The sequence below is a fragment of the Vigna unguiculata genome, chromosome 7 (genome assembly GCF_037176805.1).
Source record: "Vigna unguiculata cultivar grain cowpea cultivar isolate G323 ecotype 2 chromosome 7, ASM3717680v1, whole genome shotgun sequence".
NCBI classification, from domain to species: Eukaryota; Viridiplantae; Streptophyta; class Magnoliopsida; order Fabales; family Fabaceae; genus Vigna; species Vigna unguiculata.
In genome coordinates this window covers 26723678-26795766 of record NC_140798.1, presented here as the reverse complement: position 1 = coordinate 26795766, position 72089 = coordinate 26723678, and the positions used below count along the sequence as shown (strand labels likewise).

The 72089-nt window shown below is 33.9% G+C and overlaps 4 protein-coding genes across 7 annotated transcripts; 3 read left to right on the top strand and 1 right to left on the bottom strand.

The window, feature by feature from the left end:
- Positions 1 to 28237: 28237 nt before the first annotated feature.
- Positions 28238 to 30912, bottom strand: APG1 (S-adenosyl-L-methionine-dependent methyltransferases superfamily protein). The gene is made up of 4 exons (XM_028081515.2): positions 30685 to 30912; positions 29951 to 30534; positions 29286 to 29592; positions 28238 to 28563 (listed from the first exon to the last, which is right to left on the bottom strand). Exons 1-4 carry the CDS (start codon positions 30730 to 30732, stop codon positions 28408 to 28410), a joined length of 1095 nt encoding a protein of 364 aa, XP_027937316.1. The 5' UTR covers positions 30733 to 30912; the 3' UTR covers positions 28238 to 28407.
- A 1217-nt stretch (positions 30913 to 32129) lies between these two features.
- Positions 32130 to 33833, top strand: LOC114191268 (ammonium transporter 2 member 5-like). The gene is made up of 3 exons (XM_028080440.2): positions 32130 to 32720; positions 32825 to 33110; positions 33196 to 33833. Exons 1-3 carry the CDS (start codon positions 32130 to 32132, stop codon positions 33753 to 33755), a joined length of 1437 nt encoding a protein of 478 aa, XP_027936241.2. The 3' UTR covers positions 33756 to 33833.
- Positions 33834 to 43804: 9971 nt separating this feature from the next.
- On the top strand, positions 43805 to 47582 carry LOC114190393 (guanine nucleotide-binding protein subunit gamma 1-like). Of its 4 annotated transcripts, none has more exons than XM_085675628.1 (4): positions 43805 to 44192; positions 46863 to 46915; positions 47118 to 47184; positions 47267 to 47582. In XM_085675628.1, exons 1-4 carry the CDS (start codon positions 44052 to 44054, stop codon positions 47297 to 47299), a joined length of 294 nt encoding a protein of 97 aa, XP_085531754.1. In that variant the 5' UTR covers positions 43805 to 44051; the 3' UTR covers positions 47300 to 47582. The 4 variants fall into 4 exon arrangements, with proteins under 4 accessions (XP_085531754.1, XP_027935057.1, XP_027935056.1 ...); XM_028079256.2 differs by having other exon boundaries at positions 43806 to 44192; positions 47118 to 47167; XM_028079254.2 differs by having other exon boundaries at positions 43808 to 44192; positions 47123 to 47167.
- A 14335-nt stretch (positions 47583 to 61917) lies between these two features.
- On the top strand, positions 61918 to 65229 carry TRM5 (zinc finger CCCH domain protein). Its single transcript, XM_028081150.2, has 4 exons — positions 61918 to 62269; positions 62349 to 63515; positions 63671 to 63863; positions 64457 to 65229. The coding sequence occupies exons 1-4, from the start codon at positions 62126 to 62128 to the stop codon at positions 65026 to 65028; spliced, it is 2076 nt and encodes a 691-aa protein (XP_027936951.1). The 5' UTR covers positions 61918 to 62125; the 3' UTR covers positions 65029 to 65229.
- Positions 65230 to 72089: the final 6860 nt, after the last annotated feature.

Below are 72089 nucleotides of genomic sequence, written 5' to 3'. Positions count from 1 at the left end.
AAATAATTAAAATTCGAATTTCATTAAATTCCACATTGATTATGAACTATTTCCCAAAAACACGGGAAATTTTTAAACTTTGACAATTAAAATCCATAAATCCAGGAATCCATGATTCATAAAAACTAAAATAAAAGTCAACGGCTCCAGCCAGATTTACATAATATTCTTAAAAACAAAACAGTAAACATATACATATGTATCTACAAAATATCCCAAGATAGCCCCCGCTCCGAGTCTACGCATCTCCTGGCCCACCTGTCACATCATCTGCTCCCGAATAGCAAGTTATCCGATCATCGCCACACACACAGAGATAGGGTGAGCTATGCACAATAAAACATAAACAGATATATATGAAGTAAATATGCTTCCCCACCCAAAACAATATAAGTACAAAACTCAAAATTTCCAAAACACCCAACCATGACCTCATAGTCCTTCATGAGTCATATGCATGAACTAGGTTCTGGAACTTCCCTGTGCTCCCACGAAACTGACTCATTCATGGTCCAACCCTATGAGCCTATCCCGCTCATAGTCCTTCCCTACAGACTCCTCGTTTGTAGTAAAAACATCCAAGTCTCACACTTGGACCCTGGCACGCACGCAATCACCATACTATGGACTCCTCGCCCAATAGTAGCCGACGGGAACATCACAGTTCCTTGCCCATCGTGCGCCTGACACATGCAATCACCATACTAAGGACTCCTCGCCCATTAATAGCTGACAGGAACTCAACCAGTTCCATGCCCATCATGTGTCCAACCACCGAGCACATCCCAGACCCCTAATGGACTTAGCCCTTCAAGCCCACACACCACCACACATGCATATACAATCTAACCATGGTATAACAACCAAACACACTCACAAGCACATAAAAACATAGTTAATCACATAAACTCGCTTAGGCTAGGGACCCCTCGCTCAAGCTAGACCCTCAATCTCGCTTAGGCTAGCCCACCTCGCCTGAGCGAGTTTAACTCAACAACCAAAACACGCCATCTCGCTTAGGCGAGATCCTCTCGCCTGGGCGAGCCACACGTTCGCCCAAACATCCATTCTCATCTCGCCTGGGCTAAAATACAAGCACAACACCACACAGGACCAAGACATCTCGCTTAGGCGAGGTCATCTCGCCTGGGCGAGACTCGGGTTCGCTCAAACCTTAAAACCCCCTCGCCTGGGCGGAAGATCGCGCTCAACACACCTGATCTCATCGCCTAAGCGAGGTATCACTCGCTCAACATTAAAACAGCTCGCCTAGACGAGCTACAAGTCCTCTAAACCAGAAACGTAGCTCTGCAATTCTCGCTTAGGCGAGATGGACTCACTTGGGCGAGACTTGCAGGGTTTTGCCTCTGTACACGCTCTCAATTCACCAAAACCAATACCAAAACGCTTCAGATACACGATCGACACAATCCAATGGCACAACAACTCCAGAAGCATCCCATTCTGCTAGGCTTCTCTTTACCCCTTCACATTCATACCACAACTATTAGTTAGCAAAAATAAAGCTTATTCTTTGCCCACCAAGGTTTGAACCCGTAACCTTCCACTCATAAGGCCAAAGCACAACCACTATGCCAATTCACATTTGGTGATACTCACAAATCAACAATATTTTTCAACACTAATCACATACTCATACATATCCTTAAAAAAATCAAAAAATAATCACACATAATTGACATACTTAGGACTTGAACCCAAGTCCTCTCACACAACCAAAGTACTCTCAACCACTTGAACTAGTACTTTTCGACGTCACATTAAACAAAAATTAATGCCATAAAGGCGTCTTCTACCCGCATTTATTAATTAATTAATTATTTAATTAATTAATTTTTCCCGGGTCTTACACACATCTCACCCTTCATCTTAAAAATCTCTTACATGTCCCTTCCATTAACAAAAAAATAGTTAGTGTTAGTAAATCTGCCAATGATAATCATGTTTAATTTGAATTTCACCCCATTGTTTGTTTTGTCAAGTCTCAGGTTGTTCTCGATGGGCTCTACCAATTTCCCTCTCTTCCTCTGCTCTCCCTACGCTCCAGTTCTTCACATTCACCTATTGTTTCAACTGTCTCTTCCACTGTTTTCACCAATCATCCTTCTACCTCTCGCTCCTTTTCCATATGCTCTATTTGGCATAATAGATTATGTCAACCCTCTGTTTCTGTTTTAAATAAAATTCTTCAACAATATAATATCTCTTCATCACCTAATACAACTATGGATTTCTGTGTAGCATGTTGTATGGGAAAGTCTCATCAATTTCCTTCTCAATCCTCTTTCACTAATTACAATCATCCTTTACAACTTTTTTATGATTTTTGGGGTCCTTCTCATGTTCAATCTTCCATGGGCTATAAGTATTACGTTTCCTTTGTTGATGCTTACAGTCGCTATACTTGGGTTTACGTTTTAAAACATAAGTCTGAGACCTTAACCATTTTCAAGCAATTTAAAACCTTTGTTAAACTTCAACCTAATCATTATATTAAAGAACTTCAAATAGTTTAGGGGGTAGGGGGGAGAATTCAGGACTTTCACTAAATATCTTACTTCCGTCAGCATTCATCATTGTCTCATTTGTCCACACACACATCATCAAAATGGTGTTATTGAGAGAAAGCACCGTCATATAGTTAAAATGGGTCTCACGCTTCCTTCCCATGCTTCTCTTCCTATGACCTTTTGGGATCATGCTTTTCACACTGCTGTTTACATAATTAATCGTCTTCCATCCTCTACGGCACCTCATTTTGTTCCCCGTTCCACCCTTTTTCATCACGACATCAATTATAAGTTTTTCAAAACTTTTGGTTGTGTTGTTATCCTCATACTCGGCCTTACAACACCAATAAAATGCATTTCATTCCATTACTTGTACATTCTTGGGTTACTCATCTTGTCATAAAGGTTACAAGTGTCTTGATTCTCATGACAAAATATTTATCTCTAAAGATGTTGTTTTTGATGAAAACACCTTTCCATTTTCTACTTCAGTGTAGTTTCCTGTTCTCACTAATTCTCCTTCTCGCATTGTTCCTCTTGGCATCATACCCTTTGTTGTTGACTCTCCCTCTTAGCATGCTACTCACAAATCCCTTGTTGACATTCTTTCCAATGACCCTGCTTCACCTCATAACTACACTTCTCAGCTTCTTGTTGACACTTTTCCTGATGACCCTGCTCCACCTAATACCTTTGCTTCTCAACTTCTTATCCCTCAGCCTGTAATTAGTCTTGTGTCTTTTCCTCCAGCTCATGGTGATTCTTCATCTTCTCACTCAACTCACCCTATGTGAACCCAATCCAAGTATGGAATTGTTAAACCTCGTTGTTTCCCCACCTTACTTCTCACGGTTGCAGAACCACGAATTGTCAAACAAACCTTAATTTCTACTCATTGGCGTCAAGCGATGCAAGCTGAATATGATGCTTTAATGACTAACTATACCTGGTCCCTCACTACTTTTCCTCCAGAACGCAGTACCATTGATTGTAAATGGGTTTTTCGTGTTAAGGAAAATTCGGATGGCACCATTAATAAGTACAAAGCTCGTTTAATGGCCAAGGGCTTTCATAAAAAAATTTGGGTGTGATTATTTAGAGACTTTTCTCTTGTTGTCAAGCTAGTTACTATTCAGTTGGTTCTTACTTTAGCTCTTACCATTAACTGGTCTATAGAACAGATTGATATCAACAATGCCTTCCTCAATGGCATTCTCCATGAAGATGTTTATATGGCCCATCCTCCTAGCTTTGAATCTGCCAACTTTACTCTAGTTTGCAAACTTCACAGATCTCTTTATGGATTAAAACAGGCTCTGTAGACATGGTATGAACGCCTTACTTCTACTTTGCTTGGCTTTGGTTTTGTTCATAGCAAATGTGATCCCTCTTTATTTACTCTTCGCAAGGATGGCCACTGCCTTTATGTTCTTATTTATGTAGACGACATCATTTTCACTAGTTCATCTGAGTTGTTGCTGCAATTTGTCATCTCTTAGTTACATTCAACTTTTGTTCTCAAACAGCTTGGTTCTCTAGATTATTTTTTGGGAATAAAGCTCAAACGTTTCCATGATGGCTCTCTTCTTCTTTCTCAATGTAAATACATCCATGATTTGCTTGACAAAGCTGGAATGTCAACAGCAAAAGGTATTTCTACTCCCCTTCAGATTGGTTTAAAACTCTCCAAATATGGCTCTGCTTATATGGAAGACCCAACTCTATATCGCTCCATTGTTGGTGCTTTGCAATATGTTACTATCATAAGACCTGAGATTGGTTATAGTGTGAATAAATTTTGCCAATTTATGTCCCATCCACTGCTTGAACATGGGAAATTTGTTAAAAAGATATTACGTTATCTCAAAGGGACAATATCCTATGGTTTGCATCTTCAGCCTGCTCCTTCATTTAATTAGTACAATCTCATTGCTTTTTGTGATGCAGTCTGGGCATCTGATATAGATGACAGGAAATCCACCTCTGGTGCATGTATCTTCTTTGGCAACAATCTTATTTCCTGGTGGTCCAAGCAACAAATAGTTGTTGCACGATCCATTGCTAAGGCTGAATATCGCAATCTTGCTATCACTACTTCAGAAATACTATGGCTGCAATCTCTTCTTAAAGAGCTTAATATTAATTGTGCTACTCCTACCATATACTGTGACAATCAAAGCACGGTTGCGTTAAGCCACAATCCTGTTTTACATTCCCGCACCACAAATATGGAATTGGACATCTTCTTTGTGTAGGAAAAGGTTCTAGATCAACCCTAATTATCACTCACATTCCTTCAAGTGATCAAGTGGCCGACATTCTCACAAAACTGTTTTCTCAAACATGTTCTGTCAATTGCGTGACAAACTCAAAGTTCTTGATTATTTTCATGAACCTTGAGTTTGCAGGGGACTATTAGTGAATATCCTGCTACAATACCTTTTTGTTGGGATATTTTATATTCTATTTTGTATTCTGTTTTTACATTTTGTTAGTGGTCTCACAATATTTTTCATTATGTTATGCCTTCTCTCTTTCCTCCTTTATTGTATATAATGGGCACTCATGGTCCTGAATAAGATGAGACAAATATGATTTTCTCCTCTTCATTATCTCTGTTTATCTCTTTGCCTTGTATCATCAACAATTATAATCACACACACACACACACACACACACACACACACACTCATATATATATATATATATATATATATATATATATATATATATATATATAATTCAAAATGTAAATTAATAGTTCTAAATAACTTTTGCATTACATAAAGTTATTCTTTCGTAATTATTCATCATTTAAATATAATTTATATTTATTCCTAATAAAATACACCCAATTGCATGTTAATAATTATTTATACAATACCATTATTTTATTTTTTAGTTACACCAATCACATCTTCAACAATATTTTCACTCATTTTTACTTACTTTCTCTTGTTCTAACCAACCATACTTTTCCCCCTACACCCCAATGCAAACAAAACATTAAAGAGTGAATAACTTGTGAGAGAAATGTCTTTTATGTGTTTACACTTTGGTTCTGTTCTTCTTTTCGAAGATTGCAGAGTGCTCCATAGGTAATGTGTTGTGCCTAATGTTGTTTTTTATAGCTATTTCTTTCATTTGTTCTATTTTTCTAGATATATTAGGGATTTTAATGACTTATTGTTAGTGAATGGAGTACTCTTTTAGCTTTGAATTGAGTTTGGTTATAAATGTTCACACAATAATAAATGTTGGGTTTTCATTGTTTGAGAGTTTCATATGGGATGGGATTGTTAAGAGATTTTAACCATTTGACATATGATGTTTTGTTCATTATATGGGTGAATGGTTTCATTGTTGGAAATGGTGTTCTTTATGGCTTTTTATCACATGGAAAAGTCTATAAATTTATCAATCTTCCATTTCAAGGGAGGTGAAGAACTTGTTATTAATGGGTTGGATGGTGATAGTTGGTCTTATTTTGGAGCACTTGGATTAATTATATAATTTAAGTATGAAGGGTAGTAAAAATATGGTGAAAACCTAAGAATGAAATAATTGACAAAGATTCGAAACTATTGTGTGGATAGGGGATGGTATGTGTGAGAGTTTAATTTTTATTGGTTTGGTTTAAGATAAAATATTTCTTTCAAAGAACTCTAGAAAATTCTCATTTTCATTCAACATCCAACAATTATTTTATAAAAAAAATAGTTAGTTATTTAAATTCTTCAGGTGCCAAAATCCAAAGCCTAAAATGTAATTATGTATAGAATTACATGTAAATTCAAATTTTATAAACATATATAAGCTTTGGTAGAAAATTTAAACTAACATAGATCATAATTTCCAAATTCAAAATAAAATAAAGGAAATTCTAGCTTATTTGTTCGAGAAAATGAGTGTATACATTCCATGTTTTGTAACGTTTTTAATGCTTCTTCACACTTGTCTTTTTTTTTTCTTTTTGACTTTTCTTTGACTTCTATGTTCATTTGGTTGAGATTTTCAATGGGCCTTCTTAAAATTATATGACTTCCATGGGCCTTCTTCATGCACCTCTAATTTTTCTTTCTACAACCCTCAAATTTCTAAATCCCATTATGGCCTCCTTTGACATTGACAGACAAAGTAAAAACACTCTTTTTCTCCTTATTTATTCCCTCACCAACCTTCACTCTCTCACATTTATCCTAGTTGCAACTCTTCTTATTTCTTCCCCAGCAACCTTCACCCCCTCATTTGCGCTACAAAAGACTCAATACCACCTATCCCAACCTTTCAACCTTTCTCTGCACCCCACAATCACAACCCTACTCCACGTAATCTCTTCTTGGCACAATCAGAAGTAAGTTTTTTTTTTTTTTTACTTTTGTTATTGATATTTTGGGGATGAAGTTGAAATTATAGGGTTTAAATGGTTAGTTTTGGTTGATAAATTTAGAAGTACGAGGTCAAATTTGTCCAAGCACCGGATTTATAGGGTTAAAACTTAGGAGGCTATAGGATTTCAGAGGGTTAAAACTGAATTTCAAAAAGAAAGCGCGAATTTCAAAATCCAGTTTATGAGGCTACTGAATTTTAAAATCTGATTTAAGAGCAGGATACAAGATTTCAAAACATGTCAATGAAAGCACTAGATTTCGAAATCCAAGAGAAGCCTTAAATGGAATTCAACATCCAATTAAGTTTTCTACTGAATTTTGAAATTCGGTTAAGACTTCTCATGGATTTTAAAAACTGACATGAAATCCAAGAGAAACCTTAACTAGAATCCGAAATCTGATTAAGTTTTCTATTGAATTTTAAAATTCGGTTAAGACTTCTCAAGGATTTTGAAACTGGCACACACACGCACACGCACACACAAACACACACGCATACGCACACACGCATAGGCACACGCACACACAGACGCACACACATTTAATTTTTTTTAAAATGGCTTATGGTTTTGTTATTTTTTTTTTAATTTTATTTATTTTATGTGTTCTTGTCTTTATATTTATTCTTTTTAAATTTAGTTATTTGTTAGGTGTATTATTTTTAATGTTTATTTGAATTTGTTTCATATCGACAAGGCTAGAACACAAAGTGCCTCTACCTACTGGGCTGAAAGTTTTGCACAAGGTGAAGTTGGAAGAAGACCTATGGTATCTGCTTGTAAAATGGGTCCTCATGGTGATGTTGGAGAAGTTGTACCATTAGCTCATTTTGATGTTAATGACCAGCAGGAGGATTTTATTGAGCAGTAGGAGGTCTTGTCGAGCAACACGAGGATGTTGTTTAAGAAGAACATGAAGTAGGTGGATTTCTTGAAGGTCCATAAGATACTTCTTTGTTAATGACAAATGTCGATCATGTTGCATTGGATTGTGGGAGGGTCGGGTTAGTAAAGTAGTTCAATATTTATTTTGCTTGTGATGGTTGATGACTTGTTTCAATTCTATGTTGAAATATTTTATCTAGGACTGAGGGAGATAAAGTTGGTCTACCATGAAAAAAAATTAAATAACGTTGGAGCATGTCATGTGGTTGTTCGAAATTTTGTGATGATTTCTAGATTGATGCCTCTACGTGATACTTCTTACGAATACACTGATAAGCGGTTGATATTGGCATTTATTGAGAGGTGGCATAAAGAGACAAACACTTTTCATCTCCCTGTTGGTGAAATGATTGTCACACTTGGTTTTAACTTTATATATTGGAGGTATCATTGATGTCATAGTAGGACAAGAAATTTCAAGTAACTTTTGTTTGATTATCACTTTTCCAACAATATCAACTTCTTTGAAATGATTGAGAACTAGATCTAGTTCTTTTTCAATGCATAACTAACTCTGCTTGCGATTCATTTGATGAAATAGTTAAAAAGCTCAATCTAGTCCACATGATATGAATGTTAGATAGAGGACTCATCATAAGGTCATATTGTGCTAATTGAAAAGCACATAGTAAACAATATGTTGCTCTCAAAACGCAGCCACAACATTCACTATCAAATCCCATATGTTTAACTTGATCAAACTCCTCAACAATGAGTCCTAAAATATATCTTTATACATATCCAACCAATCTTTTAAGCGTCATTGATAAGATTTAGATTTTTTTCAAACGGCGCCTTTATTTTTTGTAGGATGATGATGTTATGAATTGCATCCCAACAAGAACAGAACACTCACATACTACTTCCTAATACTTTCTTTGTAGGTATCGCGCAGCGGAATGACTAAACAATGGTCAAAAACCAAGAGGCGGTGAATTGGATTTTTATAAGTCTTAACAGTTTTTAAAAATATTTCTCAAAATTTAATTGATTAACTTAAAATTACAGTTACTTTAAATGCAAGTACAGATAAATAAAGAGTTTAATTGAGGAAGATGCACACTGATATTTATACTGATTCGGATCAAAAGGCCCTACGTCCAGTTGTTAATCTCTTAAACAAAGAGATTAACTCAATCACTATAATAATCAAATTACAACAGATTATAAAAGAGTAAGGATTAGAAAACACCTCTCTTGAACAACCACAAGAGATGAACAAAAGCTCTCCCTGAATCACACAAAGGATGAACAGCTTTCCTAGCAACAACACAACACTCAATCTTCTAAGAATTTACTTAGAAAAAGTTATCACTCACTCACACTAGGTTTTTCAAAGCTATTTTTAAAAATCTCACAGAGCAACACTTTGCAGTCACAGCACAAGAACTCTGAATCTTAAAAAGGTGGTTTGAAGTTTGGAAACTTAGTTCTATTTAAAGAGATTTTCGCAAGTTGAGCTAGAAATGAAGAGTTTAACTAAAACTGCCAAGGATAATCGATTACGACTTAAGATAATCGATTATTTCAGTGATTTTCGAAAACAAAGTTTTGCAGTGTTAATCGATTACCCAAAATGGTAATCAATTATCTCATGTACATATTTGAACAAATATTTTTATAACTGCCAGTGGTAATCGATTACTAGAAATGGTAATCGATTATTTCGAGTCGTTTTTCAAGAGCGAAGTTATAACTGCCAGTGATAATCGATTACCATTCGTGGTAATCGATTATCTTAAGTGGGTTTTTGAAAAATAGAATTTTTTGAGTTGGTAATCGATTATTATAAGTTGGTAATCGATTATCATACTGATTTTTGTGAAAATTGAGTTTCTCTTAGAGGAGTTGCGAGCTGGATGTTATTCTAACAATCTTGCACCTAACTAGAAAAAGTTAAGCTCATTACAATAAGAATCTTTAAACATAAAATATATTGTCTTCAATATCTTCAAGTATTTTCTTCAACATCTTTATCATCATCAAAATCTTTTAATCAATCTTCTTCTTTTGTCAACAATCTCTCCCTTTTTTATGATGATCAATAATATGTTTAAAGTTTCTGAAATTCCTGCATTTAAACAACTTATGGGAAAGAAATAGTGAGACAACCCTTTAAAATTTTTCTCCCCCTATTTTGATCAGAAGATAAAAAAGGGCTCATGAAGGAGAGTAAGAATACACCAGACAATTATAACATAGAGAATTGTTATTCAAAGAAAAATTCATAACACAAGAAGCAATAACAGTAAATTAAACAACTAGCTTTCCTAAAATTCTTCACTCGTGTCATCATCATGAGTGAATGCATCAAATTTTGTTTCTAAATTGGAGAGTCTAGTATTGACTTCTCCAATGGACCTAAGAACTTCTTCATGGCGAGATGTAGATAGAAGGAAGAAATCTTCAAGTCTTTGATTCAGACCAAGACTATGGTCTTCTAAGGAGGTGGAGGATCTTGTTGCAACTTTGCTTGAAGAACCATCATTGGTTTGACGAGGGACAAGATATGTGGAGGGAGTTCCTTCATCATCTTCATAGTTAGGAACATCATCTTTATGAACATATCCACCTCCAAATTGCACAATCTTCATTTGCTTGAGGGAAGAGTTAGAGATTTCATTAGAAAGATAGGTGCTTTGACAGAGTTCCCCCTCGGTTGGAACCTTTTTGTACTCACAAATGCGAGATATGAGAAGAGAGTACGGAAGAGGATATTGAGTAAGCGCCCTTGCCTTAAGCATGGTCTCCATAAACAGCATTGACCAATCAATCATAATATGATTCGTTAAACAATAGATGATTAATAGACCGACTTCACTGCATTGAGCATGATTGGTGCCACGTGGGCACAAAATCCAGACAATGAGATAGTGAAGCAGCATTGCCTCAATTGTGAGAGGGCCAGCCAATAATTTTTTGCTGATGTGAAAATCAGGCTGCCTTAAAAGAGACTGTATGTGAGAATTCTATTGAAGTCGTCGATGTGGGTAGACAAGATGAATGTGCGTTCAATATAGGGAGGAATTCGTGCTACGTTGGTCCAGATATCATCATCAAGAATGATCTCTACTCCTTTGACTTTTGTATAGCCAATGTTTCCCCTGAATTTGAGGTTGTAATGGAAAACACGAACAAGATCGGGATAGTAAACACCTTGTATTTCTATGAAGAATCGAATACCTTGTTCTTCGAAGAGATCAGGGCATGAGAATCCTTGGTTTCGGAACCAGCCATTGTTGATAAACTTGGGTGTTTGTAGTGGTTTTTCTTTGAAGAGGGTGAGAAACTCTAGGTGTCTATTTTTATCAGAGATCCAGCCATCAATGGAGGCATATCTCGGAGGAAAATCAACAGAGGATGAAGGTTGAGCACCTCGTCGATGAGTGGGAATCTTCTTACGGCGTTCTGCCATATATTTGCAGAAAAGGGGTTTTAGGGTTTTAGGGTTTTGAAAAGGGGGAAAGTGACTTTGGATGTTTTTAAGTGAATAATTGGTTGTGGAAGAAGAATTATATAACAGAGAGAAGAAAACTGGTTTGATTTGGTGATTTAATGGAGAATCTAGCTGCTACAACAACTAATTGAGGAAAGTTTAACGCACAACGACGAAGGATAATCGATTACCAAACATGGTAATCAATTATTTGCTCATATTTCATAGTCCAAAATTGGGCAATGAAGGTGGGTAATCAACTATCGTAAGTGATAATCGATTATTTGCTCATAATCTGGAAAATAAAATGTTCATAAATGTTGGGTAGTCGATGATTGTAAGTGGTAATCGATTATTTGCTTATAATCTAAAAAATAAAATGTTCAGAAAAGCTTGGTAATCGATTACCGTAAGTGGTAATCGATTATTTGCTCATAACCTAAGAACCCAGAAATAGGAAGATGACCTGGTAATCGATTACCATAAGTGGTAATCGATTATTGACGTTGTTTTTCGAAATTTTTATAAAGTGCGAATTTGTGCATTTTGGTTCAATTTGGTGCATTTTTAAGACACTGCTAAAATTCCCAAATCTCTCAAAATCTATCTTTGGCTAAAGGTTTGGTAAAAATATTAGCTAATTGGTGCTTTGTATCTACATATTCTATCTCACAATTGCCCTTACTTATGTGATTCCTTAAAAAATGATGTTTAATTTCAATGTGTTTTGTCCTAGAGTGTATGATGGATTTTTGGTTAAATTAATAGCACTGGTATTATCACATTTCAAAGGTATATGATTTAGAAAAATATTATAATCTTCTAATTGTTGTTTCACCCAGAGAATTTGAGCACAAAAATTTCCAGCAGCTATGTATTCAACCTTTGTAATTAACAAAGCCACACAAGCTTGTTTCTTGGAGTGCCAGGAAACTAATAAGCTTCCTAAGAGGTGACAAGTACCACTAGTACTTTTCTATCTATTTTACAGCCACCATAATCAACATCAAGGTACCCTATTAAACTAAGTGAGGCCCCAGAAGGATACCAAAGTCCAAAAGATATAGTTCCTTTAAGATATTTTAAAGTTCTTTTTACTTCTATAAGATGTGATTCCTTAGGACTGGCTTGAAATCTAGCACAAACACATACATATTGCATAATATCAGGTCTACTTGTAGTAAGATATAAAAGAGACCCTATCATACCTCTAAACATAGTTTGATTTACCTTAATACCTGATTCGTCTTTATCCAAATAGTAAGAAGTACTTGCTGCTTTAGCATTATCCATTTCAAAATTTTTAAGTACTTCCTTAAGTATTTAGATTGAGATATGAATGTCCCTTTTTCCATTTGCTTAATTTGCAATCCAAGGAAGAAGGTTAATTCTCCCATCATTAACATTTCAAACTCACTTTGCATTATACTTGCAAAACCTTCACAAAGAGATTTACTAGTTGATCCAAAAATTATATCACCAACATAAACTTGAACCAATAAAATGTGTTCACCTACCCTTTTAATAAACAAAGTTGAGTCTATCTTACCTCTTTCAAAATCATTTTCGAGCAAAAATGTGCTTAAGCGTTCATACCAGGATCTAGGTGCTTGTTTTAAACCATAAAGTGCCTTTTTAATTTATAAATATGATTTGAAAATTTATAATCCTTAAAACCAGGAGGTTGTTCCACGTACACATCTTCTTTGATAAAACCATTTAGAAAAGCACTTTTGACATCCATTTGATATAATTTAAATTTCATAATAGAGGCATAATCAAGAAGTAAACGTATAGCTTCTAACCTTGCAACAAGGGCATAGGTTGCATCATAGTCTATACCTTTTTCTTGTCGATATCCCTTTGCCACAAACCTAGCCTTATTCTTAGTAATATTTCCATCTTCATCCACCTTATTTCTGAACACCCATCTTGTCCCAATCACTTGAAATGATTCATTTCTTGGAATCAGCTCCCATACTTCATTTCTTTCAAATTGATTGAGCTCCTCTTGCATTGCAATGCACCATTGATCATCTTGAAGAGCTTCTTGAACATTCTTTGGTTCAATCTGTGAAACAAAAGCTACATTCATACAAAAATTATTCATATTTCTAGTGATTACCCCTTTTAAAATATCACCAATGATGTTGTCTAGAGATATCCCTCTTGGTGACTTCCAGCATTGTTCATGATCTTCAGGTTGAGGAGGAGGATTCTCAGTTAAATACATTTCATCAAGAGCCTCCTGAATATATTCTTCATCACCTGCAATTTTCTTATTTAACTCAAGAGGATTCTCCTCGAGGTCTACAACTTCATCAAAGACAATATGCATGGATTCTTCAACATTCAAAGTTCTTCGATTAAAAACTCTATATGCTTTACTCGGGAGAGAGTATCCTAGAAATATTGCCTCATCAGCTTTAGAATCAAATTTTACTAAATTTTCTTTTCCATTATTTAAACCAAAACATGTGCATCCAAAAATTTTAAGGTGAGCAACATTTGGCTTTCTATCTTTAAATAATTCATAAGGAGTAATTTTTAAAATAGGCCTAATAAGCATTCTATTTAAAACATAACATGCAGTACTCATAGCATCAGCTCATAAATACTTAGGCACATTATATTCATTTAGCATTGTTCTAGCTAGTTCTTTTAAGGACCTATTTTTCCTCTCTACAACTCCATTATGTTGAGGTGTCCTAGATGCAGAGAAATTATGCAAAATTCCATTTTCATCACAAAAATATTCAAATGACTCATTTTGAAATTCCCCACCATGATCACTACTTATAATCTTGATTTTCAAATCTTTTTCATTTTGAACTAATTTTGCAAATTTTTTAAATGCTTTAAAGGCTTCACTTTTTAAACTAAGAAAGAATGTCCAAGTAAACCTAGAGTAATCATGAACAATAACAAGAGCATAATAATTTCCTCCATAACTCTTAATCCTAGAGGGACCAAACAAATCCATATGCAAAAGTTCTAATGGCTTTGAAGTAGATATAATATTTTTTGAATGAATAGATGATCTTACTTGTTTTCCTTTTTGACAAGCAGCACATAATTTATCTTTTTCAAACTTTATTTTTGGTAAACCAATTACTAAATCCTTAGAAATCAATTTATTCAAGTGTTCCATGTGAATATAAGCAGCCTTTTTATGCCATAACCAAGGATTTTCTTCTTTTGCAACAAGACATATTATATTACTAGATGATGCATAATCAAGATCAATTAAATAGATATTGTTATGTCTCATACCTTTCAAAGCAATTTTCTTAGAATTCTTTTGGTGAATAGTGCAGTAATCACTTTCAAAGATGACTTTGAGACCTTTATCGCATAGTTGACTAATAGTGAGGAGATTGTGCTTGAGTCCTTCTACAAGTAGCACATCCTTGATCTCCAAGGTATCCCCTCCACCAACATCTCTAGTTCCAATTATTTTCCCTTTGTTGTTATCTCCATATGTAACAAATCATTGATCCTTTCTTTTGAGATTCTTGATCTTTCTCTTATCACCAGTCATGTGTCTTGAGCATCCACTGTCAAGGTACCACATTGATTTTCTGGATTTGGAAGTTAACTACAAAATAAGAAAAAATAATTTCTTTAGGTCCCCATTAACTTTATTGAGTCCTTGGGGTTAGAGAGACATACTAATTATCTAACAATAGACATCCAAGTATACTTCTCATTCGGAACATCATAATGTTTAATATTGCATTTATTTGATGCAATAAAAACAGGTAGCTATACATGTATTTTTAGAATGACCAATTCCTTTTTCTACCCACACTCTCCGAGTCCTTTTAATTTTATTTTTAGGAATATATTTTTTTATACTTAAATTCTTTTTCTCAATAACATGTTTTTCAAAAGATTTATTTTCTAAAGCATCTTTAAGTTGATTTTCTAAAATCATTAAATCAAACATATAGCGTTTGCAAGATGCACATTCAACTGTCTCAATTTCTCTATTTTCCAAAATTAAGATTTTATCTTTTAAAACATTTTCTTCTTCAAGAGATTTTTCAAGATTGCTCTGTAATTCTTTAAAATCACTTTTTACTTTTTGTGAGCAATATCTAGTTTACTAGATTTAGCAAGCAATTCTTGAAAGGCATCATAAAGAGAATCATAATCATTTTCATTGTCAAAGGAGCTTACCTCACTATCAGAGTGATCATTATTGGCTATTAAGCAAAAGTTTGCTTCTTCCTCATCAGATCCACCAAAGTTGGATGAACTTCAGGCATTATCTTCCCACGCTATGTATGCTTTTTTCTTAGGGTTAAATATGTTTTTGGTCCCTTAAATTTCAGCGAATTTTGGAATTAGTCCCTCATCAAAACTTGATACCAATTTAATCCTTCATCTTTCAAAATGCGTGAATTTAGTCCTTTTAACCAACTTTTGTTAAATTTATCTGACGTTTCAAGCACATTTCATGATAGTATTTAAGTTAACATTGAAGCAAAAATGTGTCAAATAGTGTAAATAATTTAAATACTATCATGACATGCGCTTGAAACGTCAGATAAACTTAACAAAATTTGGTTAAAAGGACTAAATTCATACATTTTGAAAGATGAAGGACTAAATTGGTCAAAAGTTTTGATGAGGGACTAATTCCAAATTTCGCTGAAACTTGAGGGACCAAAAACATATTTAACCCTTTTTCTTATAATATTTTCTGCTTTTCTTTTCATCACTCCTTTTTGAATTTGGGCAGTCTGCTTTTACATGACCATTTTCTCCACATCCATAACATTTAAAGTTTGAGGAGGTTCCTTGATTCTCCTTTTTATTACTCTTGAATTGATTTCTGCCTTTGGCCTTCATGAACTTTGTGAACTTCTTTATCATGAGACTAAGATTCTTATCATCATCATCAAAATCTTCTTCCTCTTTTTGTTTCTTACCTTTGACAACTTCAGTTTTGAATGCAATATTCTTCTTTCTTCCTTAATCTTCTTCATCATTCAATCTTCCCAGTTCAAGCTTGTGCTCTCTCAGTTTTCCAAAGAGAGCTGCCATGGTCATTGTTGCAAGATTTTGTGATACCGTGATGGCCATCACCTTTGGCTGCCAAGTCCTATTCAAGGATTTAGGAATTTTTATGTTAAGTTCATCACTATCAAAGCTTTTACCTAGCCCATTGAGATGGTTGATGATGTGTGTGAACCGCTTCTGCACATCATAGATGGTTTCTCCCTACTGCATGCAAAACATTTCATATTCTTGAATCAAAGAGTTCTTTCTAGCCCGTTTGACATCATCAGTTCCTTCATGAGTCACTCGAAGGATTTCCCATATCTCGCGTGCATTGGTGCAAACAGAAATTTTGTAGAACTCATCAAGAGTTAGAGTAGATGATATGATGTTTTTGACTTTAACATCATATTGAGCTCGCCTATTTTCATCAACAGTCTATTGAGCAAAAGGCTTTGGTTCTTGCACTTCATTAACAATGTTAACAGGAACAAATGGTCCATTCAAAACAGCATCCCAAATACCCCTATCAACAAATTCTAAAAATATTTGCATTCTGACTTTCCAGAAAGGGTAGTTTTCACCAGTGAAAAGTGGAGGTCTATTGATATACGCACTTTTCAGCAAAAGTTTGGTTTGCCCTACCATTTTCGAAAAATTTAAATAACTATCAAATCAAGCTCTGATACCAACTGTTGGTATCGCGTAGCGGAAGGACTAAACAATGGTCAAAAACCAAGAGAGGGGTGAATTGGATTTTTATAAGTCTTAAAAAGTTTTAAAAAAATTTCTGAAAATTTAATTGATTAACTTAAAATCACGGTTACTTTAAATGCAAGTGCAGATAAATAAAGAGTTTAAGGGAGGAAGATGCACATTGATATTTATACTAGTTCGGATCAAAAGACCCTACGTCCAGTTGTTAATCTCTTAAACAAAGAGATTAACTCAATCACTATAATAATCAAATTACAACAGATTATAAAAGAGTAAGGATTAGAAAACACCTCTCTTGAACAACCACAAGAGATGAACAAAAGCCCCCCCTGAATCACACAAAGGATGAACAACTTTCCTAGCAACAACACAACACTCAATCTTCTAAGAACTTACTTAGAAAAAGTTATCACTCACTCACACTAGGCTTTTCAAAGCTATTTTTAAGAATCTCACAGAGCAACATTTTGCAGTCACAGAACAAGAACTCTGAATCTTAAAAAGGTGGTTTGAAGTTTGGAAACTGAGTTCTATTTAAAGAGATTTTCAGAAGTTGAGTTAGAAATGAAGAGTTTAACTGAAACTGCCAAGGATAATCGATTACGACTTAAGATAATCGATTATTTCAGTGATTTTCGAAAACAAAGTTTTGCAGTGTTAATCGATTACCCAAAATGGTAATCAATTATCTCATGTACATATTTGAACAAATATTTTTATAACTGCCAGTGGTAATCGATTACTAGAAATGGTAATCAATTATTTCGAGTCGTTTTTCAAGAGCAAAGTTATAACTGCCAGTGATAATCGATTACCATTCGTGGTAATCAATTATCTTAAGTGGGTTTTTGAAAAATAGAATTTTTTGAGTTGGTAATCGATTATTATAAGTTGGTAATCGATTACCATACTGATTTTTGTGAAAATTGAGTTTCTCTTAGAGGAGTTGCAAGGTGGCTGTTATTTTAACAATCTTGCACCTAACTAGAAAAAGTTAAGTCTATTACAATAAGAATCTTTAAACATAAAATATATTGTCTTCAATATCTTCAAGTATTTTCTTCAATATCTTTATCATCATCCAAATCTTTTAATCAATCTTCTTCTTTTGTCAACATTCTTCAGCCTCTAGTAAGGATATTCAACCTTGATGCAAATGACATGACCAATATCATAAAACAACAAAAATAACTATATAAAATAAGATGCAAAAATACATGTTTGATGTTGTGTTTCCTAAATGCATTAGTCAGTTTGTCCATGTCTTTACAAAGCATTTCTTATATGGAATGATCCAAGAATTATTGACATATGCAAAGCATAAAGGCCATGAAATACAAACATGAAGGTGATAAGCACAATCACTAAAGGTGGATTCATGTTCACAATCCACAACATTTTCCCATGTTTCCATGACAACATCCTATACCCCAAAAAAATTGACTAGCATTTTGCACTTGGCTTGCACATTTTTTTGAATGTGGAAAAAACATAGCATATGATAACATTCAAGAAATACAATGCCAATAACATTCATGAAATTTAGGTCTTTGTCGCTAACAATGACTTATGGACCCTCACATGTCATAAATAATCCTCTTAGCCTCTCTAGAACCCAAGTGAAATTATTTTGTCGTTCACTTGATAAGAATACAAAGGCATGTGAGAAAGTTAACCTTGTTGACGTCACACCTACTATCTCAAGTAGTGGCAGCCGATATTTGTTGGTTTTATAGGTGTTATCCATTAAGAAAACAATATTAAATGTATTCAACAATTTTACTACATCAAGATGTGTCCAAAAGAGATTACTTACAACCTCATATTCGTCTACACGTCTACTCAAGTGGATGTATTTGTCACGTTCTAACATAATCATCAGGTGCTATAATTCAGTTCTCAAATCACTCAATGATCGTTTGTAAGTGTATCTTGCATTATATATTTGCTTGATTGTTGTCACATTACACTTATTTTCTTTGAGGGTAAGGAGAATGTTTGTAGGCTTCACTTGACTCTTAGTCATATCAACAAGCAATGAATGTTCAGTGGATTTTAACCTCCTAGAAACAAAGGGTGACCAACTAAAGTTTGTGACAAATCATGGTTATGATATTCAAACATTACCTTCAATATTCACTCATCTGCATTAGAAATTGGTTTTTCTCTCAATTTAAAAGGACAACCGCATTTTCTTGTGGCAGATATACTAGGTTAAAAATCATATTTGTATTTTTCTTAACTTTTTACCCATTTCACATCCTAACAATAATACGTCTTTATCTTGATCATTAACTTTATTGGATCTTATAAGAAAATAAAAAGTTAGAAAGAGAAGTTGAAAAAAGTAAAAATTGTATAATTATATGATTTAGGTATAATAAGTTTTAAGTTACTCATGTTTATAGCATGAAAACATTTATTTAACCAGACATGCTATTTTTGGGTCTCAATATGTATTCGTTGTAAACACATTGTAATTGCAACGGACTACAAGTTAAAGAAACCTAAGATTATGTAACAAATATTATAAAAGAGTGCATATGAAGTCTCCTTTTGTCCAATAAATGAACAACAGTTTTGAAAAAAAAATTCTCAAGAAATCCTTCCTCAACTATATCAGACACCTCATAGAAGGCCCAGAAAATTGAGGAGGTGTACATCATTACAAGCTTAGTAGAAAAAGAAAAAAAAATCATTCATGAAGTGTAATACAACCCACCTTTCCATCTAATAATGTTAATTTGAAGGCTAACAAAAACCAAATCTGGAACAACTCAGCAAAATGCAAGAATTGAAGGAAACTATAAAGTGGTTTGAGAGAATTGAACTAAAATGAACCATGATTTGAGTGAATAAACTAAATTGAAATTCTCTAATTTGCTTGAACTGCATAAATTGTTTTAATTATTACTAGTGAACATCCTATTTTTAAAAATCTTATAATTTATAGTTGAATTTAATTCAATCACATTAATTTAGGAACAATTAAGTTTTTAAAAATAAATGAATACAATAATTCATTGAAATTTTCTTAAAAATGATTCATATTTTTATACAATTAAACTCAATTCAATATTAATTTGGTTTGATTCAACTATTTTTTAACAACCCTAATATTGATCAAATCACTTAAAGGAATAAATCAAATATGCTCATATATTAGTGTCTATTGTGAAGAAAACCATATCTAATCAACCGAAAATAAACAAGTTCAACTCAAACACACCAGTAATGAAGACAAAAAAGAACTAAACCTCTTGTTGAGACATTGTTGTGAAGAATAAGAAGAAACTAGATTTAAATATGTCCCAAATTTATTCATTCCCAATTCAATTCTACTACGTCAGGGAAAAAGGGTGCAAACCATATGACATGCGAAAATTTGTTGAGAATGAATATATTTAGTTGTAGTCATATAGTTACAGCCGCTTTTTGATTTTTTTAAAGTTATTTAATGTGTCGTATTATATTATTACTTGTTTGAATGATGTATTTAGATTAAGAGAAAGAATGTTAGAGTGAACGAAAATGGTGAGAAAAATTAAAATTTATTTGATTTGGGGTGATATTTTTTTTCATATAAATATTTAGAAAATATTTAATAAAAATATTTTTTAAGAATATTTTATATAAAATATTTTAAAAAATGTAAATTAGAATGAAAATAGATTATTAAAAATTTTAATACATAAAAAAAGCATCTTTAAAATGATAATATATTAAAATAAATTATTATAAAATTTAATAAATAAAAAGATTTTTAAAATAATAATTTATTAAAATAAAAAATTTAAAATTATAACATTTAAATAACTTTTTCGTTTCATTTTATTTTACTTATTTATCTAAACGATAACTATATATATAACTATATATATATATATATATATATATATATATTATTTATATATTATAAATAGAATTCTATTCTTTATGTTCACATTTCATAACTTTTATTTTATCCAGACAATATAATAACTTGTTAAATTTTTAAGATTAACAATGTTTTCTATGAAATTTTCTATTTTTTCTCATTTTACTTTTATATTCATCAATAATTATTTTTTTATAATTTTTTTTATTTCACTTTATTTTAATAAATATAATTTTATTTTATATATTAATTTAATAATATTATAATATCATCACTAACATATTATCATACATATTTAAAAAAATATATACACATGTGTTTATGCCAGTAATTATAAAGACAATAATAAAATATACAATCGAATATAATTTTACCTTAATTGTATACGTGAGTTTCCTTCCAAATCAGTTTTCCAAATCAGCTCATATGTGCAAGGAAAGTTTAAAGTTATCTTCTCCTCACTTTTTATTATTATTCCATTTGGCTCTTTATATTTTCAATTCATTTCCTTATGAAGAGTAAATCATTGTTTCATTATGTAAGATTGCTAGAACCAAATTGATAAAAAAAAAATTGAGAATGAGAACTAAAACCAAAACCAATAATGTCGAAAGTTCAGGATTATCATACACTAAAACCATATAAAGCTAAAAAAATCTTAAATCTTAGGAGATTGTAATAAATATAGTAGATTTTACTTTCTACAAAAATATTATATATATATATATATATATATATGAAAATAATATAAATACTTAAAATAAAATCAATCACGGGAAATGAAAAGCAAATGCCCAGAAGAAACGAAATGGAAACCAACACTAGGTACCACACCGCACAAGAACAACACTCAAAACACCTGTCCTCACCAATATAGAACGAAGAGTCCTGTTGAAAATGAATGATGGGATGTGACAATAAACAAGGTGTGATCATGAGCAAGAGTAACAATCTATTTGAAGGATTTAGAACTATAACAAGAACTAGAACAAGAAAAACATAAGTTATTCATCAAGTGTTGTCCTTACTATTTGAATATAAACCCATATTTCAAGAAAAAAAATATCAAGAAAGTGATGAATTACATCATGACTCGGACGGAGAACTCTTCTTTGCTTCAGTTTTTAAGTAATTAGTTTTCTTAAATAATAACTCAATCATTTGCAAAATTGACTATCTAAATTTATGTTTGGAATTAATTAATTAATGAACTTTAGTTTAATTTATTTTAAATTGTAATAAGAACCGAATCGACAACAACCTTTGGAAGACTGATAGGACTCCAAATAAGAGTCATACAGTGAGAAAGGAGCATGGGCCTGTTACTCAACAAGGCACAATTATTGACAGTAGGTCCAAGATATGGAATGTTTATACCAGAAGAAAGAAAGTGGGGCCAAATGGGGAAGGAGTGAGAAATTAGTTAGGAAGCAGGGCTGACGTGTAAAAGATTCTATTTTGGTGGGTTTGGGTATATGAGAGAGAGGAGAGTGGTGGAGGGGAGTTAGTTAGTCTTTTGGAGTGGAAGGAGAGGTATTCTCTGGAGGAGTCTATGACTCTGGAATTATTGTGTTGCTGCAGAATTATAGCCCATTACTGTTTTACTCCATAAATTGCTGAATAATACATACTATCTTTTTCAGTTTTTCCTAGTTTCTATCATTGGTCCGACCTGCCGGATTACGAGGGGAGCTAGTATTGTTGTCCATGCCACCAAAAATGTCTGACCGAGTCGAAGCATTGGAGGAGAAAATGGCAGCAATGGAAGTATCAGTACGTCAGTCATTGGCGGAATTTCGCCAATCCATTTTGGAGGAGTTTGCTAAGTTGCATACAGAACGGCGTGAGGATCGTCAAACATCTCCATTTTTGGGAATGGAGTCTGGAGCCGAGTATAAGATGTCGGCGAAGAAGGTTGAGTTGCCGTCTTTTGACGGCATTGACCCTGTGGGGTGGATTACACGGGCAGAGACATATTTTGAGGTGCAAGGCTCGACCGAGGAGGTGAAGGTTCGTTTAGCCAAGTTGAGCATGGAAGGTGCAACCATTCATTGGTTCAACCTTCTACAAGAATCTGAGGACTTGTCGTGGGCCCAGCTGAAACGAGAGTTGATAGGTCGTTATGGGGGTCGTACCAGCAATAATCCTTTTGAGGAATTAAAAGATTTGTTGCAGACGGGTAGCGTTGAAGAATATTTGGCAGAGTTTGAATACATATCGTCTCAAGTATCGCGGCTACCAGAGGAGCAATACCTGGGCTATTTTATTGGAGGACTGCGATCAGAGATTCGACGGAGGGTTCGCACTTTCAACCCTGTGAACCGTCTACAAGCCATGCGTCTGGCTAGAGATGTGGAAATCGAATTACAGGGTGATGGATTTCAAAGAAGAGGAGGAACACGTGTTTGGAAAAGTAATCGGGATTGGGGTACGGGTCAAGTGGACAAGTTTGGATCTGGGTCAGGCCAAGGCCCATATCCAATGAGGTTAGGAGTTGGACCAGACCCAACACAAGGGACAAAATCCAAATCATTTTCGGTGAGTAGTTCGAGTCCCCATGAATCAAGATCTGTGACACCGCAGGGTAGTCGTGTATCCGCGGACCGCACTCCGACCACCGATCGCAATCGTGGTACGAAGCACTTACCGTATTCTGAGCTGATGAACAGGAAGGCTCAGGGGCTTTGTTTCCGATGTGGTGAGAAATACCACCCTTTACACCAGTGTGCGGAGCGCCAGTTGAGATTGGTGGTGTTAGCAGATGACGAAACAATTAATGAAGAGGGGGAGGTTATCGCGATTGAGCTGCGAGAGGAGGAAGTTGATCGTACCTTGGAATGTGGGTCTATGGGGCTGTTTGCGGAAGTCGAAATATCGTGTGGGGGTCGGAATCGTCCTTCAACCTTGCGTTTAGAGGGCCGTCTCCATGGAGTAGCTTTGGGGGTGTTGATTGACAGTGGGGCTAGCCACAATTTTATTTCTCCTCATGTGGTGGTTGCAATGGAGTTGAAAGTCGACAAAGGGAAATCGATGGGGGTGCGTTTGGGAGATGGGCACAAGGTGTCAACTGTGGGAAAATGTAAAGAGCTGGAAATTCAATTAGGAGAATTCTCTACTGTAGTAGCGCCATATGTGTTAGAGTTGGGAGATGTAGACATGATTTTAGGAGTTGCTTGGTTGCAGAGATTTGGGAAGGTCACTTTCGATTGGGAGGAGATGACTTTGAGTTTTGTTTGGCATGGCAAACAGATAGAGTTACATGGTCAGAAACAAAAGAAATCTGGACAACAAGGGCAAACAGTGACTTCCCTCCAGAGTTTGGTTAAAGGGAATAGTCTTGATGAAAAGTCCAATTTGAAACAAGGGTTGTCTGATAAACAAGTTGGAGATATTCGACAAATTTTAGCAAATTTTGCGGTTGTCTTCCAGGAGCCACAAGGACTACCACCATGCAGGGCTGTTACTCATTCCATTGAATTGCAGCCTACAACGGGGCCGGTTAGTGTGCGTCCTTACCGATACCCATATCACCATAAGGAGGAGATTGAAAAACAGGTTGGGGAGATGTTGAAGCAGGGAATTATTAGACATAGTTCAAGTGCGTTTTCCAGCCCTGTCATTCTTGTTAAGAAGGACGGATCTTGGCGCATGTGTGTGGATTATAGGGAATTGAATAGGGTCACAATTCCTGATAAATATCCCATTCCAGTTGTAGAGGAGTTATTAGATGAGTTACATGGAGCGATTTATTTCTCAAAACTAGACTTGAAATCGGGATATCATCAAATACGTATGACGGAGGAAGACGTTCATAAAACGGCTTTTAGGACACATGAGGGTCACTACGAATTTTTGGTGATGCCTTTTGGGTTGACTAGCGCCCCGGCCACTTTTCAATCAACCATGAATAATATTTTCAAGGCATATTTACGAAAGTTTGTTCTAGTATTCTTTGATGATATACTAGTGTACAGCAAAGGATGGGGGGAGCATTTGAAACACGTAACTATAGTGTTGAAGTTGCTGCGTGAACAAGACCTTAAGGTAAATGGAAAGAAGTGTGTTTTTGGGAGTAGGCAAGTGGAATATTTGGGTCATTTAATTTCTGAAAAGGGAGTGGCAGTGGACCCAGAAAAAATTAAAAGTGTGTTGAATTGGCCTATTCCTCATAATGTAAAGGGTGTAAGAGGTTTTTTGGGCTTGACGGGGTACTACCGAAAATTTATTGCGAATTATGGTAAGATTGCTAGACCTCTCACGGAATTGACAAAGAAGGACGGATTTCATTGGGGTCCTACAGCAGAGTTGGCTTTTGAAGAATTAAAAAAGGTAATGACTCACGCTCCTCTATTGTCCTTGCCTAATTTTTCCAAGCCATTTGCAATCGAGTGTGATGCCTCCGGAGCAGGGATAGGGGCAGTGTTGATGCAAGACGGTCACCCAATAGCTTATTTCAGTAAAGCTTTGTCACCTACCAATTTAAATAAATCAACCTATGAAAAAGAGTTAATGGCGTTAGTCTTAGCTGTCCAACATTGGAGACCGTATCTGATTGGAAGGAGTTTCAAGGTGTATTCTGACCAGAAAAGCTTGGGACACCTTTTACATCAAAGGATCACCACTGCAGCTCAAGAAAATTGGTTGGCAAAGCTGTTGGGATATCAGTTTGAGGTGATTTACAAACCTGGTCCGGATAACAAGGCTGCTGACTCACTGTCAAGAATGTTTGAAGATGGTGAATTGAAGGAGATTCAATCTTTTCCAATATGGTTGCAGGAACAACATGTCCAAAAGGAAGTTAAATCGGACCCTTTCTTGCAGCAAGTGGTGCAGAAGTTGCAGCAAGGGGACTCATCGATCGCGTGTTTCAGCATACATCGAGGGGTGTTATTTTACAAAAACAGATTGGTGTTATCAGCAAAGTCATCGTTAATTCCAACCATTTTAACGGAGTTTCATTCGTCACCAGCCGGGGGTCACTCGGGTTTTCTAAGAACCTATAAACGTATTGCAGGCAATGTCTATTGGACTGGTATGAAGGGGATGGTTCAAGAATTTGTTAAGGCATGTGAGGTCTGCCAACGCCAGAAGTATGAGGCAACTTCTCCAGCAGGATTACTTCAACCCTTACCTATTCCGGACAGGATTTGGGAAGATGTTTCCCTGGATTTCATTATAGGATTGCCCAAATCAAAAGGGTTTCAGGCGATATTGGTGGTGGTGGACCGATTGTCTAAATATGGTCATTTCATTTTGCTGAAACATCCTTACACTGCAAGAAAGATTGCTGAACTATTCGCTAAAGAGATTATGAGACTTCATGGTATTCCACTATCAATTGTTAGTGATCGAGACCCAATTTTCATGAGCCTATTTTGGCAAGAATTATTTCGGTTGTAGGGAACAACATTGAAAATGAGTTCAGCTTACCATCCGGAAACTGATGGTCAAACGGAAGTAGTTAACCGATGTTTAGAAGCTTATTTGCGGTGTTTTGTATCAGAACAACCTAAGAGCTAGTCATATTGGGTACCGTGGGCGGAGCTATGGTATAATACTACGTTTCATGGATCTACTGGCAAAACTCCTTTTGAAGTGGTTTATGGTAGAACACCACCTCCATTAGTGCGTTTTACACAAGGGGAAACGCGAGTGGAAACAGTAGCAGCTGACTTGGTTGATAGAGATGAGGCCATTCGACAATTGAAATATCACTTGTTGCGAGCTCAACAGCAGATGAAGAAATTTGCAGACAAAAAACGTAGGTTCATGCAATTGGAAGTGGGAGAGTGGGTGTTTGTCAAATTGCGGCCACATAGGCAGCAGACCGTAGCTCGCCGTATTAATCAAAAGTTGGCACCTAGGTATTATGGACCTTTCCCAATAATTCAGAAAATTGGAGCAGTGTCGTATAAGGTGAAGCTGCCAGAATCAGTCAGAGTACACCCAATTTTTCACATTTCTCAACTGAAAAAGGCCATTGGGAACCATGTGGTGGAATCTGTTTTGCCACCAGAATTGGGCATAGAGGAAGAAGGGATGGAAGAGCCCCAGGCAGTGTTAGCAGTTCGGGAAATTTCGAAGGAGGGTACTATTATCAAGCAATGGTTGGTGAAGTGGAAGGGAAGAACCGAGGAAGAGACAACATGGAAAGATGAAGTGCTATTGCAAAGTCAATTTCCTTTATTCAGCCTTGAGGACAAGGCTGTAGTTGCAGAGGAGGGTAATGATAGGACTCCAAATAAGAGTCATACAGTGAGAAAGGAGCATGGGCCTGTTACTCAACAAGGCACAATTATTGACAGTAGGCCCAAGATATGGAATGTTTATACCAGAAGAAAGAAAGTGGGGCCAAATGGGGAAGGAGTGAGAAATTAGTTAGGAAGCAGGGCTGACGTGTAAAAGATTCTATTTTGGTGGGTTTGGGTATATGAGAGAGAGGAGAGTGGTGGAGGGGAGTTAGTTAGTCTTTTGGAGTGGAAGGAGAGATATTCTCTGGAGGAGTCTATGACTCTGGAATTATTGTGTTGCTGCAGAATTATAGCCCATTACTGTTTTACTCCATAAATTGCTGAATAATACATACTATCTTTTTCAGTTTTTCCTAGTTTCTATCAAAGACCAAGATAGCTGGATGCTTTTAATTGCCACAATTTCAATTACAATCAACATTAAGTAATGAGATCATTATTAGCTTAAGTAGATTGTAATTACAATTAAGGAATCTTTTTGTAATTCTCATAGTTAAAGCTTCCATATAAGTTCAATCATTTTTTATCAATAAAACAAGTTGAGTTTTATTTAGAAACATTAGAATTTATCTTTTTTATCGAAAATGATTTTCCCAAGTTCTTGAATGATTCAAGAACCCTAGGCTATATCAAAAGACTTTCTTATCCTTTTGCGTATTGTATCCCTTAGAAAGAGTGGTTCTTTCCTTCCACCTTTCATATTTACCTCTTGCCCTTTCTTCACTCTCAAAAACTCATTTCTGTCCACTTTCCAATCCAGTTTTTCACTAGTTTTCAATTTTCCTACAAGGTTCTAACCCTAAAGATCCTAAATCAGTCATTGTGCAAATGGGTTCACATGAATGAAAGAGGTGAAGACTCAGGCAATTTATTTGTATGCGAATAGGAAAACAAAAACCTTTGACCCAGAACAGAACTCCAAACAATTCTTTGTTTTTTCAAAATTTAGCCACGATCCCCCATATTTCAAACTGTTCCAATCATAATTTGCTGTGGAACGAACATGATTTTTGGAAACAGTGGAATCTCATGAGTCTGCCATCTAATTCTTAGACTTTGACTAATATGCTTTGACTAATATGCTGACACCCAAAATTATCATATAGCTTGCAAGAGCACCGAGAAAAATTGAGCTCAATTACATAAGAAACTAATTGACGTTTGATAGATGTTTCTTAGTTGCACGTAAATTGGATGAAACTTTGAGCTAGACACTGATTAAGAGTATCAAAAGGTTTAACTACCAATATCTCTTAGATTGGCTGACCTTTGGGAACAATTTGATCTTTGAGCCACATGTAAATAGGAACCAACACAAACCATGTAGCTGCCAAGGCACCCAAAACAAAGCGCATTAAAAAGACGAATGGATTGACGGGCTTTTCAACATCTTCTGCCTTTGGACCAAGCTGCAGCAAATTGAAGAAACCGAGTCAATCATAATATTTTGCATTTTACTCCTCTAGTTAAGCTACAATATGGAAATATACTTTTGAAATATACTAATACATTGCCATCTTGCAAAGTCAAGGGGATAATAATGTAAACATTTTGAAAACAAATCGCATATTCAATCAAACCTTAAATCCTATAACTATATTATTTTGAATGGAAATTTTGCAGCTAACCAAGAAAACTATGTCTTGCATAGGAAAAAGGTAAAGTAGGTTAGCCCTTAATTGGAAATCCAGACTCTAAACCAAAGTATTCATGGTATTTACTCAAAGAACATAAAAGATGACATTCAGTTAAAGAAAACCAGAACATTTGCTTGCCTCTGTACAAGAATTTTGTAAACAGAGACTATTATATTATTACACTTCAACTTATTCGATGAATGAAAGTGTGAAACTTGTTGACCTAACTAAGCATGTAAATCAAAACTGAAAGCAAGCAGTAAATTCAACCTTGTTAGTTTGATCATCATACTCAGCAAATGATTACATCAGCTAATTATCCATGTTAAGTGTCTACTTTGTTTATGTTTTGTAAATCATAAAATGGTGTATCGTTTCAAAAACAGATGCACATAATCTAGGAGTTCAAGTTAATATATGACCAACAAATCCCCGAAGAAAACAAGGGCAAACGAAGACAAATATATAGATTGAAAACCTAAGAAGACAAATACCTGCAAAGGAGAATCCCCAGATGCAGGTTTAACACCGGTCACAGAACAACCCATAATCAAGCCATGACGGCGAACTCCGCGATACCATTTTGGGCCAATCCTTTTCAGTTGGACGTCCTTAAACCCTGCCTTTTTAAACCAGTCAATATACTCCTCCTCCTTGGGAAAGAGCATCCAAACATCTGCAAAGAAACGAGACAACCAAAATGTTGGGTACACAGGACCAATTAGACACGCCTTGCCTCCAAGTTTCAAAACTCTGTAAGCTTCCTTGATGCCACGCTGCGGATCCGGCCAATACTCAATACTGAGAAACAAAAGCACGCAAATCACCTCTTTTACAGATAACCACCATTTGAAATCCATTGAGAAGTAAAAATCACATTTGGAATGTGGAAGCTATAACTATTTGCTTCTTAAAATCACATCCAAAAACATGAGAAATCACATCTGAGATGTGGAACCAAACACAGTAATATACATCTATACACACATAAAATGACCAAAATGTAAATTAATTTCCAATCTAGGTCACTGAATGAACTGAACTCTTCAATAACGACAATGCAACTGTAGCACAGCAATGAAAACTTGACATCACACAATATCATCATATAAGAACAAATTAAAACAGCATAGACAAGACAGCTAAAGACAAGCTTTACCTTCCTGCAGATACATATCTATCGGCATAATCAGTTGGAAATGGGAGATCCTCAGCATCCCCTTCGATTATCTTGCATTCCTTGAGTGGTTCCTTCTGCTTGGCCTTTGCGAGCTGGTGGGGTGACTGGTCAAGAATGGTGACATTTTTGGCATCCACGTGCTTGACAATACCCAGAGTGGTGAAACCCGTGCCGCCACCAACATCAACAACAATCATATTCCTGGAATTGAGATCATTGAGACCGGCGGGTTCAAGGGCTTCATCCCTCATGTCCTCGGTCCAATGGCCAGGGTTAATCACATGGTCATACACAATAGAGAGAAACCTATAGAACCAAAACGCCTCTTTCTTGTGCTGAATGAACCTGGGTTGCGAGGTTGGCCTGGAAGCCGAGACACTACACTTGGGCACCACCATGCTCCTAGAGTTGGGGATTCTAGCACTGCTAGTAGCAACAAAACTCACTCTGGGAAAAGCCTTACCGTGCAAATCTGAAGCCGTGAAACCCAACCCGTTTCCGGTTAGGGTTCTCAGAGTTAGCTTTTCAGTTCCACTGAGCATTACCGAAGCCATTGAACCAATCTACACACAAAAACCACAAAAAAGTTCAATTCAAAAGAAGCTTTAGTTTATCATGGAAACAGAGATGTTATCCAGAAAAAATGAAGGGAGAAAGTGGGGATTATCAAGCTTAGGTAAGGAAGCGAAAGAAACAAAAAGAGGAAGCGTAACCTTAATGTGGCGGTTGAATTTGGTGTGGCTCACACAAAATAGTACCATTAAATTAAATCAGATTCATTTCTAACCACTCACTACTACTACATAAGGAAACCTACACCAAATTCACTAACTTAATTGAGTTTATCACACTTTTATCCTCTCCAATTAGTAAGAATTCAGAACAATTATTACACCAAAACCAAATCAGGGAGGATTATCAATACCCATGATTTTATAGTGTATGCTTCTTTTTGTAACCATTGATATGTTTAGGTGAGATACTTTATTACTTGTTCAATGTAAAAAGAAAAATTAAATAAAAATACTTTTAAGCAGAAAAATACTTTTAAACTTGTAGAGAAATACTAGTTCGTAAATAATATTTTTTTATATTAACATCGAATGAGTTTATTGATTTTTAATTTTAATGAAAAATATAACAATACGAGAATTAAACTTAAATTAAAAAATATAATTAAAGATTCACGAAAATTTATATATATATATATATATATATATATATATATATATATATATATATATATATATATATTAATTCGAACGGTATATTATGATTGATCATTATGTGCGTCGGCCCGCGCAAGACGCGCTATATTCTTGATAAAAAAACAAAAATATAAAAGTTATTTTCCAAATATATCGTGATTATTAGGGTATGTACTTTTACAATTAATTAATCTAATTTTAATATTATATATAAATATAAAACCTGGGTAAACTACGATAAAACACCAATTAATTATAAGGATAACAGAAAGAAGCTCAGATCTAAAATTTTTCTTTACTAAAATTATGTAGGGTTAATATAAAATTTAAGAATTTAGGTTATAAAAATAAACAAATATACTTTTATCTTAAAAATATCTGCCGTTAATATTAATTAAAATTTACGAGAAGTTTTATATATAACAAATAAAATAAATAAATTAAAATCTCATATAATATATTTTGAAATAAAGATGCTCTAATCTTAATTGTCATCTTATATTTGAAAACTAAAATTTTGATTCTTATATTATTTTAATGTGAGTTACAATATATTAGAATAACTATAGTACAAAATACAAATAAATAATATAACTTGTACATTCTTCTTAAAATAACTTAATTATTTTTCTCCGTATGAACCCAAAACAGATAAAAGATACCAATTTTAATAAGTTGCATCTAATGAAATAAAATATATTAATGGTGTATTATGTGTAATGGTTTAAGAAATGCTTAAGCCTTCTCATTTGAGGTATATAGATCGTTAAAACTCATCATCGAACATTACAAAGATTTCAGTTACAAGAATCCACGGGCTTTCCAGTGGTATGACAAATTAGGCATTGGATTCTCCGTTGCAACAATGAACGCAGCAAAATAGGTACAAAGTTAACACTGTCATGAGAATATACAGATAGAAGAGTGAGAAGAGTGCGTGTTTAGAAACGATGAATCACCTACCGTCGAACCTGTTGCCGGATGAAGGAAGCCCGGAATGGATGAACAAGGGAGACAACATGTGGCAGTTAACGGCGGGCACTCTGGTGGGCCTGCAAAGTGTTCCGGGCCTGGTCATCCTCTACGGCAGCATAGTCAAGAAGAAATGGGCTTTGAACTCTGCGTTCATGGCCCTCTACGCTTTCGCGGTGGTTCTTGTTTGCTGGGTTGGGTGGTGCTATCAAATGTCCTTTGGTGAAAGGATTCTTCCATTTCTGGGACGTCCAAACGTGGCTTTAGACCAACAATTCCTTCGGGACAAAGCCTTTTCCGGCGATTTTCCCAACGCCACTATGGTGTACTTTCAGGTCGTCTTTGCAGCCATCACGTTGATTCTCATCGCCGGGGCGTTGCTCGGGAGAATGAACTTCTACGCTTGGATGTTATTCGTTCCCCTTTGGGTCACCTTCTCTTACACCGTCTGCGCCTTCAGTATATGGAGCCCCGCTGGATGGTTGTTCAAAATGGGCCTCATTGATTACTCCGGTGGCTTTGTTATTCACCTTTCTTCTGGGATTGCTGGTTTCATCGCAGCATCTTGGGTATGTATAAAAAATTCATCTTTCATACATTATCTCGTAACCATGTAGCAAGAGTTTATGATAAGACATGGTGAATGAAGTGGAGAACGTGATTCTGTATGCAGGTAGGGCCAAGGACAGTGAAGGATAGAGAGAGGTTTCCTCCAAACAACATACTTCTGATGCTGGCTGGGGCTGGTCTACTATGGATGGGGTGGACCGGATTCAACGGTGGAGATCCATACGCAGCCAGCATAGATGCATCTCTGGCCGTTCTCAACACCCATGTCTGCACGGCCATGAGTTTGTTGACATGGCTTTTCCTTGATATCCTCTTCTTTGGAAAACCTTCAGTGATTGGTGCCACTCAAGGAATGATCACTGGTTTGGTCTGCATAACCCCTGCGGCAGGTACCAAACCAAACCACATATTTTATGAAAGTGTGAACCTTTACGTAGTACACTGTCATAACATGATTTATATGTTTGAGTTCAGGTGTGGTGCAAGGTTGGGCAGCAATGATAATGGGAATTATGTCGGGAAGCATCCCGTGGTACACAATGATGGTTCTTCACAAAGAGATTAGGCTCCTGAAACAGGTGGATGATACCATGGCGGTTTTCCACACTCATGCAGTGGCCGGTTGCTTAGGTGGTATTCTGGCTGGTTTCTTTGCTGACCCTGACCTTTGCCGTCTCTTCTATGGGGTAGAGGATTCGGTGCACTACACGGGCCTTGTTTATGGCATATTCAGAGGGAGGCCTAAGGCAGGGTTGAGGCAAATGGGGGTTCAGCTTCTTGGCATTGTGTTTGTAACACTTCTGAATGTCACCACAACCAGCATTGTGTGTTTGGTTGTTAAGACCATTGTTCCACTTAGGTTGCAGGAAGATGAGTTGGAAGTTGGAGATGATGCGGTGCATGGTGAGGTTGCGTATGCATTGTGGGGTGATGGAGAGAGGCTTGAGACTGCCACTGAGGCTGTGAGTTTTGAGATGAATCATGAATGGCCTACTGTTGATGTAAAAACTTCCACTGATGCAGAAATGGAGTGATTTTGTGATTGTTTGAGAGGGAAATGTTTAAATAAGGTGAAGGGTGTTAGGAAGAGAATTTCATTCCTCTGATGGTTGTTGTTGCAAGACTTCCGTTGTACATTTCCCTTGATATATGATATATATATCTATTTATTATATTATATATCTTATTCCATAAACTCATGACTTCTTATCTTTTCTTTTTTTAAATGTGTATCAAGTGCTGATCATTACTTTAGGTGTATAAGGTGTATAAGTAATTTTTCTTTAGATAAATTCAATTCAATTCATGTTATCTTTAACCAACTCTATCAATTTTGAAAAGGTGAGGTATTTTTCTTTAGCAACTTGATTTAGACTTTCAATGATAATCATATCAAATATAACTAAGCTCAAAATATAGGATTAATTTGTGCAATGGTTTTCAAATTTACTAAAAGGGATTAATTTTAAAACTTATCGGAAAATTGAAAATGTGTCTCGAAAAACGATTTTAAAATAAAGTAAGAGAATTTTCAAACACGATTCTTTTTTGTGTCAATCAAACTATCCATACTCAAGTAGTGTTCTCAAACATGCTTTTTTATAATTTTTTGTTTATTTTTTATTCTTTTAATGAATGATATACTCAAATATATATTTTTTTTGTTTTGTTTTTAGTTTTTATTAATTTTTTTATTAAAGTTGCACCTCTTTTTTTTTTTTTTTAATTTTGTGGTACTTCTATCACTACAAGAATGTTGGCAAATTGTGTTGGGTAAAATGGGACACTCTAAAGCGGAAGTCCACGCAAATAAATAAATTACGTCGGTCTAGAGACGAAACGTGAATCATGCCAAAAAATTAGATGCAAAGCCTTCTTGCGTCGACTAAATGAGGACGAAGTGTAGCTGCTTAATTATCTTCGGCTTGACCGACGCAAAGAAAAAAGGAAATATAATGATGAATTTAAATTGCGTTGGCTTAGCCTATGCACAATAAAATTTAAAATTTTGTACGCAAACCAAGAAGAATTATTCAGTATATATAACGAAAGAACTAATATATCGTCTCCATAGAGTTGCATTACATTCTAAACTATACAACTTAATTAAAAGAATAATAGCAAGATCCAAGCCACAAATAGGAGAACAAACACATAACACACTTGATGTCATAAGCAAAAATTGATGTTTCATATACTAAGTAGAAATACATCAAGTATTATAACACTAAAGCTAAAATAAAACTACTCCAGTTCAAAAGCCAAGAATCATCCAGGATAAAATCAATTTCAACAAAAACAAAATAGAGATAGAATCAAACCCCAAATTTAAAAATTCCAAATCACAAGAGAACATAAAACAAGAGAAGATGAATAATCAAATCCTAAGAATATGAAAATCCCAAATTAGTGCTTGAGAATCATCCCCATTGTTGCATATATATGGCAGGAGGTATACAAAGCGTTAACGCTGGCCTAGTGTTGCAGTAACTCCACCACACAAAGCGTTGATTTAAGACATCGAAGAAGATGATGTTTTGGCTACCGATGATGAAGAAAACGAGCCCTCTCATTCTTCCGCTCTCGTCGTTAATATTACCATCTCAAACAGCTGAGCTACTCATATTGACGCCCACTACCACCACCATTGTCATCAGTGACTCCTCCAATCCGAAGTAGCAGCACACAAAGCTAATCGAGGAGAAGAAGTCGCCATTTAGGGATTGATCAGTAGGGCCCTGCTTGGAACTTGTTTCTAGCTTGACAAATTGAAGAAAAAAAAGTAGAATAAGGACTGGATCTAAGGTCGATTGAAGAAGAAGGGGGTTCAGAAAATGGGAGGGTTTGGAAAAAGGGTAAAGTGAAAAGCGTCTTTGAAAGAAGAGGAAAGGGAAAGTAATCTATTTTAAAAAAATTGTCTTATTCATTTTTCTCTAAGGTAGGATAAAATATTGATTTTATTTTTAGTTTTGATTTAGATTTCATAATATTTTAATGTTTTTTTATTTTTCTATTTAAGTTGTGTATTTCATTTTTACTATAAAATTTAATATAGCCATTGTTTCTTCTCCCAGATAGATTTTAACACTTTTATTAATTTTTTATATAAAAAACTTTACCTTTATGTCGGCTAGACCGACGTTAGCCGACTCAAATAATGTCTGATGCCAAACTCACGCCACATTTTCGACTCTAATCGATCACATTCTTGTAGTGTATTTTGATACCCAATGAATTTTTAAACACACTCTACATCTACTATTTTATTCTTGAATTTAGCTCTTTCTTAACAAATACAAAATTTAACTATTTTAATGATCAAAATATTCCTAAAAGTGGATTGCAACTTGAGTAAGTAGTGTAAAAAAATTGATCATTATTTGATGACTTAGGTCTAGTCAGAGGTCCTATCACTAGAAACATGACAAGGAAGATAAAATAAAGTTGGAAAGACTTTGAGGCTAGTGGGCCCAATGGACTCAAATTATTAATGACATGGGTCAAGGAACATGTCAAGATTTAATTTTTTTAATGGGCTTGTATTTAGGTCCAGTAGTATAAACTTTATTTTGGGCCATGTATTTGAGTTTTGATTTGAATAATTGGACTTGTCTTGGGCTTGGATTACGTGAAAACACCTAAGGCTTTAATTGTGCTTTCTAAAGCCAAATTCAACCCTAGGTCGTCCACCTTGTCTTAAAAGAGCTCTCACATTTAAAGTAATTTGCACATGTTGCAAAACATGTAAAATATGAGTCTCGTATGGCACTTGATCCACCTAATGCGGCTACAGATTAAAGAGCACATGGGAGAATTCAATTTGAATTCTCCCTCCCTTTTTACTCGTCCAAAAGGAGACCTCCCTCCTATATAATGAGGTCTCCACCCTTTGTAAAATCACTCTTAAATGTATAAGGAAATTATGTCGAGATCACTCCAAAAAACTTCTTCTTGAGAGTCACTTTGTTATAGCTCCTCTCAGGATCTCCTCTAGTCCCCTTCCTCCAAAATTTGCCCAACCTTTCTAGAAATCATTCATCCCTCACCATAGAATCACCTTCACCGAGCCAAACTCTTCATGCATTAGGAGTAACTAACTCCTTCATTCATAAGGTTGCATATGTGGGAGTACTTACTGATTGAAAGAGAGTTTGGAAAATTTGATTGGATAGGACTGCTAATCGATTTCACATGCTAGGCATAGATGTGAAACATTTAGTCATTCATAACATCATAAACTTGATCATTATTGTGAACTTATAATAAAAATTGCTAGACATAGTTTTAATTATTCAAGTTTAGACTCGTTGGTAATAAATTAGGGCTTGTTACAAAAGGTATGAATGCTAGTGAAGGAATTTGAAGTATATTGTTTGGTGTTTTTGCTCTAAATTAAATCATGAAACTCAATCCCAATGAAGCTTTTATCATATATTTTCTTAAATCAAATTAATTGTTTTTATTATGTGAATTGTAATGCTTTCTAGTTTTAGAATTATTTCACATTCATTAATATGTTTCCTCTTTTGAAAATTCTTAAGCTTCATTAGTAAATAAACATAAGTTTTCTTAAACCACATTAGTCTCTTGAAAAACAGTACTCGCACTTTCCACTTTATTAATTGTGTGATTTAGTACATTTACCAATCTCGTAACAAGCTTTTTGTGTTGTTGGCGGAGACTAAAGTTTGGTTTAGTTAATTATGTTCCGTTTAATTTGTTTTTGGTTATATTATAAAAAAATCTTTGTATTCTTTTTAACTATTTAACTTGTACTTCATAGTGTTTTTTTTATTGTGCATGAGAGGTAGGATTTTGACTTATCAATTACGATAAGATCTTTAGATTGAACAAACAATCCGGAGGAACAATGGTATAAGGAGAACACTTTTCAAAGAAGCACGTGAAGTTTTATTACAAGAAGCAGAAAGCATATCATGTTTCTCATAATACTCTCACATTGAACTATAAGAACAAGAATAATAGGTAGAAATGGCTAGAATAGGTCAAAAGCAACACACTTTATGAGATTATTCATCGTACATAGGGCTGCTAACTTTCAATAGCATTGTTAGGCCGATAGTAACTGCAACAGATATGGAGATGAAGTCTACTCTTATGCATTTGGTGCAAAACAATCAGTTTCATGGATTATCCCATGAAAATCCATAGAATAATTTGGCTATATTCTTGGAGATATGCAACACAGTAAAAATTAACCAGGTACCGGATGAAATTATTCGACTAAGTTTGTTTCCTTTTTATTTAACAAGTATTGCGAAGGTGTGGTTGCATTCTGTCATTGAGAATAGCTTGACTGTTTGGGATGATCTTGTTCAAAAGTTTCTTCACAAATTTTTTCCTTAGTCAAAGGATAATCTAGGGAAGCAAGAAATTTTATCATTCTAATAGGATTATGAGGAATCATCGAGCCAAGAATGGGAATGATTTAAAGGATTGTTGAGAACATAGAAATCCTCATATTTCTTTATTTTTCTCACTCTCAAATATTAACAAGTGAACACACTTGCCATCCTCAAATCATGCCTCCCTAATTCCTTTGAATAGTAAATCTTCACAAGTGAACACAATGTAAGTTTATTGGAGAGTTTTGAAAATACAACAAAGTTATTGGTTCCAATGGATTCAAAGCTCCTAGAATGTTTTTGTTTTATCATGTTATTAAAATTTATAAGACATATGATATCTTATAATTATTATATTTTTGGATAAGTATTATACTTTTTAATTTAGAAATATACTATGTAAAATCTTAGAGACCATAAATAAGAAGATAGCTTCTTAGAGAGGAAATTTTCTAGTTTAAATAGCATTAATTTTGAATCATTCTATCCCGTCTTTGTTTCTTCTCCTATTTAAAGCTTTATGCCAAAACATTATATTCTTTATCTTTGTTAAAATTTGTTTTCTTATGTTGATTGAGAACACTTTTAATCATTATCAATTATGATTTTTGTCCCAATGTTAGTTAGGAAAAATTTTCAACCCATTGATAAAAGAATCTTAAACAACATTTTTGTTAAAAAATACTAAAGATGAGTATTAAAATAATTGTACTCGTCAACTTCAAACAATCTCAATTAACATTAAAGAAAAAACTTTAACATCACATGCTTGGGATTTTGATATATACCACTGCATCTAACTTCTCATCATCTTCCTAAAAAAAGCTTCTCTTTCTCACCATTGGTATTTTTTTCCATCACTTTTTCACACCCAGACTAGTCTAAGCTATTCATTTAGGTTGTGTTCTCTTTAGAACATGAATTTGGAAGAGAATATGAAAATGAATTTGTGTGGATTTGAGTGGATGGATATGTGTAAATTTTTTTAAATAGATTTAGAGGGTAAAGTGAGTGGATTTAGAGATAAAATTTATAGAAGTTTGTGAAAGAATTAATGGATGTGATAGAATAAAAAAGATATTTTAATAGATTAAAATGTAATATTAATTTTTTTACCCTTATTATTATTATTTGTTATTATTATTATTATTATTATTATTTATTGATATTAAATATTTATATATTATTGATTATTATACAAAAGAATTTGGTCACATTTTTTTGTTGTTGATTAAACGTCCCAATTTAAAAGAATAATTCTATAAAATAAAACGTCACATGTTTATAATATAAAATAGAGCACCGACAGAAAGTATAATGGAATCAACCATAACAGTTATTCATAGTATACTGAAAGCAATACCCAAAAGCACAATAAGAAGCCCCGAACAGGGATTAAAAGAAACTGTTTGGCAAAAGAATTGCTCACAAAGCAGGAAACTACCTAGGCATCAACGCCTCAAAAGTTGCTCAAGAGAGCCATAACTAATGCCCCTAAATTGGACAACATCATCACCACCATTTGAACGATCTCTAGAAATTTCCACATCTGCTCACACCAAGGATTTGATGATCATCGCAAAAAGGAAAACCAAGCAAGAAACAAACACAACAAGAAAGGGTAACCCAGAGTAAAAGATTTTTAATGATGTTATTGAGAAAATAAATGTTAAATCAGGTTATAAACATACAAAGCAGTAAGCACCCAAATCATGTGATAGCAAACAAATGCAAGACCTTCTGACTCAAATATTTGGATTATACTCTTGATATAAAATTCTAAAGAAAGTGTGCACATGTGCTGGTTTCTAAACTCTGCAGAGTCTAGACACAAGGGATTATCACCCAACCACACCCCAAGGTTAATCTCATGATCATCTAAGGCCATTATCCTGCCAAAGATTGGGACCTCCTACCACTCTCACCCCATAAATCATTCTACTCTATATGAGTGTGAACGACTATTAGAGTTCAGGATACCTTCTTTTATCTAGACATCTCTTATATCAAGGTATACACTAACCACACCATCACCAAGAGTTTCCCATGAAACTCTTTTACCAACAACATTTCACATGCCATCTCAAGCATTATAATCTATTGCCAATGTCCAACCAACCAACCCATTACACTTATTTCAAATCATACCAAGCATGTCAACATCACATGAAACATACATCACACAAATTCATGCTTTTAAGAGTAATTACATCTATCGATAAGTAAAGTCACATACGAAGCCAATCTGCCTCATTCTTGCTCAAGCTAAAAGGTCTCCAAGCAACAAGGTTCCCTCGCTTAAGCTAGACCCTCCTTGCCTGAGCGAAAACTTGAACAAAGGGTGTAATGCAGCATTTCGAGTTCTCGCTTAAGCTAGAACTTCTCGCTTGGACGAGATGCTCTTGCTTGAGCGAGAAATCTCGCTTAGGCGACGTCTCGTGCAGAGGCGAATGATATCTCTCTACTATTCTCACTTAGGCTAGAGGACTCTCGCCTGGGCAAGAATAGTAGGTTCTCTCCTACTCCTCCTGCATGCAAACAGAAACCCAGCCAAGAACACAAACGGTATACTTTCAGACCATCACATGTAACATCTAAGCATCACAAATACAAAACCAAACTAAAACAAGAAACATATTGTAAAAACATGCAAACCTTAGCTTCCCTTACCTGAACAAATACTGACAAACCAAAATAAACACCAATAGATGAGCACCACAGCTCTAAGAATAGATTAATGGTAAAAGTTATGTAAGAAAGAAAGCTAAATTGTAGTCTAGGAATATCTCAGAACAAATATTATAGTTGAAACAAAAACAAAAACACCGAATAAAAAAAAAGTTCTGCATGTGACTAAGAAAGGTAATTTTGACAAATAACAAAATTCATTTACAAATATCTTCATAATAAGTGAGATGGGTTGAAGCACAAATCTTGCATTTCCGTGCTTCCTATGTCCTTTAATTTAGAGAAAAAAACACAAAAATTATTGTGTAAATCAATGCTTTCAATTCTCTAAATAGTAAATCACTTCTAACTAACACATGCTTAATGTATGGGTAGGTTGCCTTCTAACTTCTTTTAATTTAATGTTAACACAAAGAAATCCATAAAGTATATCGGGTACCGTCTTAGGATGGAGCTTCTCTATAGGTATTTCTCAAATACTTTATAAAATTAACTAATTTGTATGCTAAAAAGTTAATATCCATTGATTAGTACTATAATTATATTTACACAATAATTTTTTGTCAGGTGTTTTTCCATAAAATTTAAGATAAAATTAAATGAATAGTTGAAAATAAAATATTAAAAAATGAAAGATATTTTTATTACAAAATAAAAAATGAAAAAAAAATCAAATTTAATTATATTTGAACTGAAACTTTTATTTTTCTTACATTTTGAAAGAAGTATTATTTATGCAAGCAGATGTTTGTTTCTGTTTTAAAAAATAAAACTACGTTTAGAAATATTTTAGTGGGTATTCAATGATCACCTACTTTACTTAATAAGAAGCAAGATTAGCAGAAAATACATTTACAATCTCTTCTACAAGGCACTCAGGCTTAATTGACATTCTTAATAACTTTTATCGTTAATAAAGGGTGAAAAGGGTGAAGTTTAAGAAAGAGAAAACTTGATGAAAAAGAAATAGATTAAGTGTGAGATTAGTGAATATTTTTTAGGTTAAAATATTTCGTTTATCTTCCTTTCTCTACCAAAATCTCAATTTGGTCCTTGTATTTTTATTAGTTTCAGTTAGGTACACATCTTTGTAAATCAGTACCAATTAAGTCCTTTCCGTTAGTATTGAACTAATACTATTAAGTAGGTGCCACATGTCAGCTCCTCGCTTTTTTGAATTTTTTTTTTGAATTTTTATTTTATTTCAAAATTTTTTAAATTTTTTTACAAAAATATTTATGTCATGTGTCATGTCTATAGTGTGTCACGTGTCAATCTAATATGGTGACACATGTCAAATTAGTGTATGAATATCAATTTGGTTCTCATATTCGTTAATTTGATTTGATTTGAGTCCAAATTTTTTTAAAAATTTTCAATTTCAAGCACTCCAAATTTAGACCAAAATTATTTTTTATATAAATGTCATGATAATACTTTTATTACAAATGATATTTCTATTACATATTTTTAACAATATTTAATTTATTTAAATTTATATTTTACATTAAAATTTATTTAAATTTTATTTTAAAATTATAAATATATAGATTTATAAATTTATATTCGAAATATTTGTATAACATTATATATCAACAATTTTTTAGAATTGGCTTAAAAACAACAATTTTATAAATTCAAATGTAAAATTTTTTAAGACAATTTTATAAAAAATTAAAATAAATATATTTAAAATTTTAATATTAAATAATATTAATATTATTAAAATATTTAATAAAATATTAATTTTAATAAAAATAATCATAATATTTATATAAAAGTAAAATTTGGTCTAAATTTGGACCGCCTGAAATTGAAAGTTTTTAAAAAGTTTGGGACTGAAATCAAATCAAATTAACAAATATGAGGACCAAATTGAGATTTATACACTAATTTGACACGTGTCGCCATATTAGATTGACACGTGACACACTACAGACGTGACATGTGGCATAAATATTTTTTTTTTAAAAATTAAATTTTTGAAAAAAAAATTCAAAAAAAATAAAATAAAAAAATTCAAAAAAATGAGGATTTGACACGTGACACATATTTAACGGTGTTAGTTTTATACTAACGGAAAGGACCTAATTAGTACTGGTTTACAAAAATGTGGATTTAATTGAGACTAATAAAAATACGAGGACTAAATTGAAATTTTGTTACAAAAAGGAGAATCAACAAAGTATTTTATTCTATTTTTTAAAATATGTTTTTGTGTTGTGATTAGTTATATGTAGTATGATTAAAAGAGTAAATTACTTTTTTTTAATTTTAAAAACACCATAACTCTCTCTAACATCTAAATTTTCCATAAAGAATGTTATTTTCGCTGTCACTGTACAACCAAACACACATTACCAGACTCGCATACATAATCTCCACTTCCTGAATTTTCCACACTGGCATTCTAAACAACATACTTGGATCAAGAAGTAACTCTTCTTCACGAAACTCCAAAGATGAACCAAGATGCTATAAACTTTATTTCCATTGCACGGCACAGTTTCTCAGCAACAGAAGCTGAAGGAATTTGAAGTGGACCAGGTTTGTTGTAAAACCATTGACCCATTCTCCATCAGAACCCACACCAAGCCTCCAAAGTTTTGTTTCTACTTCTCTCTATAACTATAGAAGACAAAAAAAAAATTGTACTTTTATGTGTTACACCCATTAATAGATAAGCATGAAAAAATATGCAGGGATAGAGAGGGTAGTTTATTGAAAAGAGAAAACAAAATAAAATTAAAGCATCAGAGTCTGAAATCTGAACAGTTACAGAATTAAGAAATAGAATTAGGAAACGAAAAACTCGCATAATAATTAAATAAAGGGAATAAAGAATAAATAGAAGCATTGAACTTGTTCTTAATCATTGTTATCCAAGTGTGAAGAAAAAAAAAAAAAAACATCTTTGATTGCAACAGTGTCTTCCTAATGGTTATCACTTAAGCAGAGTTTAAGGGCATGAAAATGACAGCAAGAGAGAGAAAAAAAGGCTCGCTTTTTGATGGGTATATAATTTGGATTTTGAAGAGAGCGCGGTGCACATGTAGAAAGAGAAAGGGCTTTCGTGAGGAATAGGATTAGAGAAAAGTAGCATAAGCCCTTAAGAGTTAAGAGTTCCTTTTTCTCTGTAATAACAATAATGTGAATAATTGTTACTGTTAATATTGTTATTATTGTGTAGTGTTTCAGATCTGTGTCATATTAAGCACAGACGAGGTTGCAAGCAAGGTGGGGTGTTTTGCTGAATGTGGTAGCTGACGCTTTCTTATGGCGTCTGAAACGGAGTCGTCCGCAGATGAAGAAGCAGTTGCTGTTCCAGCTGCTGGTGCAGGAGGAACTGATAAGAGAGGCAGACACCGGATTCTTGCTGAATTGAAGCGTCTCGACCAAGACTCCAAATTTCTTCAAGTTAGTACACTTTGTTCTCTCTTCTATTTTATAATTTTCTTCAATTTTGAAAATGTAGTTAGTGCTGGAAACTTTGTAGAATTAACAATTTTCCACTGCGGTTTGTTTATAGTGTGCATGCTAGTGCACTGCTGAAAAATTCAAAACAGGAAAAACAGCTTACTGAAGAAGAATTAAAAAAATGATTACTTCTCGATGATTTGCGTGTATTTTTTCTGATTTTGTTTTCTCCTAGGGTAATAGATAGGTATTCGTTTAGTCCCAGTTTGCTCCCTAGTTTGTTTTTTAGATTTCAAATTTCAAGTTATTTGTGGACTCAATGGGACCACTTTAGAAGATTCTCTGTTTAGATATAAGGAATCTGCGTGTTGCTTTTTTTATGTTCTATTTCATGCTTGATAAATTAGTGCAAAAGACTTTCAATTTTTTATGTTTCTCTCTTGGTGATTCTAGTGTGTCAACCTTTCTAGTTAAGTTTTTTTTTTACTTTGAGAGAGGGATTTTGATCCTATGCAATGGCTGCAATGGCAGCTGTCTATTCTATGGTTGAGGTGTTCCTAAATAACATTTCATTTGTTATTTACAGGTGAAGATTGCAGTATAGCAATTATAAAATTAGTTTCTGATCTTTTATATTTTTTTCCTTATTATTCAGTTCCTCGGTTTAACATATTTTGATGCAATTAAAAGTTGTTGCCCTATTTGAAATTATCTTCAGTTCTCCTTGTTACCACGGTTGTATTTAAAATTGACAACAACATATGCTTTTAAGTTGAGAAGAACACAATTTTGATGAAAAATGTATGTGTCTTCTAATAGATATCATATTGGGGTTCTTTCCATGACATTTTTTTCATAGTTAAAATATATCTAGAATGATATGACAATATGAGCTTTTCTTCTGAGAAATGTGTGCAGTTAATTGAAATTTCAGCTTCCTTTTTTTGGTTTCTTTCAGAATTATAAGGAGATGACAAAACTTAAAATGAAAATAGCTCATGTTGTAAAAAAAAGTTATTTGTCATGTGTTGAATTTATGAACCCCCCTTGCAAACAACAATAACAATAACCTTATCTTATCAAGTGAGATTGGTTCTATTGATCACACAACACTATTGAACTTGGTCAAAAAACCAAACTCTTAGGAATATTATTCATATACAAAGAATATCATTAGAAGCATCATTGAGTAGAGTACATTGTGTGATTTTTAGTCTAGTGATGAGGGGCAGAAAGAGGCCAGGTAGGACACTGGAGGAGGTTCTTATGAGGGATCTCATGACAAATAATATTTGTGAAGATTTGGTCTCTAACCTAGCCGAATGGTGTTATGTGTTTTATGTTACCTAAATTACTTAGTGAGATATGCTATAGTTGTCTTTCTTGATTGCCAAACCTTTTTTCCGGATCTAGAAACCATGTAATTTACTATCCCCTCAGGCATATTTTCTTTGTACATGTCTAAACCACATTAATCAATTCTTTGTTATCTATTCCTTAATAACATCAGTTGTTCTATATTTTATCTTTTCTTGTATAACCATACATTCATCTTAACATTCTTACTTGTATTTATAGTGTCTAATATTCTCTACAAACATAGCCAGTTGTATATATATAAGAGAAGAAAACTTCCCTTTGATCATGTGGATTATACTTTTAACAGTACAAGAAAACTTCAATACCTTATTTCATTTCAACCACCTAACTTGCATCTTGCGTGTGGCGTCTTGAATAATCTCCATATCATTTTGTATTATTGAATTTAGACATTTAAACTTAGAAACTTGTGATGTGACATCTTACTCTTATTGTACTGAAAATCCTTATATTCCAAAAGTATGTTCCGAAAGCTCGAGTTTAAAGTTAACATTTGATTCTAAAATTTGAACTATATCATGCATGAATAGTATGTATTAAGGGATAATATTTTGCATGTTCCTTGGTAAGCTCATCCTAGATTAGATTGAATACAGAAGGCTAAGCCTAATACAAACTTTGCAGGAAAGTTCTTAGTCTCTTCTCTGAGAGTTTTCACGCTACTTATCTTATCGTGTATATCTTGTATAATTTAGATATAAGTCATAACCCTTCTTTTCCAAAGCATTATAATACAACACTTTCAACTCGATCATTTATTTTCCCTAGTTAATAAAATCAAGCATAAGTATCTTTTTTTTTTTTTACTTTCATATCTTTTCATTAGCCCATGTAGATGACAAAATAGCTTCTGCTGTAGACCTTCCTGACATAAAACTAAATTCATTCTCTGTAATACTTATCACTTTCCTTAATCTATGGTCAATCATATTGTTTTCCCAATCTGATAAGGTTCCTGACATAAAGCATCACTTACTGTTCCCATGAAAATGTTTATGAAAGAAAACAAAGTTAAAGTGAGCAGTTTTGTAATTATTTGTAAAAACCACAAATGTTTTCTCAAACCAAACAAGCTCATGGTTCCCATCATTCTCCTTATATCTGTGAATGTTTCATGAGAGGTTATGTTACATTTTCCCCCTAAATCTATTAAATCAACGTTATGGCACATTACCAAGCTGAATGTTTTCTTTTAGTCAAAGCCAAGCCCCTTTTGAAAAATCAAGTATTTTCCTGCATTTGTCATTTCATTTCATTTGGATTCATTCTCTTTCCTGGGATGTTATGCAGGAAGAATTGGAAGAGCTTGAGAAAACAGAAAATGTATCCACCATATGCACGGAGTAAGTACTGTTTCATTACTTGTTTGTATTCTTTGTGAAAGAAGAGATAAGAATAATATCCTGATGAAAGGTCATGGTAGTATAATTTTGTAAGTATGCAAAAAATTTGAAACAGAGTAGTTGGACTTGCCTATGTTAAGATGTTTCTCTTATTTGTGGTGTGCTGCAATATACTGAGCCTAAACAATTTCACTTGACGTAGTGCAGCTTGCTACAAAGCATGGAGAGTAGGCCTGATCCACTACTCCCAGAGTAAATGGCTATATTACGTACATGTTTACTTTGAATTTAATTTTGGTGGTAGAGTTGTAAGTGAAGTGAGTTCTCATCATGAATTTTCTCTACTGACAGAGTCCATGGACCTGTAAACCTCTTATGGGATAGATGGTTTGAAGGGCCTCAAGATACACAAGCATGTAGATGTTGGATACTTTGATTTAAAGCTGTGTGAATTGCCTTGCAAATAGGATGCCATGACATGCCATGCCACATGTAACTACATTAAAGTCACTCTGCTAGTGAACAAAATGCTCACTAATTCTTTTACGGCTCCTTCCTTTCACATTACATTACATTATGATGAATACTGTTAATGTCTACTCACATTCATTAACTGTAATCAACGGAGAACTATTATTATTTCTGCTTCCAATAATCTTAGTCAAACTCTTAGTGTGCCCTGCCATAACTTTTACTTTGCACCAGCCTCTTCGGTTAAGTTTTGATCACTGGGAGAATTAAGAAAGCAAAGAAAGCTTGCAATATTCACAGTTAAATTTGTTAGGATAAGATTGTTTAACATCTTACTTCTAAGCCATCTTAAGGGCAGTTTCTTACTGCAACCTCATGCTTTCTAAATGCACTTCCATAGTGGATGTGAAAATATCAAAATGCCCATACTGGAAATTTAAATCAACCTTTTTTTTTTTTTTTCTTTCCTCCCACGCAATGTTCCTCTTCTTATTGCTTTTGTGAACTGGAGAGTGACTATAGTATGTTTGTCGACTTTATTAGACTTTTTGTCATGACAACAATCATAAAATATTTCATTTAATTTTAATTTACTTGTACAGGGGTGATGAACTAATATCTCAACTCAACCAATTCATTATGATTGCAACGTGCTACTTTCAATGTCTAACTTTCTCAATTGTGAATAGGATTACTTCACAATTTAAAAAGATTACCACATTTTCTTATACGAATTATATTTTTCTCCAAATCATTCTCATAGTTTACCATCCCTTTCACAACTTAATAACACAAATATCTTCCTTTTTTTGTTGTCCATTAATTTTGAAAAACCTCAATATCTCAAGCACAAAGCCAACCCACTAAAGTAAGTTATCGCGTGTACTAAATACCTACAAATATACCACAACATAATTAAATCAAGCATTGAAATTATTATTCAAATAAATGAAATTATATATGCTTCATTTGTTATAAAAGGCCTAACACAATCTTTTCCAACCAATTCATTTACACTTGTCACATACTTTATTATTTCATATTATGTTCCAATATTGAGAATCCATCTCTAAATTCAAGATGCATGACATGCACAAAAAGAAATAAAATCTTTAAAAGCTTTTAAAAACTAAATTTGTATTCTGGACTATCTAAACTACAAAATTTATACTTCGGAATAAACAATTTTACAAATGTGTAAAATTGAAAAAACACTTTCGGATAATTCAAGAAATCTCCATGATCACAATAGGAAAGTTAAACCAAAATCCTCACCTATGCAACCTGTCACCTCCCACCATTACCGAAGACTACCACGGGCAACCAACAACAATCATCTCAAATACTCCACTTCCACTGAGAAAACACAATAACAATACTCAAACACTTCCATTCCCTAAAACTATCACCGCAGGGTAATTTTGGTATTTCAAACTTATGGGGTGTATATGGAAAACATGGGGCTCAGGAAGAAATTGTCCATCTTAAGTTAACAATACTTGATCTATTTGTCCTTTTATTTTTACTGTCTCTCACTCTGCAGCCCTTCCAGATGAATTTCAGCTGCTATTATGATCCAAATGTTAACCTTTTATTCCTTTCATGCACAACACAGTAAATTTGCAGCTGTTCTATTGCATAGTAATTATGAATCTTCACTTCTCGTTTTGACTGGAACCTGCTTCATTGTTCATTGATCCTGAACACAGTTTGGAAAGAAAATGAAAAAAGAAAAGTGATCAAATTCTTTAACTAAGCAAAAATTGTGTGTGACCAAGTCCATGCAGATATAATGACATACAATCACATCACAATAGAAGCGATGTGAGTGTTGCAGAGGTGACATCATGTGATGGAAATGGGATTTAAGGCAAATAGTAGCCACGGAATAAGACATATAGTCAATCACACTGCCACTAATAGTGCCTCTCAAGGTAGTAACAGTCCACACATAATTTTCTTACACAGAGAAAACACATTTTTTTGTGCTCCATTGTTAAATTCTTGCCTACCTGTCTTGTCTAAAACCAAGAATAACATTTTTAATGCAATATAATCTAAAAGGGGTCATTTCAATTTATTGTCTGCATTCTCAAATGTAAATATAATTACAGTCCCAACAAAGTTTAACACTAACTATTTACGGTCTGTTTAAATTTTAGTTCAAACACTTAAATTAACTTTTAAATTTTTAACCTTTTTATCTAATTAAAAAATAAATTTACTTCAAAGTTCGGTAAACTTCAAAGTTACGAGGTTTTTTTTTTTTTTCAACTCCATCAAAGTTTACTAAGCTCAATTTTCTAATTGAAATTAGAACCAATTTACGAAACATATGTTTGGTTTGGTGATGAAAATTTGCAAACCCACATCAACCAAAAAGCTTGTTTCCAATTTTGGTGTCTGGGAAAACGGGGACTTACTGGTATTTCCAAATTCCAATCACCAGTCCAGATTTTCTTACTGATGTTTTTGTCCTGTTTTTTACGGAACTTTATTTTTAAAAAAATTAAAATATTTTAAAACATTAAAATATAGATATACTTTTAAACATATAAACACTAAAAACTTAGTAAAAAAATCCTAATTATTAAGGTCAGGATGTAAATCTAGGTTAGGTTCATTCATTCCAAGCTCATTACAGAAAAGAAAAGGAAATACATTGGTGGATTATAGAAAAGAAAAATTGGGTCGCATTAAATTCTAACATATTTTCAAACACATTACATCCCAGGTTAGTTTAAAATTTGAAACGCCTGGACTATGCTGTTGTCTTTTCCCAGTGAGTTTATGCATAGAAAAGTGTTATTTTTTCAGCAAAACATATTAAAGACGAACTGCAACGTAGTTGACAATGTTATATATTAATTCAATCAGCAATTTAATTAGCAATAGAATCTAGGCAAGTTTGACCAATTACTCCCTGCTGCTGCCACAGAAATCATACATCAAGATAACAAAGATAATTTTAACTTTATAATAGAATTCAGAGTGTGTGAAAAATGAAAAAAAAAAAAATATTGGTCAATCTATGAAGTAAAAGGTGAGCAATAATTGTGGGGTGCATAAGTGTGCAAAGAGAAAGAACATCATCACGCTCTGTCCTTGAACCTAAGCTATTGCTGCTTCTGCATTCCAATTATCTATACACCTTAGTGCGCCTCGCCTGCATGTAACATAACACTACCAGACAAATAAATAAAGTTGCAGTGGCCGGCAACCTCGCCACCTAATTAGCCTTCAAATTTTTCATTTTAATCCAACCCTTTTGCACATTTAATAAACAATAATATTACAAAATCACTTCATCAATTGTTTCAATTTAATCAAGTTTTGATCATCAAATAAAAATAAATAAATAAATACATGGTCTGCAAATGGCACTTGCAGGTGATGGTAACATGTTTTGTAGAGAACAGATTGTTGGCATTTCTTTGTATTTTGTAATTGTACAAGAAAAGAGTAAGAAGAGGAGAATGAATATCCCATTTGGTACAAGAAACATGACCCATAAAGAGACCGTTGCATCATGGTCGTCAGCATCTGTACATTGGAAGTAAAAAAAAAAAAATGTCATTCTGAATTCAGAATACTTTAGAATAAAAGTTCTTGGAAAGCTTCAATGCATGATTATAGTAAGAGGGAAAGTACTTGACCATAATCACGAGTGGTTGTATTTGTATGAGTATTGAGTATACACACACATACTATGGAGTGTGCATGAAGCATGGAGCCATGTTTTGAATCCTCCAATGAAATATGGTGTTGCATGTGAGAATGGCTACGTTATCGATGAGAAAAGGCACTGCATTTGGCAAATGGGTACGCGTCCCAAGCAAATGAAGATGGAGACATACCCCCTCTCGGTAGCAACCAACAATACTCTCACACACTAAAAGAACCGTTATACATCATTTTCTTTTCATTTCCTCCAATCACTTTCACTTTCTCCTCCCCCCATTTGCTTGATTAATTAATCCAACTTCACACTCTTTTTCTATATCTGCTTATTTTTAATGCACCAACTACTTGGAACAACCACCCAACCCACTCCTTCATCTTATTGGCTACTTCCCTTTCCTTCAAGGAAAACTAGAATATTCACACATGTCAAGGTCTAATAATAAACCATACCCTTCTTTAGATACATTACTGCATCATACTATAATTAAACCAAATTCTATTCCATTATTACTGTCATGCCTATACCTAAAACCCTACTATATGTGATCTCATCCACACCCAACAACAACACCCTCCTTTCTTCTTTCTTCTCCTGCATCTTATTTTTTTCTTCTTAATCAATAACTGATCTATCTACCCAACTAGACCAATCATAACATTCGTCTATAGCTACCTATTAATCTAAACAAATTACCTAAGTTTATCATTTCTGTGAACTTTTTTCACTTTTTTTTATCTGTACAGTTTTTCTCTAACTTGGTTGTAAAGCTTGACAAGTTTGCGAGGAAATTATGTGGAGAAGAAGATCTAACAATAGCAGAAGCCACTAAACTGTTCCCCGCATATCATGTGCATAGATTCATCTTTTCTTTTTTCCGTCCCTCATCATCTTCTTTTGGACTTGAGATCTTTGATTTCCCGTTTTTTGGTCAGAGGTAAACAGAAAAGCAATGGCATGTGAATGTTAGGGGAGTGGTCTCTTTTTGGGATATAAAAAACTTGACCCTTGTTCTAGATTAGGTCGTGCTTATATTCCTATATATATATATAAATATCTTATAGCAGTCGGAACATGAATAGGGTAATTAATAGAATCAAATTCCACATGCCAAAGATAACTAATCTTCTCACTACATGACAAGGGTGCCATGTATTCCAGCACAAGAAGAAGAGCTTCTACACAAAAGCACTTTTTCCTCTCTTGCATTACAACTTCTTTCACCTTAATTATTACACACAATAATTCTCCTCATTTGTGTTCTGGATTCACTGGATTCTCTGATCTGAAAAGACTTATCACAAGTTGAATAATTGTTAAACTGACTAGAGTGAAGTTATATATATATATATATATATATATATATATATATATATATATATATATATATATATATAATTTAATATATCATGATCCCAACCAATTAAAACTTGAAGGGATATGCATGCACATTAATTTCACACATGAAGTAGAATAATTAACCTACTGAAATGAATGTCTGTTTTTGAATGAAGATGGAGAATTTTGAATTGGTTGCAAAAGAGGTGAATGAAATGAAAATGAATAGAACAAAAATGGAGAAGCATATATAGTAGATAAAAAGAAAGAGAGAATCCATGTGGGTGGGGAGGGAATAACAGGTTTGGAAGTGGTCCAAGTACTGAGCCTAAGATAGAGGAATCACAATCACGATCTTTTCTTCATCATTCATCAGCCATTCCTATAATCCGTTTCTCCCAATAACCTTTTTATACAATATTAATATATCATCATTCCTCCCATCATATATCATATTCTTAATTAACATATATGTATTAATAAAATGAAAAGTGATGTTATACCTTCTATTTTTTTTCTCATTCTTTATTCTTTATTTTTTGTCGTAACATAATATAGATCATTAATTTTTTTTTTTTTTAAAAAGACAATGATATATTTTTTTTTTTGAAAAAAAAATGTTTTTTTTTTTAAATTAATGATTCAGTTTGACATAATTTAATATAAATCATTAATTTTTTTTTAAAAAAAAGATGATAAATGTTTTTAAAAAAATGTTTATTTTTAAATTAATGACTCATTATGAATTAAATGAGATAGTAATAAAAGATGAGAGTTAAAAATTAAAAATTACAGTATTGTTTTCCTAATAAAATACACCCACACACCCTACCTCTTAAATGCATAATCCTTTAATACAATCAATCACTCTCAATAGGATTAGTATCATACAAAAGTTTAAACTTTCAGTTTATTCTTACATTTTCATTTATCCTCGTTACTTCATTTAAACATAGAAGTCGGAATTACGAATAGTTTAATTCTATTCTCTTAAGTTTACAGTGTGAAAAATTAATCCTTTAAACATCAAATGAAATTAATTTTCTTAAAATCACTTTCACTTAATAATACATGCAAATATAAACTATTAAAATATCAATTTATGGCCATCTTTGATATTTATTTAATCATCATAAAATTGTTTCATAAATATGAATAGGTGAAAAGAAGTCAAGAGTAGGTATATGTATCTTAAAAGAATGTTCTCACATTTTAAAGAAAAACAATGATGTTAATATTTTGTGATAATTTATGAAATCTGTAAAAAAAATACGTAAAAAATTCATTTCGTACAAATTTTTACATAAATTTATATGAAAAATCTCACAATACTAAATATTCTGGCTATATATAAATCATATTTATATAGTTTTTTGAGCAATAAGTCTTTTTAAATGAGCTCAAGTGGTAGAATATAAAAAGAAAGGAAGAAAAGAAACAGAAAGAGAAATATAATTAGGGAATTATAGGGTTATTTAGTTTGTGAAATAATACTCGAGTAAAATGCTATTTTAATACTCGAGAAAAAAATACTCTGTCCCATTTTTAGTTTTAAAATGTAATTTTTATTAATCAGAACATGTTAATATAATTATTTACATTATATACAAAACTCTATGGATTTTACACTAAAGTGAGTGAAAATTCATGATGCCTTCAGGAGCATTTTTGAACAGGAACTAAAATATTTTTATATTTCTGTGCTTGAACATGATTTGGGATCCCCAAAGACTAGTTTAAGCAGTGGCAGAAAAGTTAATTACTTTCATTAACCCAAATGATGATTTAGAAATTATAATCCAAAATAGAGCTTGAAAAGTCGGTTTTGGCACCTCAAGAAAAGTGGAAATAGTAAGAAGAGGATTTTGAAATGCAGGGAAATGTGTGCATTGGAAGAGGGTGGTGTGTGTGAAACAGAACATGGGAGTTTTATGATTGGGAAGTGAGCTCTCTTAACAGTTACCACATTCATATAACCATGGCATGGGAAATTGAGGATGATGGGGACCCCTCATTTTTTTCTCTCTTAACTTCAAACCACTCTTCTTCTTCTCTTTTTTACAACCCTTTTTTCCCTTTTTGTGTTAAGCAGTGTAATACTCCAGTGACAGATATTTTTTTTACTTTGGCTAAAACACACTTATGTTAGAGAGTCACGCGTTTCATTTGAAGGGTAACTCTGAGTCTGTCACTCCAATCCTGCATATGTTCATACCATAAGTCAGATAATGAAATGGTGTTTGAATGAGAAGATCCATTTCTTTTGAATGTGCTTTTGAAAAGACCAAAAGTGAAGCAAAAGGGGTTACACATATTAACACTGTCTTTATAATAATAAGATAAAGACAGACACTTGATGTCTTTTTCTACAATGTTTTATGAACATGAATAGAACAATGCAATTTAGTGTTTTGTTACTGTGAACCATAAATGTAACCAATAAGGGTGAAGCTGTGAAAGATAGGGAACTTATATAGAGTCACATGGATCAATCAGAAAAGTTGCAATAGGACAAACCACATGGGATGGCAGCTTGACAGCATTTACTTGTAACAACAATAATAATAATATTAATAATGTCACCACTTTCACTTATCTTTATCAATATTTTAACACCCTCTATAACCATAACTCAATCAAGGCTTCTTCTTCCTCTCACCAGATAACATTTCCATCATATCGTAGCTTCAGGATTTTAAAATATGTATAAAGTTTCTCTTTTGAGCAAACACCGACCAACATCTCTAAATTTTATTTGCTGTATACATAAAAACTGGAGTGAATGTATGCATATATATCAACACCAATTTTTTGGTTTCCTCAGTCAAATCAAATACAACTTTTTCACAGCAAACAAAAATATAGGTGCTCAAGTTGAGGACTTAGTATCTCGAGCCTTTTGTATAGGTTAAGCCAAATATTATTGATGTGCGCAACTTTCCTCTTCCCAAACAGGAATCCAATTTGCAAGCATCTGTTGATCAATTTTAGATGTGATGGGTACTTAAGATTTTGCCAGAATAACATCATGTTATGAGTTATGATAGCATAGCATTTTAGATTGCACCAGTTCTACTGAATCTCTTTTTACAAACATTATGTGTGCACAAGTTTTTATGTTAATTTAAAATGATTTAATGTTGGTAGATACAAGACATTGATTAGGAAATAGTTGAAAGGCTCCAAAAATGGAAGCTGGTTAGATGAGAACTTAAATCATTGCTCTAAAACCATAAGAAAGAAAAACCAAAACCCAGTACTGATGATACAATTGTGGGAAAGTATGTAAGTAAGTCCAAAATTTTGGACTTGGGTACAAGACTACTCAATGGAGTGTCCACTGAGCTCAGAACATAATTTATTTTTCAGAAATGAAATTAAATTTGATAAGCAGCAGCATCAGGACTTGAACTATCACTTTCTAGTTGTAGCTGGATCAATTGTTATGAATAGGGCACAGGTCATAATTGTGATGAGGACAGCAATGAAATAACTCATCCCACTTCACTTGGTTTTAATTGGATTACTCTCTCATTTCCTAACTTCATTCAATGGCCTGTACCTGCACCAGAACATCTCAAACCATTATTCCTTTTATTTTTCTGATAAAAAAACAAAGTGTTTATCTTGAATTTAGATCAGAGAAATGATGTTCAAAGTTTATAATAATACTTGTTAATTTGGAATAATGTGATGGTTCAGAGGATATAGATTTGGTAATGGAGACAGAGAGAAATGAAAAGATGTGTGTAAGAATGTGTTAAAGAGATTTTAGCAGTGTCTGCATTTGTTGGAGGTAGACATCTGTGTCCTATCATGGTCTAGGCTTCCATAAAAGCCAGTTTAATTTAATTCATTTTTTAATTTTTTGTTCAAAAGAATTGCCCAGAGTTTGGGGAGCATCATTTCTAAGGTGCAAAATGAGGTGTCTGGTTGCAATATTACTTCTATCGTTTTATAGAAAATGTAAACATGTCACTTTCTATCACTGCTTTAAATGTTATGGAATTATTCATGTGGCATTTATAAGCATGATTCACAACATGACAAGTGTGTACTAATTATACATGTAACATAAACAGAATATTATAATTTTTTTTTATTTTTTTAAAAATTCATTTAAGTAGTAGTATTGACATTCCAAAAACATATCAATTATTTATCATGTTGTAAGAAATTAAGAAACAAATTATTGATTCTGTGTCTGATTTTTTATTTAACATAAAAGGAAAACAAACACAAGTAATTAGCTCAGAGAAAATTCACATATAAAAAACTTCTTAGTTCTTTTAGTGCAAATTTCTTTCTCTTTTAAATTTCGTTTGAGTTTTGTAGTTGGCATCCAATTTTCTAATACAGTTCGTCTCTAATTTATTTGTGGATCAAGTGTTTGTTTCCAGTTATTAACCTTAATTAGTTAGGCAAAAATAAACCTTATTAGTAACAATGCAAGTTGGGGGGAAAAATCACTTGCACAAGGATTGGATTAAAAATTAACCTTAACTAATTCTAAGAAATTTAAAAGCTAATATGTTGAATATAAAGAAAAGAAAAAAAAGTCATGAAAACTCAATGATTATACCTAAATCCTTTAAAAAAAATCTCAAAATAATCATGCAATTTAACCACACCAAAAGCACATAATATGGATAATATAAGATTTAGTTTACATTTTCCTAAGTAAAATTTTTTAAATAAAATAAAAATAAAATCATTTAAAAAAATATTATATATATATATATATATATATATATATATATATATATATACTCTGTCATTTTTTGTCTAAGTTATTACTATTTCACATATAAGATCATATGCTCTTGTGTAATACATAATCATAGCAATAAAAACAACAATTACAAAATTAAGGTAAGTAAATATATTTAAAACATTTAAGAGCCTACACCAAAGACATCAATCAATTCATCATCTATATCCAAAATATGAAACTTTTATAAATTGACACCATATGGCTACTTCCAAAAGACTTGTGTCTTAAATCAAACATCAAAAATTTTAGCCGCTACCACTAGGACTTTACCCTGCCCAAAAGACATTTGGACATAAATCCTCTTTACATGACAAGGTTAATTTACTATAGTCCGCCATAATGGTTTCTCTTTCACAAAAAATCTCATTATAGAAATATCTATCGACTTTCACAGTCCAAATATATTCTTCTATGTGAGTTAGAATATTTAGTAGAGTCTAGATAATAATGTAATAATGAACATTCTATTCAATGAACCACCTAAAGTCAAACGAGCATTTCCTCCTTGGAAATACCTCATACATATCACATACATACCATTATTCAATAATATGATAGATTATGACTTAGCCATCACACTTATTCTCTTCAAAAGATATCTCAATTTCCATTCCAAAATCCTCAACCTTTCGCCAAGCAGCCCTCTAGCTTGTCTAGTGAGAGTAAACATTATCCTCATAAAATAACACGTTCACTCAGCCTTTATCACTAACTCAATGACTACCTCCAGGAGGTATACTCACTCAACGGGTCTTTAGGTCACCAAATGACTGACTCCCCCTATAGTTGTCTGGATTTTCTAAAGTAACTTTTCGCTCAGCATAGAACTTACTTGCCCATCGACCTTCCACTAAAGCGAAAATCTCACCTTTTTTTTTCACTATAATCACAATTTTTCATTTTCATTAACACATGTATTTCACTCATCTAACAAGTTTGCATAAAATCATAATCATGCAGAATATATCACTTTGTGCCAAATGACTCCTAGAGAGTTTTTATCTCATTTCTATACCAAATAGATATTCATTAGTCAAAATCAAACCTAAGAATGAATTCAACCCAAACTGGTACATGTTTCTCACATGGTTCGTCAATTTTAAACAATCATTCATTCACATCATTGCACACTTAACATAAGAATAACAAAACTAGTAATTATCTTTATCATCTCATCACACATATCGTAAATCAATCAATTTTCTCATCACAACAAAACCACACCAATAATTTAAATTAACTAGCTTCCTTTATCTAAATTATAAGTCATTCAAACTATAGTTCCATTGTTTCTAGGGATTCCTACTCACACAAAAAACAATATTTACACATAGAAAACTCAAACCAAATATCTGATCACACCCTATAATCTTTGTCGAACAAAGATTCATTTTAAGCATTTACATGACACATGCAAGCTCTCAATACCCTGCATGCAACAAATTTACTAAAAAGACTCCAAAGAAGACAAAAGATAAACTTACTACGTTTAAGAAATCGATCATGCAGAATTATAGACCTCGATGTTAAGAATCCTATGACATATTATGATATTTAAGATACAAGAGTTAGAAAGAGAATATATAGAAGAAGAAAAGTTTCCTATTTGAAGAGATAATAATTCTTATAAAATGAAACTCGAAACTCAAAATGATTTCTATTTATAACTTAAACTTTATAATAATAAAATAATCGATATATCTTATAAAAAATACTTTTAATCTAAAATACTTTCTAGATTATTCACTTCAAATTCATATAATTTAATTTTAAAATATTTTATGTTTTCGAGCGAATACTCACTTTTAGAATTCATTTAAAGTTTGTTATTTTGAACAAAGGAATATAGTAAATTTTTAAATTTATTGAGATATTTATAAAATTTTTTATTTTATTTTATTTTTCATTGTATATATATATATATATATATATATATATATATATATATTAACATTAGTGAGAATACATATGTTAAAAATGAATTAAATATGTACGTTCACTCTTTTTTTTATAATAAAATTTTGTCAAACATGTTTACTCAAGAAGTGTTTTAAGTAATGTGCTAACAAAAGTTATACTCCCTCCATCTTTTTTTATAAAATCATTTCAACTAATTCACATCCTTTTACAAAAATTAGTAAGAAATAAGTTGTCAATAATTTATATTATTTCAAAATTATCCTTACATATTTCAAATTAAACTAGTTGAGAAAAAAATTAATTCATTTTAAATATTTAATTAAGGATATTTTAAGAAAATAATAATAATGCATCATTGAATTACAAAATGGATTTTATAAAAAGGGATAACAAACAATTCTCTGAAAATGTCTAGAGTAGGTCTATACTTTGTTTGAGTGGATTGTATAATATATTTTGAAGTTATTGTATAAATCTCATACCTCCATAATTTTTGAAACTCTCATCTTAATTTATTTATGTGTTCTGACTACCGTTTGACTTAGTCAATGTCTTATAGAACTCCCATGTTTATGTATAATGAATTTATTATACAAACACGAAAATCAGTAATGCAAACCCTCTTTAAATTAGAATAATCAATACACTATAAAAAAATCTCAATAGTAAAAAATTTAAAGGAGACACAATTCATACAAATATAATAATTCCATGGAACATTTAAGTAGCTTCAGAGCTATAACAAAGTCTTATTAAGTAAACCCTTAACTTTTTTTTTTTTCAGATAAATGTCTAGAATTTACTAACTAGAAATTAAAGACTAGCTAATCAATATTAATATTTCATTAACCAGTTAAGTTATGTTATCCCTTTAAAGCTATTCAACAAAAGAGTAATACTTCAAATAGTTTATTCTCAGAGTTTTAAAGAGTCCCAAGAATATTGCACAAATCATATAATAAAAATGCTAATCTGCAATTTTTCTACCGACGAAATAAAGAAGAAAATCTGAAATTGCACAAACTTTTTTTTAAGAAAGGTTATCTGATAAGAAGATAAAAGAAGAAGGAATCAAGCATAAAATAGTGTAGTTGTGTATACTTTCAAAATCGTGCAAGTGCTCTCACAAAGTGGCTCCTCTGCAGTTATCCATGTATACAATGGAGAAGCTATGATGGCTTCATTCACCGCTTTTCTTTCTTGAAGTTTGGAAAAAAGTTTGCACCAGAAAGCAAAAAGAAAATATAGAAAGAAGAAGAAGAAGCGGTGAGAGAAGAATATGAATATGGTAGTGCCATAACCATAACACCAGGATGATGTTAGGTTCAGAACAGAACATTATCATTTCAAACTTTTCAAAACCAACCTAATTAACTCTCTGTTCATGTGCATCTGTTAACGTTAGAGGACAACATGGACAAATGTTATTCATGACTGATCATAAACACAACCGCAAACAAAATGATGGAGACTACAAAAATGGTTTAGAAAGCTTTCATCAAATTTTACTAAACTAATATTGACATAGTGAAATATTGAAGTATTGAAGGTTTGGAGGAAGGAAGAATTGAATGGTTAGAAGTAGTTGGGGGAGCATAGGGAAGAGAAAGAGGAGACAGGGTTGGAATTGAAAGAGAGTCTTTGGTGGAAAGGCGCAAAAAACAAGGGAGTTGGCACCTGACACGCAGGCAGAGAGCATTGCCCACGGTGGCTATGGTGCACTGCACCTGCTTCCTTCAGTAAAACCCTTTTCTCCACTACTTAACTGTAAAAAACAAACCACTGTAAACTTTTCTGTCTTATGCTTACCTTATTCATACAATCACATTTTACTATTAACTATCAACTCATCCCAGTCAAAAAAACATAACTATTTTCACATCTTTTCTATTGGAGATTGTGCTCACACTTTAAAGATAATATTATTTTAAACAATCATATGTAAGATAGAGAAAAAAAAATATTACCAAAATAATATATTTCTGATTGAGATTGAGTTATGTGATATGTTTAGCATAAGTAAATAAAAATGCATAAAAATATCTCAAATTGAGTTGTGTTATGTTTGAACTCTTTCTGTCAGTGATATACTGTCCCTAACAAGTTATTTTACATACGACGACAATTAGTTCAATATTATAATATTGTGAATTTATAAATATAAATAAAATAAGCATGTAAGTAAAAGTAAGTAAAATTAACTCATCTCCTGTATAACTTCCTTTAAAAACTGTTTTTGAAGAGATTAATATAAAAAGAATGGCCTACTATGCACAGAAAATTAAAGTTTATAATATCAATATGATGATTTTTGTATAAAAGAAGAATCTTGTTACAACATGCACAGAATCTTAATTTTTGCACATTTTGTTTTCACATTTAAAAGACTTTAATAAAACAAAAAGTCTCTGGTAGGATAAGTGGGACATTTATTATTCTAAATAAATAAGATTCATCTATCACACTATAGAAGATTGATGGGAGCTTATAATGTGTTGAGATACGAAATCAAAGCAGATGAATGAATGATCTAAAGGTAAGTTGAATGGTAGAATTTTCTACATAATCTATTTCAAAAATAATACTATTGGACTTTTGAAATTAGTTTTTGAATTAAATAATAACAAGTAAATTATAATTGATTTAAACGTGTTGAGAAATTATTATTTAGTTGAATAGTAATATAACTTGATTGAGATGCGTTGGAAAGAGAAGAAAGGCGAAGGACACGGTAGTCATTTAGGATAAAGTGGAAGGACGAAAATAGGCTTATGTCCTGTTTCGTTGGCGTTTAATTGTGGCGACCCCGTTTTATAGAGCAGAAAAGCGCGAGGAAGGGAATGTGTGATGAAAAGAGCATCCCATCTCATAACATGAGAGTAGAGAGACAGTGGTCGGAGTGGTAGCAAAGAAAAAAGAAAACATGGACCAAGTTTCACAATCAACACAAAGCCACACTCATAGAGAGTGACATAGCTGTGCCAGAACTCAATCCTAAACACTGAACAAAGTAAAAGAAAAAAAGATGACGACGGGTATAGTACGCGACCAGAACCTGGAGAAACACATTCACAAGCAGATGGGGTGCATGGCGGGTTTTCTTCAGATCTTCGATCGGCACCAGATACTCACCGGAAAACGCATTTACTCCCCCAAACGTCTCCCTCCGGTAACGTCTCTCGCTCTCTACCACAACTTCCTCTTTCATGCTGTCAACCACTTAACCGACTTTCTCTTCTCTTTCGCAGGCCTCACCGGAGCCTGACAAAGCCACTGCCTCGCCGGCTCGTTCCGTGAAGTCGCCGGCTAGGGAGGTGGTACAATCCGAACCCAAGGCGAGTTCTCCTGCGCTCCCTGTTCTGGAATTCAAAGAAGGCACGCGATCCTCGTGGAAGTTCTCGCGAGAGGCTCCGAGACTGTCTCTGGACAGCAGAGCCATGGTGGATGCGAAAGGAACGCTTCACCTTCACGGGCGTGAGATCCCCTCGGAGAACGATGGAGACAAGCAGCGTCGTTCCACCAGCGTCATTGCCAAGCTCATGGGCCTGGAGCCTCTGCCCGATTCAGAACCCGGGCCAGGGCCCATAGCAAAGCTGCAGAGATCCGCTTCGGAGTCCAGAGTGTCCAGAGATCTGTCTCTGCCTCTGCCACTGCCACAGTGTCGTTTTCTGGACACAAACAATTTCCCAAGCGCGGTTCAGGTCACCAATGTGGTCCTCGAGAATAATAATGCTGCCATGGATGCCCGATTGAGCAATGGCAGAGCTGCAGATCCACCCAGGCAAAGGGCCAAGAAGAGTTTCTACGACTCGGCGGATTTCTTCCCTGAGCCCAAACACACCGCTTCGGTGTACGGGGAGATTGAGCGGAGGTTGCGGATGCGAGGGATTAACGAGCCATCCAAGGATCTCCACACTCTCAAACACATCCTCGAGGCCTTGCAGCTCAAGGGGCTTTTGCATTCCAACGACAAATCCAACCAATCTCCCATTGTCGTTATGAAACCTGTCCGATCGGTGAACCGGACCGGGAACGATTCTCCTCCCCTCCGGTCCAGTCCTCGCCGGAGCCCCCGAGTTGGGAACGAGACCCGGAGGATTGAACAAAACGAACGGGGTTCAATGAGTCAAAGCAGCAGAGCACTAAGCTCGAGTCCAAACAGGAGGAAGCAGCAAAACGTGGAAGCGCAGAGGAGAGTGGGCGTTGATTCGAGGAGGGGGTCTGTGTCTGTCTCTCCAGTTCATTCTCCCAAGGCGAGCCCCAGAAGGAATGTAGGCAATCAGCAGGTGCCATGTGGATCGCCTAGAATGAGAAGAAATGTGGAGCGTAAGTTGAAAATGCTGGGTGGAGCAGAGGATGAATTGTCCACAGTTTCAGAGAACAGCTTCAGCACCTCTTCATATCCCGATACAGAGGTAGAATACTATACTAAACCAGTGAGTAGTAATAGAAACCGTTATGTTGTATAATTTGTGTGTATGTACGTAAGCAGCTTTTTAATGAGTTAATTAATTAGTGGTGTTTGTGGGATTGGTCTCGATTGGATTGAAGTGTGGTGCGTGTGGTGCAGAGGTACAGGTTGGAAGAGTACAAGGAAGGGAAAGATCTGCTGGATAGGTGTGATAAGCTGCTGAACAGCATAGCAGAAATAACAGCAGCCAACGAGTTGCAACCGAGTCCAGTATCGGTTCTGGACTCCTCCTTTGACAAGGACGACTGGTGTTCACCATCCCCGATAACCAAACGCTGCATTGACTACAAAGGTAAGTAAGTGGTTAGCTTGTGTTGCAATTGGTTACTGAATGGAATTAGATTTTGTGGTGACGTATTATTTGTGTGTGCATATCCAAAGTATGAGCATGTCATCATGTAGAAGGTCTAATGTCTAAGATCCTAACGTAACTTAATGGAAGAAAATGTCTAATGTTTGTCGAGGTCTTTTACTTTTTAAGCTGCTCCCGTTTTGTTTTTGCTTTGGTTTGTTTCCAACTACAAGTACGGGAACAGTAGATGGTTTGTCCTCTCGCTCTCCCAAAATCCCAACCAATGTGGACCAATCATTTGATCCCAGGGATGTTGACATGGCATCACTCAGTTGGCTCAGTCACTTACCTCAAAACTGCACTGCGGTGCGGTGCGGTGCCTGTTTTTAATCGTACTATCACGTGGGAGGGACTGACTCACCTCGCCTCTTCCACACTCTCACCGTCCCAAAGAATCTTCTCAATTTTTTAATTCCACTATTTATCTAACATACACTGTGCACACTTTTTATCCGTTTCATTTTTTAAATAAATTAATCTGGTGTTTGTTAGTTAATGATATGATAACATAATGCGGTGTAATTACATTACAGATCAAGCGGCGGAGTCGGAAGATGATATGTGGAGTGCGGCACTGTGCAGCAGCGAGGAGGCAGCGTCGGAGGATTGCGATTTCGTGTACGTATCGGAGATTCTTCGAGCGTGCAGTTACTTGCCGGAAGAGAGCGACATTTTTCTGTTACTGGAGAAGCAGCAATGCCTGAAAGGAAAGGATACCTCAAAGGCTTCCACGCTGCAGAGGCGGTTGATCTTCGACACTCTCCAGGAGATCCTGGAGCGGAACCAACAGTTGCCGCCGTGGAAGGCGGTGTCGTACGGCGAGCAGAGGCAGAAGATCTGGTCGGAGTTTCGGAGGATCCGAGAGAGGGAAGAATCGGAGTCGGAGGACTTGTTCAAGGTTATATGCGGAGTGTTGAAGAAGGACATGGCGGAGGAGATGCGGGGGTGGGGAGAATGGGCGGTGGAGATGGGGGATGTGGTGTTAGACATCGAACGTCTCGTGTTTAAAGATCTGGTTGGCGAAACCATTCGAGAACTCGCTTCGTTTTCTCCTCATTGTAACAGCGACAAGCTACCCGCGCTTCGTAGGAAACTCCTCTTTTGAATTCCATTCACAAACATCAAACAAAAAAAAAAAAGAGCAAAAGAGTCGCACGCTTTGTTTAAATTTTTAGCGCGCTATGCATCTTTTTTTCCTTTTCTAGCTTCGTTTTTTATGATTTTACTTTTACTCTCTGTCAATGACGAAATCAGGAATTTTAAATCTGAAATCTAGGCAAATCTGACCTTGGCTTTCTTCGATAAAGAGATGAATGAATTGTTGGATTAATTTTTTATCATGTTATTATATGGTCTGTTGTGCGGGCGGTCATGTGTAGTTGATCATTGAATACTGAACATTGAAGGATAGAAATGTTGCTGCTTTGCACGCAACATATCAGATGAGGTGCCAAAACATAATAAAGGAAGAGAGAAAACACAGTTTTTGTTTATTCGGTCGCTTGTTACGCAACTGCCATGGATGAATTGTTGGCTATGCATGTGGGCTTGCTTATCGGGGAAGTTGTCTTACGATAAGCTAATTAATGATCTTACCCTTAATTTGGTGCTACAACTACAAAGCAAGGTCGCCAAACAGTAGTGGAGCGCCGCTACGCTGCAATTTAATATTAGCGTGCAGCATCTTTGGACCTTGAGCTGCACATTTGGACCGGACCGGACCTTCGGTTTTATTTTTGACAACTTGGAAATAGCTTGCAACTCTTGTTACAAACAAACCTTAACGAAAGCTCAGTGAAAACAGGGAAATATCCATCATATTGTATGAAATTCATCCCATTAATCCATGCCTCTGTAATATACTAACAAAAAGAATGTGTAAAATATTAAAAATGTCATAAAAAGAAAATTATTTGGTTTTTCTTCTGACAAAGGATAACGATAATTGAGAAATAGATTAGGGTGGTTTTGAAATCACAGAAGCAAGCTAGCTACAAGTTGGATTTTGTCCAGTTTCAGTACTGCTATGAAAATGGTTTGATGCTCATATTTCCGATTGGGAAATGCCATGACAAACCTGGATATATATGGAGGTATCAAGACTCTGGGGTCCTCTGTGTCTCAGTTTCAATACTCTCTACTCTCCCTGTCTTCCAAAGCTAAGTCAACCACGTGTTCCAACACTACACTCATCAATGTGTATCACAAGTACCCGATATGAACATGACATATACATCACTCATCAAATCGCACTTCACATGGTTAGGTTAGGTATTTATACTACTTTGTCCTCATCATCAATATTTTTACATTCTGTTTTCACCTATCATTCTATTCTAACTCCATTTCCATCCTTAAGACGTGATAATTAATCAAAATGTTGGGCCCATTTGAGAAAACGCAACGAGAGAACAGTACGATGGAACAAGTACCAGTGCCCCACAATGGCTTAATCGGTTGGTTCCTTAATTAGTTACAGGATGGTTACATTAACTACTTGATGGTAACGCTTCATCCAACGTAACTGGTTGGATCTCAAATGTAGCATGACAACAAGGACATGTTGCAGATCCAATAATTCATACTCTCACACACTGCTATACCTCCGTTTCTTTCTTTTTTTTTTTTTTTTCTTTCCTCAATTATAGGGCGATGGATAGCGGGTACAACTTTGAATCTATACGTTTCTGCAATAAGCATGTGCATTTCAAGCCCTTCACAGTGACCATCAAATGTCCATCATGTTATATCAGAGCTTAATTTCTATACAGTACAAAAAAGTTACCATCAACTAGTCAGAAATCATAGGTAATCAACAAACTATGATCAAATAATAATCCAAAAGTCCTTTACATGGTTTCTCTTCATGAAAATGGTCGAACAAAAAACATCCCTAAACCATCAGAAACCATCAGACAGGATTGCAGCAAATGTTAAAATCATAAAACAACTCTAATCAATTACGGTACTCACTCCACTGATACACATATGAGCCGGTTCTTTTAAGTCTAAATTAGTTTTACAAAATTAACTTGTAAGATGAATCTCTTTAACTCAATAGGTATACATTTTCAGACGACAGAATAATAATGAGTGGAACAATAAAATCAACGAAAAACAAACTTCTTTAGTAAAGAATCTAATCTATGACTCTGGTTAATGTTATAAGAAGTAGATTCTAAGTATGATAAGCTCCATAAAACCGATTTAAAAGTTAGATACTGTGAAATTTTATGAGAGTTCCTTGGGAAACAAGAGAAAAAGTGACAGGATCATGTACACCGAACAAAACCATGTATATACTATATTTTTTTGCATAATGTTATGCACCTAAGGTTTGGTGTTGGTGGGGTTGAGAGAAGTGGGGAGCTATCTAAGCAGCAGCAGAAGCAGCATATAGTACCACAGCGTAGCAGAGTTTGGAAACTTTTTTCAATCCTAAGTGGGTCACACCCTTTTCTTTCACTTTGTTTTTAATGAGAGTGATGGCCCATGTCTTAATCAGAGGTCTTTATATTCCACTGGCACATCTCACTGGTCTTAATTGGCCAACCCCCACCAAATGCAAGGATTAAGGTTCTTGGTCTTGACTTTGATTTGGGAGTTTGGCAGTGAAAAAAAGAAGCTTTAAGCAAGAGGAAGATGGGGCTGTGTTTGTTGTCCCAAAAGGGCACAAACCTAACCACGTAGGGTTGTATGAAAAAGAAGTGAAGTGGGAGTTACAGAGGCACATGCTTCTGCTGAAGAACTCATTAAACCTGTCCATTCCTTGTCTTGGATGGTTGTTTGTGAAGGCTTGTGGCTACTGTTGTCTCCTCAGGCTTTGTCTCCTTCTTCGCCTAATGATAAATGAACATCCCAATGCCCAGCACTCTACCCCTTTGCTTTCTCATTTCTAGTTTCTTCCCATCCATGCTTACCATCCTCTTTCATATCTACATTCATGTGTGCTATTGCAAATTTCTTCCTAAGGATAGCTTCCCATGGACCCCACACTACGTCACATCAATATGGGACAACAATTCAAAATCAAAAATACTATAACTTTAGGAAAATTAATCACGGGTCACTTTTCATCAATAATTTGAGGTGAAAATAGTATACATGCAATTTTAATGTTTAATATTCTTTTAGAGTACATTCTCTATTTTATTATCTTTTATTATCGTTACAGTTTTAATGTTAAATATTTGTATAAAGTGATTAGAGTCATCGACAATGTAAACCAATTTGGCTGGTCATTACTTTTATCTTAAGCTTAATTAATAAATAAGAATTAAATCTGTTTTTATCCTTTAATTTGTTGTTAGAATTGGAATTAGTGGAATTAGTTTCTCAACTTTAGAAATGTGTGAATTTAGTCATTCTAATTAAATTTTGTTAAGTTCACTTGACGTTTTCAACGTGTTTCGTAGCTAACACTGAACCGAAAATGTGCCAAACAGTGTAAACAACTAAAATGCTATCATGAAACACATTTAAAATGCCAAATAAACTCAACAAAATTTGGTTTGAATGACTAAATTCATGAGAAACGAAAAACATATTTAGCCCATTAAAAAATATGAAACTATTATAAAATAAAACTAATAATAGAGAGAAAAAGGAAGAAGAGAGAATGAAAAGTAACTTTTGTGTGTCTTATTACTTAGAAGAGTCATATTTATAGATACAAAATAGATACAAAATATAACCCATAAAGGATACAAATCAAATAATTAATATACAAATATTTAAACCTTATAAGAGAATAATTAATCATATGAGCAATTAAATAAATCATATCCATTATGAGTAACAATATCAAATCAATGGATGACTATTAATTCATAACATTCTCCCTTGTGTGTCCATTGATAAGAGAATGAGTCTAGTTAAAACCTTAGTACGAAAAACCCTTTGGGATAAAAACTTAGTGAAGGAAAAAGTATACATTTTGTATTTTTTAATACAATATTGTTAATCACATATTCTATTTCTCCCCCTCATGTAAACTCAAATCATTAAGATGACAAAGTCCAATCTTGTGAATTGTTCAAAAATTCTCCTTGGTAAAAGACTTTGTAAATAGATCTGTCAAATTTTCATATGAACAAGTCTTTTGGATCTCTATATCACCCTTTCAATTGAACAATGCACTATTGTCTTTATATATGGTTGTTGATTCCATTTTTTTCAAGAATATACCATAAGTTTGTCGCACATGTTGAATTATAGACCTTAACCAAACATATTCACGACTTAGCTCAGGTAATGCTAAAATTATACATGATTTGACGATGTTACTGTTATGGTTTGTTTCATAGTCTGCGATGAAATTATTGTGCTACCACGTGTAAAAAACTTAGATTTGATAAATAACATGCATATGAATAACCCATTAGATTTGACTATGAATCATTTGGATAAAATAATTCCATATTCATGGTACCCTTAAGGTAAGGAAGTATATGTTTTACTCAAATCCAATGTCTTCTTATAGGTGAAGAACTATATCATGCTTAACAAATTTACAACAAAGGCAATATCATGTCGAATATAATTAGCAAGATACATTAATGCTCACAACCATTAGATTCCATAATGGATGTGACTTGTCCATTTAGAACCTTTTAAGCACTTTCACTATATAAGCCTCTTGATGTATGAAAAAAAATTTATTTAAATACTCAATTTCTAATCTCAAACAAAAGTTTGTCCTTCCAAGATCCTTCATCTCAAATTCTTTCTTTAAGCAATCAATTGCCTTTATGAGCTCATTAGAAGTTCCATCGATGTTTATGGTCCTTTACATAAACAAAAATTATGGCAAATTCATTTTCTAATATTTTTCTATAAATACAAGGACATATATGATCATTTCTATATACCACATACATCTTGATTGCTTTAATCAATAAAGGGACTTATTCAATTTTATTGAATAATCCTCTTTAGAATTTGCCTTGTTAAGCAAATTAAATTCTTCATGGATTTTCATATAAATATCATTATCAAGAGAATTGTACAAATAGGTTATAACATCATCCACTAGATGTAAATGCAAACCTTCTTGTGCAATTAGGATAAGTAAAAATATCAAAATGTTGTTGCATCCAATACTAGTGAATAAGTCTCTTCACAAATCAATACCAGGTTTTGTAAAAAATCTTAAGCAATTAACCGTGCATTGTATCTAACGATTTCACCATTCTCATTTTGTTTTTGCTCAAAAATCCATTTAGAATTTGCATTTTAACTTTTTTTCTCATTTTAGTATCTTTGAAACCAATAGGCCTACCACACTTCAAGCATGTCTTTGCAACCAACAGTCCTACCACGCTTTAGGCGTGTTATGAATTAATATCAATTCTACTTTTAACATTAGTAGCTAGTATATATGATTTAGTTACCCTTTTTTTCAGTAAAAACATATGGTAATTGATTGACCAATTTTGTAAATGATTTATCCTTTGAACTTCCAGTTCACATTCTTTTGTATGAGGATCAAGACAAGATAATGATAATTCATTCCAATCAATATCTTTTTCGAATTGTTTTCTTTCTCCCCCTAATATTGGAAAAACTTATTCATCAAAATGATAATTGACAAATCAAACTATGAATAAGTTTCATGTTGATAGTTCAAGATATTTTATTATTGATGGCGAATCATATCCAACATATACTCTTAATCCTCTTTGATGACCCATCTTAATCCCTTTTGGTGGGGAAATTGGAACATATACACCACACCAAAAGATTCTTAAATGAGAAATATTAGGTTTTTGACAAAACACCAATTGCATAATAGATTATTTGTGATAACATGTTGTCTTGATGCGAATCAATGTGCATGCAAAATTGCCTATTCCTAAGTAGCCATTGGAAGATTAGCTCTTGTGTGACCTGTGAAAATTAATTAATTAATTAAATGATTAATTAATAAATACGGGTAGTGAGAGCCTTTATAACATTAAAATTTAATTGATGTGACGTGAAAAAGTAATAGTTCAAGTCTTAAGTATGCCATTTATGTGTTATTTAATTTATTAGTATTTTAATAATATGCTTGGTCATGTGGAGTGATAATATAATCTTAGAATCTTAAGAATTATCACGAAACATGAATTGGTTGAATGGTTGTGCATTGAATTGTCATTGGCATGGGTATTGATTCGAATCTTGGTGGCTTCAAATTAAACTTTCTTTTTGCTAAAATAGTTTTGGCATGAATGTGAAAGGACAGAGGAAACCCTAGCTGAAGGAGCGATCATTAAGTGGGTATAAGGTGGGGTAGAACAACAGAGTGGGCTGAAAGAACTCTAGCATTGTCTATTTTTGCAAGGAATACAGGTTAAGGGAGTTCTATTATGTGTTTTACATATTACTTGTATGATTACGTGTTAATTCTGATGAAAGGAGTGCGATTGCATGTCATTTTCGCCTAAGTCACGTCGTGTTTCTGGGAATTTCCAAAAACTGCCTAGCAGGCCTTGAAGGCCCGCTAGGCGAATCATGCGTTCAGAACCCAATTTTATGGGTTTTTCTATACACCGCTTAGTGGCTAGGTGCTGTTTTCCAGGCGACACAAGCTGGCTTGCCCAGTTCTCTCGGATTTTGGTATTTTAGCGATGTTGTGATGCTTGGATTTGGTTTTCTATGATAAGTGTATGATTGGTATGATGTGTTATTATTTGCAATTGCTTAATTGTTGGGAAAATTGCATAAACCCTTGAATGAATGTGGGATAGATACCTAAATCAGAGGCAGTGACCACTGAACGTGAGTTGTAAGACCCGTAGAATTTAATTAATTAAATTATTAGTTAATTAATAAATACGGGAGGGGTAATAATTATGACATTAAATGATGATTGGTATGACATGAAAAAGTACTAGCTCAAGTGGTTGAGAGTACTTTATTGTGTGTGAGGACTAGGGTTCGAGTCCTATGTATGATACTTTTTGTGTTATTATTATTATTTCAATCTATGAAAGCATGTTCTGTTATGATATGATGCTTGAATTGTGATTTCTAGCATGAAATATGAATTGGCATGATGGTTTGATATTGATTTGGCAATTGCATGGTTATGGGTTCAAGGTTTGGAGAGCTCACATTAATTTTTATATTTTTGGGCATTTTTGGGTCTGATTTGAATATGAAAGGGTTGGGAAGAAGCCC

Coding starts and splice junctions, on each gene's coding strand:
- APG1 (XM_028081515.2), bottom strand. CDS start 30,732: ATGGTACTATTTTGTGTGAGCCACACCAAATTCAACCGCCACATTAAG. Junction 29,593..29,950: donor AGATATGTATCTGCAGGAAG/GTAAAGCTTGTC, acceptor TTTGTTTCTCAG/TATTGAGTATTGGCCGGATC. Junction 28,564..29,285: donor CTGGGGATTCTCCTTTGCAG/GTATTTGTCTTC, acceptor AATTTGCTGCAG/CTTGGTCCAAAGGCAGAAGA.
- LOC114191268 (XM_028080440.2), top strand. CDS start 32,130: ATGAATCACCTACCGTCGAACCTGTTGCCGGATGAAGGAAGCCCGGAA. Junction 32,721..32,824: donor GTTTCATCGCAGCATCTTGG/GTATGTATAAAA, acceptor TTCTGTATGCAG/GTAGGGCCAAGGACAGTGAA. Junction 33,111..33,195: donor CTGCATAACCCCTGCGGCAG/GTACCAAACCAA, acceptor GTTTGAGTTCAG/GTGTGGTGCAAGGTTGGGCA.
- LOC114190393 (XM_028079254.2), top strand. CDS start 44,052: ATGGCGTCTGAAACGGAGTCGTCCGCAGATGAAGAAGCAGTTGCTGTT. Junction 44,193..46,862: donor AAGACTCCAAATTTCTTCAA/GTTAGTACACTT, acceptor GATGTTATGCAG/GAAGAATTGGAAGAGCTTGA. Junction 46,916..47,122: donor GTATCCACCATATGCACGGA/GTAAGTACTGTT, acceptor GACGTAGTGCAG/CTTGCTACAAAGCATGGAGA.
- TRM5 (XM_028081150.2), top strand. CDS start 62,126: ATGACGACGGGTATAGTACGCGACCAGAACCTGGAGAAACACATTCAC. Junction 62,270..62,348: donor CCCCCAAACGTCTCCCTCCG/GTAACGTCTCTC, acceptor TCTCTTTCGCAG/GCCTCACCGGAGCCTGACAA. Junction 63,864..64,456: donor ACGCTGCATTGACTACAAAG/GTAAGTAAGTGG, acceptor ATTACATTACAG/ATCAAGCGGCGGAGTCGGAA.